At 42.9% G+C, this 64,554-nt stretch overlaps 1 protein-coding gene and 1 long non-coding RNA gene across 2 annotated transcripts; both read left to right on the top strand.

The window, feature by feature from the left end:
- The first annotated feature begins 10,198 nt into the window (after nt 1–10,198).
- On the top strand, nt 10,199–14,372 carry LOC310823024. Its single transcript, XR_014554912.1, has 3 exons — nt 10,199–10,269; nt 11,579–11,669; nt 14,234–14,372. It is a non-coding gene; the product is annotated as an uncharacterized lncRNA (long non-coding RNA).
- Nucleotides 14,373–22,258: 7,886 nt separating this feature from the next.
- ets1 (v-ets avian erythroblastosis virus E26 oncogene homolog 1) lies at nt 22,259–44,612 on the top strand. Its single transcript, XM_083695680.1, has 8 exons — nt 22,259–22,658; nt 34,251–34,370; nt 35,520–35,720; nt 36,078–36,149; nt 36,282–36,527; nt 37,797–38,051; nt 40,982–41,100; nt 41,295–44,612. Exons 1-8 carry the CDS (start codon nt 22,592–22,594, stop codon nt 41,508–41,510), a joined length of 1,296 nt encoding a protein of 431 aa, XP_083551806.1. The 5' UTR covers nt 22,259–22,591; the 3' UTR covers nt 41,511–44,612.
- Nucleotides 44,613–64,554: the final 19,942 nt, after the last annotated feature.

Here is a 64,554-nt window from a genome sequence, read left to right as displayed (position 1 = left end):
TGAAAACAGTCCAGTTATGATTTAACATCCCCCAGCCTGACTGATCACCCCGATCGAGCCAGCCGGAGGAGTTGTACAGTCTTATTGAGGCAGGCAGAAAAGATCTCCTATAGCACTCCTTAGTGTAATGTGGTTGTAGTAGTCTGTTATTAAAGGAGCTTCTCTGCATGTAGGGGATGGGAGGGATTGTTCATGATGTCCAGGAGTTTGGTCCTTATCCTCCTATTGGCCACTTCCTCCACAGTGTCCAGGGTGACACCGAGGACAGAACCAGCTTTCCTAATAAGCTTGTTCAGCCTCTTGGTGTCACCTTCCTTGATGCTGCTCCCCCAGCATACCACCGTGTACAAGAATAACTAAAGCAAATTAAGAGGCATTCAGTAACTCTTAATATCAGGTATTTACACCGGTGGTTTAACCAATATAGTGGTTGACTTCCTTTTAAAAATGCAACTTACAATCAGTTGCAATATAATTCAAACAATTATCAATATTATAGCCATGGCCATACTCAGTTGATCTATTCACTGATTCCGTCTTGATTAGGCCTAAACCTATGATGCACATGGGCGCTATGTTGGTGTGGTTAAAGCGTTGACTTTCTATTATGTCACAGCAATTTGTTCATTTAATCATATTTCACCGTGAAATTATTTAAAAAATAACAACAGTGTTTGCTTGGCGCCTAATACAGAACAATGGCAGGAAATCCTAGCATTAGAATGTTTCCGATACTGAGCTGACTTTTATGTTGTGCCCCATGACATTCAATAAAATAATCCATACCTTTTCTGTGTAGATTTCAACACAAGCTAATTTCATAACTGGAGAACTGGATGCTAGGTCTACTCTTGTAGCCTACTTTATAGCTGTGGGATCATTGAAACACAAAGCAAACAAAACGCACACACAACTTCAACATTCCAAACTCGATGACGCATGCACATCCTAGTGCCTCCTAGAAAAAAAAAACAGTTGGATACCTCCAGGAGGCTAGGTAAACGGTCAGGAACTTGAAAATCTGTGTATCTTATTATAGTAATTGCGAATGACACCCGTGACAGATATTAGAATACATTGTGCTGACCATAAAACGTTTAATTAGTACATGTCTTTTGACGTGGGTTAGGAAGAGCAGATAGGTGGTGTGACTGCATCCAACCTTCTTGCAATTCAATGTCTATAAGACATACAAGTTGGAACCTTTTTTAATTACATTTACAACTGAAGATGGTAGTGTAACATGCATGCCATGTTTGAACTGTTAGTTTTAAAGGCTCTCTATTCTGCAGGTCTGCAATCAGTAGGCTACTCACTGGCACATCTCCAGTCTCACTGGTATTAAGATTAGGGGTTGTTTCAGAGTTCCACACCCTCTCCTGGGATTCCACAAAAACGGCTGTATTTAGGACTTTGTGGTAACGTACAGACATTTCTGATTGCATCAACCGGAGTAAATGAAGCCATTACTCAGAACTGTAATTTGTTATTTATTTAGTTGAAGGAGCTACCAGGAGAGATGATCAGGAGATGGAGATAGCTCCCATTCCAACCTTTTTCTACTCCTCAGGGGGAGAGAAAATGGGAAGGCAGGGTGGAATATGAATTCTTTTCACACTAGCCCCGTCATCGAGCCCAGATGCAGCACCGTAAACACAAAGACCCAAACTTAAAAGCTGTAACTTCATTGGGTACTGAGTTCTTCGCTCAAGATCTGATGGGCTTAAGAGGAGGAAAGGTCATCATTCCAACTTGCATAAAAGACTAGGAACACAAATTCTGGAGATTGATGGTATGTAATCTAAACTCACAGAATCCCTCAATTCAAAATGGCCCTCACAACCCACAAATCATACTTAAATCATACTGGACTGTTCTTACTGTATAACATGTTTCAGATGTCTATTTTATTTTTTATTCTATTATTCTATTGTCACTTTTTTTTGGTGTTTGTGATGTGAGCTGCTGTAATGCCTTAATTTCCCCTCGGGGATCAATAAAGTATCTATCTATCTATCTATCTATCTATCTATCTATCTATCTATCTATCTATCTAAATAGCACCATGCTCACGTGTGTCGTAATAATTTGCAATGGGGAAGTATTAAATAAAAAAATCTGCAGTCATTTTATGAGGCAACCATTTATGAATTTAATGGCATTACTATAAATTGACGGGAGGTGGGCGAGCCACCTGATGTTTTGCCACTCATCACGTTCAGAGAATAACATGAATAGGCCGATACCCACTATATGACCTGACCTCATACAGTCTTATGCTGTTCCTTGTGGAGTTCTCCTGCCCCAGGGTTGTCTCTCAGACAAGAGGTTAGGAGAGCCCCCTTGATGCTTTGGATCACCCCTTGGTGTCAAGACAAAATACATGCTCTCATTATACACAATATGTTCTGGTTTGCATTCAATCAAAAGCATTGTATGCATGTGTGTGTGTGTCTGTGTGTGTGTGTGTGTGTATGTGTGTGTGTGTGTGTGTGTGTGTGTGTGTGTGTGTGTGTGTGTGTGTGTGTGTGTGTGTGCGTGCGTTTTGTATGTGTGTGTGGATCCCCCCTTTTGTACGGAATTAATTCACCAACCTTCATCCTTATTAGACAAAGCTGTAAAATGTGAGCAATGGTACTTATCCTGTGTGTTCATGTCACTTTTCCTGACTGTACATTGGAACCAAGGTGATTACTTAACACATTTACTGTAGTCAGTAGAGCTCAAGGGGAGTCATCCATATATAAGCAACACATATAAGGGATGAAATAAAGCCTTGACTACTGACTACTCCATGGAAAAATAATAGAGTGCTTCCATTTAGAAAACCTAAATCATCCCCTAGACTATAAATCTACTGCCCACTCATCATTCAGCAGCATTTTAAAAAGCCCTCAAAGAAAAACACAGGGTGAAATGAATATGCTGTCATCTCTCATTTGAGTCTGTGCCTTTTCTCATAAGAAAAGTGTTGTTCCCTGGAAAGCGGCTGGGCTCTCAGGTTTAGCAGGTTTACCATTCTCAAGCATTACCCCCCCCCCCCCCCCCCCCCAGACATGCCTGACAGTCTGAACTCGACTGTGGGCTGCTCACCAGACTATGAAAACCATTAATCTGTACCTTCAGACAGTCAAATCTGGATCCAATAAAGGAGCTGACTATTGATTCCTCTCCCTGACGAGTCATTGCCTCCTCATCCCACTAGAGGGCTCTCTGGTCCAAGCTAGAGGGTCTCAACATGATCCCTGACATACACATTATACTAAGCATCTTCACCATGAGTCCTGAGACTTGCATTTGTAAGTCTGAAACCTTACATTGGTTAGTCTGTAGGAGATATTCTACAAAGTCACTATCTAGTGAATCATATATTGGAGTGGAGCATTGCACTACAAAAAATAGCAAACAAGCCTAATTTACTTGGCCATCTGCATATACAATCCTCTGTTTCATATTTGACACTTTCTTGAATTCATCAGACTTAGATTGTGAGCTGTTAATGAACAAACAACTATGGTACAAAGCTGAGCCTCCCTCTTCTCTCTCTCTCCCCTGTGCGCCTGCGGCACAAACAAACGTGTGAAACGGGAAACAGACGCTGCAGTTTACTGATGCTGAGCCAACCAGACAAGAGGGCCGGGCATTGTTTTTCCAAAATGCTGGAGTAAAATGAAAATAGGCTGCAACAACAAGAGACATCCTTCCAGAGGACAAGGCTCGCAAGACTTCAAAGAAAGGCGCGAGAGAGAGAGAGAGAGAGAGAGAGAGAGAGAGAGAGAGAGAGAGCGAGCGAGTGAGAGAGAGGGGAACAAAGTCAGTCCAGGCGACTGTGAGAGCAGTGCCCCAAACGCCAGGGCAAAACCACAGCATTCCTGTTTGCCTCTAAAGAGACAGAGTGTCACTGTCATCATGTGTGTATTTTGTGAATAAAGTGTTAACATATGGTGTCTCTGGGTTTGACTGCAAGACACATAGAGGCCAGTAGGTGGTCAGACTACAATTTTACACCTACTGTAGTTCTCTATGTGGTTACAATCTAGTTTGGCTTTGCAATTACAATCTAATTGGGGCTTAGTTCAGTAATGCTGGTTAGTATGGGCCAAATGCCAATCTAAAGCATTTTTATTAAAACATAACAGGCATCAATGTCTTAGAAATTGAAATAAAATATAATCATAAAAGTCAGCATTGCAGCATGAACGGACAAAACATGTGTTTATGGAAATGCATTCTAGCACTTGAGACAGTACTGAACTTCTGGACTATGTCATGCTACCGAGAGCACTGGAAACGTCTGTATTGTGGTTTTCCACTGATAGAGGGCACAGTTGAGCTTTGAAACAAACTAAGAACCTCATGTAATTCCCTTTACTGCAAGCAATACTAAAGGATCATTTGAAATAATGCATGAATTAACTTATCCATAACTAATTATATGAATTAACATATTATATGAATTCATGCATTATGTCTTTCACAAACCTGTCACGCTCGACCCACCACCTCCCACACCACCACCAGTTAAAGGTCCTGTCTACCTCACGCCAGGGGGCACAATGGCAGCTTGTCCTTCAGAGGAGCTCACCTGCCATCCTGGTGATGACACTGGGATACCATTCTCAAGACGATGATGCAATCGCCAAAATTATCAATTTCTACCTGTCAAATTCAATAAAGCTGTTCAATTCAGAAAAAAAGTCTTTCTCTGGTTGAACCAGCTCTAACATTTCCAGATATGGGTGGTTAGTGATACTTGTCTTGGGTATGGAGTTCATTCAGTCAAGTGATGGGAGAGGAGGGAACTTGTCACTATATTGTGGTTGCTCAGATATGTGTGGAAAAAATGGTAAGGATGTTGATGATCAGACAGGCCTGGAGTTCACAGTTTTGCCACAGATGTTCATAGCAAGACACATTGATGTGCCTACTGTCGGAAAAATTATGCCCTCTTGAGCTTAGATACACATAATTGAGTTGCTATAGCACTTAGCAGACTGGGCAATTTTACCATCTGTACATTGTGTATTCTACCATCTGTACATTGTGTAACACAGAAAGTAAATGGATTTACAGTAAGGTTAAGGTTACTCATGTACATAATATGACCTACTGATAATGAGTAGTGGGCCCCTTGGCCCCCACAAACAGTGGTGGTGAGCAGGTAGAATGATGAGAAGTCCATATAAACAAACCACACAGACACTACCACAAATAACAACACTCAGCGTTTAGAAAGAGAAAGAGAGAGAGAGAGACAGAGAGAGAGAGAGAGAGAGAGAGAGAGAGAGAGAGAGAGAGAGAGAGAGAGAGAACAAGGGGGGGTGCTATATGGTTAGAGAAGAATAATGGGAGGGAGGAATGGGGGCGATACAGAGAACAGCCGTTTCCTCACAAAAAATCACGACACAGGATAGACTTTACATCCTTAAACATCTCTCTGGTCTAAAAATATCTCCTGTGCTGCACGGTAAGGGGGTGGGTGGAATTGCGGGGTTGGCGGCGGGGGCATGGGAAGGGGAACAGTCTGGGATAGTCAGGAAAGTTGGAGAGATACCCTGAAACTGAAGGACATTTGTGCTAGGATAAGACTGAGGTTGTGTTTGTGTATGTGTGTGTGTGTGTGTGTGTGTGTGTGTGTGTGTGTGTGTGTGTGTGTGTGTGTGTGTGTGTGTGTGAGAGAGAGAGACAAAGAGAGAGATGGGGGGGGGGGGGTGTAAGGGTAGGAGGGGAAAGAGGGATCATTATTTATGTAGTTGTAATCTAGCCCCCCTGGCTGTATCTACCTCCACAGACCCAGGCCTAAAATGAGCTATCCTGTCGTTAATTACAGATCTGGCTCTGTAAACACTTCTCTCAGCCTGGCGGAGGGAAGAGCGCACCAGGGGTTAGTAGCTTCTGCTGTTCTCAGGGTGAGGATTAGCAGGCCTCCTCCATAGGGAAAGTGTGTCTTGTCTTGAACTTGAAGCAGCTGGAGCACCTACCCTACAGCAGGGTTTTCAGAGCTAAGTTCACTTCCATTTTGATATGTGAAAAAAGGGCCTGGTAGCAATGTATGAATGGGATGTCTTTGGTTGGGAAGTCAGGCAGACAACACTGACTGGATACTACACAGACCCTGCTGAAAATCACTCCCTGACAACCAGCCACCTCTTCCCTCTCATCACCCTGCCATTGATAAGCCCCACTGCATCTCCACAGATTATGGCCTAGATGAGTTAAGTGAGGGTGACAGTGTTGCTATCAGTGCGAACACAACAGCACTGTGATGGAGTTGCTGTGTGTCCAAACACTCCAAAGAAAGAGTCCCCCAAAAGGAGGCTCAACTGTCATCTCCATCTTTACATGGACAAGCCAATTCAGCTGACGCTCTCCCTCTCTCCACTCTCAGCTTCTCTCATATCTCTAATGAGAGATTGTGTGTTACATAAGCATTCAGCAAACTCCTCTTCTAATTACATGACAAGCATCTCGTTCTGGGCGGCTAATGAAGAGGAATAGTGAATGCCGGGACCAGGGGCAGGACGGCGATGGGTATGGGGAGGAGAGGGAGTCTGTGTGGGTGTTTGTTTTGGAGTTCCGCCCGGAGGAGCTTATCAAGGGCATGCTGGACTCAGCATCTTGTTCTCCCTCCTCTTTACTATCCCTCTCCCCCCCATTCTCTAATCTTTCTTCTCTGCATGTTGTAATTTTACATAGTTCAGTTTAGAACATTTCAGAAAGTTTCACCACACTGTAATTGAGCAGAGACATGGAGGTAAGACTTCAAAGACCTTGAAAGTCATTCTCAGAACAAGCATTCCGTTGGGTCAAAAACATGTTTATGTCCACAAACAAGACAGTGGGATATTGAAATAGATATACAATGATATATAATAGCTCTATAATGTTAATGTAGTTTTGTGCAAATCTGTACACACTGTAATCTTTAAAGGTCCATACATTTGCATTGCTCTCCTATATTATCTAGTTTTCAAGGGGAGCATAAGTGCTTTCTTTACATAAGAGGTGAAGTGGGCAGCATTTGTTTTAATAATGCTGTGACAGTGTCATCAGCCTGCAGATATTTTAACACAACATCCCAGGTCACATCCCAGGATCAGTGCTCGTCAGGCTTAACCCCCAACACACACACACATGCCCTGACTGGGGAGGGAGAGCCCCAGACACTCAGAAATCAGGCATGTGATTCTGTGGAACTGGCCCTGTCAAAAGGGACGCTTGAACAGAAGATCACTGTCCTGGGCCATCCCTCATGAAACGCTTGTGAAACATGAACCATCTGGAGCGATATTGCACGCTCTCAAACCATCAAATACTGAGGATGTTTGTCTGATTTAGTAGGCCTATTTAGAGCTGTTTAGACAACTTGCCAATGGGATTGGTGCCTTAATTAAAGATAATATCAAGAGCTAATATCACTCCCAAGACCTCCGCCTCACAGTCAATAGTGAAACAAAGTTGCAGTTCTTTGGGTGGGGGTGAGACCCTTAACTACTGGCACTTCTGTATGAACCCTCTCAAACCAACACAAAAAGCCTCTCCATGACTCTTAAATTCACTGAGGTTAGTACCCCAGTTTCTCACTTTCTTTTTCCTTATGCCAATAGAGTATCCGATTTTTCACAACCTAAATCTACCATGGTGATCGCACATCAATACTGTCATAAAATATTACATCCTTGCTTTAGTCATTAGAATTGGGCTTTAATCTAAAAATATCTCGGCAAGGAATAAAACAAGTCTTGGGCAGAGAGATTAGGCTTGTACCTCTCAAAGCGCCATAGCTCGGAAACACAGAGGCCCAAAATAGACATTCTCCTCATAAAGGGCTCTTTCTTTGTAGTCGGCGTAGCAACATCTGCGGGGCAGTTTATTCGGGGGGAAAGATTCGGGCAGTGTATCAAAGAGAGTGGCGATCTCCTGTGAAAAGGAGTGGGAGGAGAACTTCCATTCTCTCCCCAGACATGCAGGGAACCCTACAGCAATCAGAACTATGCTAATAAAAGTCCATTAATATCACTCATTAGTACTATTTTTAGAAGATCCAAAATGAGAAAGTGAGACAAAGGGATTTATGTTCTGCACCCCTCAACAAACTATAGGATACTGACATTGGCTGGGATTGAAACAATATTGGGAAGACAGAGGCACACCGTTGCTGTTCCAAGATAAGGATGACACATGAGAGATCATCTCCATTCTTAATATGTTACTGATGTTCTGGCTGATCCATTGAGGCCTACATAAAGTCAGATGAGCCCTGATAAGGATTCAACTAAGAACTGTTCTCCTTTTTCATCTCACCTCAAAATTAAAGTGTCTGAAATGTCCATACTTCCACAACAAATGGTGTGGAAAATGATGTAAGACAACCTTAGATTTTTAGGTGAGTTAACAGGGAGTTATCATCATGGTGTTATATGGACATCATGAATTTGGTGAGATGTACATTGGTCATAAACTGCTCTAGCTCTATGAGTGATGGGGTTTGCTGGTGGTGATGGCATGGCATTCACTATCTGTTTAATGTAAAACATGACTGCAGCCAAGGAAGAGAAAGAGAAAGAGAGAGAGACTGAATGGAAAAAGGTGGCAACGTAATGGGGAGGTGAAAGGCATGAGGCCAAGTGATGAGAGCTGCTTCATGCGGAGCAGAAGTGTATCAAGGCCTCCCCTTTGAACTCGCAAGGCCTCTAATTGAAACAGCATTGTGAGGGCATCAGAGAAGATCTGGATCGCATTCATCCCCCTTTATTCAATTTAGCTCATCAGAGGGGTGCGCCCAAGCTTTTCTCTCCTCATGGCAATAACTCATCCCCTCCCCTTTTGCCCCCGAAGTGCTGCCCATCTGTGCCCCGAGGGGCCCCCAAAGTCAGGGCTTCAAACGTACTGTAGGCCCTGAGAAAGAGCAGGCCGTCCGCCTGCCACTGGGCTCCTCATGGCACTCCTTCACGCCTCTCACCTTGGACTTGAAAGCTCCCCCCAAGATTTACCTTTAAGAGCAGTGGCTGCCAGGGGCTTCGACCGTGCACTTTCTAATTCAAAGAAATGTTGCACCGGGGTCAGGGAATTACTATGGAGCCACAAGGTGTTTAAGATGGGTTGCAAGTGTTGAGCTGATAAAAAGAAACCTCTCTCATCTTGCGATGAAGTCTTCCAGTGGAACACACTTTTCTCTTCTCTTTTTTTTTTTTTTACAGATGAATAAATACATAAATAAGCTGATACATAAACAATATGATAGATAAATCCCATGTCCTTACCGGTATATCACTGCACCCTATCAGACAAGTCAGTTGTAGGTTTCACAGTGCGTGGAGCCACCTCTTCTCATTTCGCACACGAGTGGTGGAGGTTTCCATCAGGGCTCTAATCAGCGTCACACATGCGTGGCCTGTCAAGAGGCTGAAGTGCCTGCCTCTGGTGGACTCTAGAGGGGCAAACACATGACAAATATTCAGGAACCAGATGCCTCTCAAGGGCATCCTACTGTTTGAAACACTTCCATGACACACTGTTGATGAGAGCATGCTTCCTTCCACCAGGGCAAAGAGGGCTCTTGGTTTATGTGTCCAAACTGACCGGTCCATTGATCTCACCCTGACTCTTCCCTGACGTGATAACGTGGTCCTTATGCATGTAAAACTGATGTCTTTTTCCAAGCCACATCACAGGAAGGACATCCATTGTCAACATTATTATTAACTCTTCCTTTTACTCTCAATTTGGTGTTTTAGTGTCTCCTCACTGGAGTGCCGACTTATTAATTTCATTGGATGTATTCACAACTTTACATCATCGACACCCCATTTACAGAACTGTAGCACTTAATTCAACAGTGATCTAAGACATAATGTAAGACACAACAAAAACTAGAACACGGTACAATTTGGAAGAATATATTCTGATCCAGAGTTCTTCAGTATCATAGGCCTATGGCCGTTGTTTAAATTAGTCATAGGCGTTACTGCCTACCACACACCTGTATGGACTGCTATGCTGTATGATGCAAAGGATAAAAAGTAAATTTGCGTCACGAAACAATGATTTAGCAGCTACAGATGTTTGACTATATAGAAAACCCCACAGACATTTTGAATGGATCTCGGTAATATCCGAGGGTGGGACTAACCGGCATGTGTGCATTTTCCTTCCTCCTTGGACTCGCTGCAAGCCAGGTACAGCATCAGTAGTGCAGTTTTCCACTGAACTGTCACAGACCACTAAAGAGCGCAGTCAATCTGCAGGAAGTTTCTCTGACAAGAGACGGTGAGTTCAAAGTTTATTATCAACTATCTCTCCATAAACCTTGTTGATATAGCAAAGGGGAATACATTATTTATTTTTAGTAAATGCCGCAACGACTGTAGGGATTTGATGTCTGAGGTTGAACAGTTCGCTTTGAAGTTTTCACTTACAGTTGCGCCTCCCGTGAGGAATGATAATAGAGCATGCATGAATGGTGGTTTGTGAATGTGAACACGTTTTCGTTTAAATTTCGTTTCGTTTAAAGAAATGTTCTAATTTGTATATTTACATTGGCAAACGATAACATTTACAGTATCACATGCGTCTGTTATTTATTTATTTATTTATTTATTTTCTGGCCAGTGGCCATTGATCTCTTCTTTTGGGAGATCTTTATTTTGTAATAAAGGCAAATGGAGTGGAATAGATCATGTACCTTTCTTGTTTTGCTACTTTCTACTTCAATTAACATGATATGGAGAATGCAATGTTACATTTACTGGGATACTTTTTTACCAGGATAAAAAGGTCTTGAGTAAGCCTATTCCATGAAATAACATGTTCCTCAGAAATGCTTTTCTTTCTGAGATGTAATTTCAATGACCTTGTGAACATTCATTTTGGTTGTGTGCGCTGAATATGGTTTAGGTCAACACAGAACCTATCACTGCCCATGTACCTTGCTCCCCTAGAAACATAATCCCCACAGCTGGGTTCCTACTCCCTCTGTTGATGCTGCTGAAAGTAAACAATGATGAGATGCCCAAAGTGAGTGGGAGGGAAGGAAGGAGAGAGGGAGGGAGTGGAGGAGAGAGGTACTGTAGGGAGGCAAGGAGGGAGGGGGTGGGACATCAGGAAACGGATCACTTTTCACGGACTGAAGATAGTCAACTGGTCATTCTATTGTTGGGTCTATTGTTGGGTATAATTAAATGTGGCAGAATTTTCTTCAACCCTAAATTTCTCGCATAAATCCAGATTTATTTTAATTCAATATAAGATGATCATGTATGAATTGCACTACATTTCTAGTGCAACTTTAAGGCAAAATTGCAGGAAGAAGGAATGCTAACAATGTTATTTGGGATGTCTTCATTAGTTATGTATGCTCCATGTATGCTCCATGTTACGCACACACGCACGCACATACGCACGCACACACGCACGCACGCACGCATGCACAGACAGACAGACAGACAGACAGACAGACAGACAGACAGACAGACAGACAGACAGACAGACAGACAGACAAACAGAGTGTAAACAGTGTGTGATTGATAGGGGCCCCGTCCTGGCTGTTTGTGTGCTGAACTGCTGATCCCTTCCGCAGGCCTGCTACTCCAGACCTCATGATGAGTTACTACATGGATCCAGTTTCCTCCTACCCAGCCCTTCACCCCTGTGACCGTCTGGGCGTGATGGTAAGACCCCTGCCGTAAATCACCTCTGTGTTTAAGCCTGTGTGCTACCTACCACACGGCCAGGAGTGTGCAGGGGTGTGTTAGCATGCACCTCTGGATTTCATCAGCCTTCCGCAACACTGTCATGTAGTTTCAGTTCAACAAGTGTGTACAGTTTAGTGTACACCGTAGTGCATTTGTTATGAGAAATGACACTCACTGAATTCTTTACCCCCGGCAATTTTTCACTTGAGGGAAAAAGATAAGTGAAACATGCTGAGGTTTGAAAAGTGTGATTAGGGATGAAAAGACGGATGAAAAGACGGATGAAAAGACGGATGAAAAGAGTCAATGCATTCAGCGACATCCTGACCTTAGGTAAAAACTAAGATCTGAAATTACTTGTTTATTCACTTCAGGGTTACATAACCTCATTTGCAATATTGCAATAAAGTATTGCTTTTTGTCCTAATCATGCCAGCAGTAAATACAGAGGGGTGAGGGGCCTGACTACCTACCTGCATAATAACAGAATAACACTGTCCCTGCAAAATAACATTTTACCATGTACCATCTTGATGTGCTTTAGGGCATGCTGTTTGTTAGCACACAAAACTCCATCCAAATGAAAGGGCATATGAATACAGCCTCTAAGATCATAGAGTCTGAGACATTGGGATTCCTGTCAGGTGAGCTTTGAAAGGTGAGGACTAAGATGTGCCGGCAGATATGCCTCCATTTGTATGCAGAGTGCAGACCCATTAGACAAAGAGGAGGAGGTCACATGCAAATGGAAACCCAACCTGGCCTTGATACAAAACATGGTGGAATAAATCTCCCTTCGTCCTAATTGGCTCAGGTGGTTGTGCTTGCCTTTGAAATTGAGATTACTGTACACGAGGCCAGACATGGTCAAAAGGTGAAACCGGGTCACCTCTCCTTTCTTATGAATTTACATGAATTCACAGACAAAGGTGTTCTAGGCCTGATGTTTTCTGTCCTCCTGATTTTTATTTCATTTTAGGCATAGAAGTGTTCGTGTGAAAGGAATGGCTGAGGTTGCCATGTTTCCAATCACCTCCTGTAAGATGAGACTGTGGAAGGGGGCTGAGAACTCCCCTGTCACTACTACTTTCACCTATCATTCATTTTGATACTTGCGGTTACTGGATAGCTGTGAATACAATTGATACAGGAACATTAATCCACGATCCACCAAACACACTCATCCTATGTGCCAATTTGCAACAATGCTCCATAAGCTGTGATCCATTTTTCTCCATGAGTAAGGTTAGGTGGGTACTTCCAGGGTATCAAGCTAGTTGGATCTCTACTAACCCTTTAATGACTTATAAGACTGCTTCCCTCCCTATTACTCTCCTCTCCCCGCCAGACTGGACTGATAGTGTCATCATCAGCCCATGCTCCTCCAGAAGACTTCCACAGATTAGGCTCCTCCAGTCCCCTCTCTATATTAGCTGGCTATAAAGCTGAAAGCTGACTGACATATGCGGCAACGCTTTAACAAGGGGTCTTATCAGATTGGCAGTCAGTCAGGCACCCCATTATCTGCTCCTACTGTAGCAGGGCCTGTAGACAGACAGGCAGTAGGTAGTGGAGGGGTGGCAGAAACCACCATTGGGGCTCTTGTCAAAGCCTTAGTTGATGCACAGATTCCACCACTGTAGCAGCTACTGTACTGTGCTTCTCACTACTGGTCATCACATCTCTGCATATTGGATTGCACAAGTGCGTATTGGATGGGATGGCATTTCCAGGCCAGTGTTAACAGAGTGTGATAGTTTATTTGGAGTGCAACATAAAGTTCATCATGCTCCATGTACAAGCTGAGTACATGTATGAGCCCATTGCAGCTCAGTGAAGAATAAAATGACAATGTTCTAAAGTAAATCCACTCATCTGTCTTTAAACATGAATAACCTTTTATCTTCCATGCTGAGATTACAATAAAATAGAGAACCAACAGAGAACCAACCAATAGAGAACCAACATACAATTGTGCTTTAAATACATAAAGTGGCTGAATACGTTGGTACCATTGTTTTCTATTGACATTATGCTATTTCTTGTATCTACATAAATATACATATTTGGTCTGCCCCCCACTCCTCTCACTTTGGACTTCCAGTCAGTCCAATCTCACACGTGAACGTAGCTCTGATCAACAGGATAAAGCGAGGAAGATAAGCCAAACCAAACAAGTCAAATTTAGCCTTACTATTATCTGACCGGAAAGTATATGATAAAAGAACATTCCCGACACAAAAATATTAATTAAAATGCAGCCAGGTCTCTTCCCCATACATTCAAACTTCATATTCTGCCTTTGTAATTCATTCATTAACCTCTGAATTTATAATTACACTTGCATAATCACATTTTGGGTTTCTTACCTCACCCAGATGTATTCCACTTATCATGTTTGTCTTTGTTTTCCCACTCTGTTTTTATGTGCAAATAACTAAAACTACAAACTATTTTTTTTTTGTAAGTCAAGGTTGAGATATACCTTACTGTTCAAAAGGAACCAGGACAAATCAACACTCTATGTTGTGTTTCTACAGAGGCAGAATGGAGGGGTGGCTCTGGGACCACAACCCCAGCTCCCTGGAGTCATTCACCCCCAACAGCACTACCCGTCCTGGCCCTTCTACCTCCAGGACATCACCCTGCAGGAGGTCCCCAATGGACATGACCTCTGCCCCACAGGTAAGAAGCATTTAATACCACAGGTATTTACTTTTTAACTGCTTCAGAGAAGTCTATGTGCAATATATGATTTGCATGCTGTAGCCACTTGCCAGATACAGAAACCCTTGTGAAGTGCAAAATCAGATTGGGGCTAAACATATTCTTCACTGTGTATTACGTATTCACTGCAAACAAAGGACTTTGTGTGGAGAGGCATGGGAAGTGAACTGTGATTCACGTACAGTCATGCACAGTCACACACATCCACGCTCTAAGGTTGTCACACATATGCAACACTACATGTAGGCTCTCTGTCTCTATCCTTTATTTTTCACATACACACAAGCTGCAGAGCGCCTGGCTGTGTGAGTGCCTGGCTGTGTGAGCTTTGTGGCTCCCCTGTGGGTCTTCTCCCCTCTGGGGACGATGGCGACGTTGACCCTGGGGGCGATGCCTTTACCAGATGCCTCCTCCTCCTCTCCTCCTCAGGGGATGGCCACATGCCCTGCATTTTTCTGCCTCCACTCCTCTTTTTTTGCAGTTTATTTTAAACTGGAACATTCCTCCCAGTGCGTTTGCCTCTGTTTGACTCTGGCCTCTTTCGTCTTTAAGAGTGATTTATGCTGGGGGACTGAGACACACGCCATGGGAGGGGGGTGAGGGGTGCTCCGGGCACCAGCTTTCTTCCGTCACCTCCCAGGCTGAATGCAGGGGGCACGAGGGGCCAAAGGGCGGCCGTCTTTTTCCCAAGCCTCTGGTCTCCTCTCAAGGGGATTGGGGTTCAGGCTTGGATTTGATTGGATTTGCTGATGTTTGTTGCCGGAGACACACTCCTTTGGAGCCTCCTCCACTGGATCCAGTCTTAAACCATTGACATAAACATTGTCAAGTGGAAACAAATGACCGGGAGTTGACCTCCTCTCCCTCAAGACAGCAGATCATACAGACCACTAGCTTTAGTGCAACTCAACCACCTGTAGATGCCATTGTAGTCATTTAGTTAGCCCTAGGAGTGTCATTCACACATTGTTGCTGCTGTTGAGGTTTTTATGCAACCAGTGTACAGAGATAGAAGTACAGAGTTAGAAGTCAACAACTCTAACCTCAAACCCAGTTCAGCAACCCTTGACACAGTCCCCACACCCTGTAACCGTTGGTTTGAAACATCTGTTTGTCAAACTGAAACATGTTGACCTCCTTCATCTCCCTAGCTAGTGTCGTTTGAGATCATCACCTTATTAAGTAAGTGAAGTAGTATGGGTAGAATAGTTTTCTCTGCGATTGAGCCACCAACAGACGTGTTCCTCACACTGTGCCTTGTGCTAAAGCTTGGCCCAGTTACGAGGTTGTTTCTGCACCTTACTTAGCTTTGAACACACTTACATGTTCAAGGCTTTCATTTTTTATAGCCCAAGTCAAAGCACACCATTAATTAATGGCACATTTTTGCTTATGAAAATTTCCCCAGGCATACATGTTTTCCTTTTATGGAACCAGTTCAGTATAAATACCAGGTTCAACCAGACTGACTTTGTGGAAAATGGCCCCCAATATGTCAGTATCTACCCAGAATGTAAAATGTATACACCTGTGAGGAAGATTTTTGTGTTTCACAAACTGCACAGCAAGTACAAATTGGCCCTCTCTTTGAAATGTTAATGTCGGCACAGGTGCACTGAGTACAACTGGACGCAGTAAATGTTCTGCTCTACATTCTAGAGAGGAGTGCACAAGCAAATACAATTCACTCTCAATTCACGTATGGGACGTATTTACATATATTCCGAATTCCAAAAAACACCATTTTAGTTTACATGTGTGGCTTTTAGTGGGACTTTGAATTCATTGTGTGTGTGAGAGAGAGCTTAGAACAGATGTGCAAGAGAGGATATTGTATGTTAAAGGACCATCACATGTTTTCCTCTGAGCCGGCTGTTACACATTGCTTCCTGACATCCACCATGCCAAGGTACTGTTTACAATAACCCTGCTCTCCACTCCTCTCTCCAGCACCCTGGCCACTCTCACACTGCTGGGGCCCATCATAAACGCCCACTTAAAGATCCACAATGTGTGTGTGCTGCACAGACTCACTGAACCACAAACACACACACACACACACACACACACACACACACACACACACACACACACACACACACACACACATACACACACACACAAACTTGTGCACACACCACTATTCATTCATTAAATTCACACCCCATATTGTATGACTGTATCCTCCCATTCAGTAAAAATTGCACTCACACACACCTCCATGCACATCCACTCCCAGGCACTCATGAGCTCACTGTACATTTAAACACACACTCCCATTTGGTACACACACACACACACACACAGCTGTGATATGGCACTCGGGGACCATTGGCCTGTGTTTTATTTGATGTGATTTGACAGCTGGACAGTAGGGGAGGGGTAGAGGGGGGAAGTCACAGGGCTGGGGATGGTGGGAGGAGAGAGGGGAGGGGTTAGTTTGAGGAGAGAGGGGGGGGGGGGGACCTCTGATGAGGGGCACGTCCTCACGGGCGCAGGCCCATTTTTTATTTCTAAAAGTAAACAGGCGGCCTGCGGGGGTCTGGAGGTTATGGGAAAAGAGGAAACAGCGATGCTAATCAGGCCAGCACACACTTCCCCCGACAATAAAACAAAACAAGAGGGGAGAACGGAAAAAAGAGGGACAACTCTGGAGGAGTGGGCTATAGCTCCACTTCGCTGGATCTGTTTGTGGGTGGTTGTGGTGACACTGATGTTGTAGTAAGTTGGTGCAAAGACGGGGTCTAGGGGTGGCACTGTCGATCAGCTATGAATAAAGTTTCCCAAGAGCTATATAGACCTTCACTTCTAGGAAGCGTAAGTGGGGTCATCAGTTTCTCTTGTATGACTAACCAAATACCTATACAGAACATTCAGTCTTGAAGTACACGCAATCACGAGCAGCGATGATGCAACAAATGCCAGCTAATGGAAATGTGGAGCTTGGGGATGTCCCAGGAAAGATCTCCATTGTTGAAAATCAAATCACTTTACTTTGTATTTATTCACTGGTGGTAAACCTATTTAAGTGTTATACAACTGTACAGTATATCTAACAATGGATAATGGCTCTAATACTCCTGTCATAACAGTATGGTATCTTCGAGTCTCCTATGATCTGGCAAGCAAAGCTAGGTATCTTGTAAGCCAGAGCCAGCATTAGTTTTTAAACAAGCTTTTAAAATATCAGTCAGCCAAAGTATTCATGAAAACATTTTGCTGTAGTCTAGCTGAGGAGACGAGGGGCTTTTCTTTAGCTCCTGGGGTTGGTGGAACTTTATCAGTGAGCTCTCTCTGTTAGAGGGAGGGAGGGAGGGAGGCTCAGAGACTACGAGGGGGTGGGGGTAATTGAATTATCTGCACAATAGAGTGATGGGGGGCACGTGGTTGCACTAATGGAGGAAGAGATGTCCTTTTTAGCAAGGCTAATTGTTTGGAAAGAGCTGGGCCTTTGTTGAGTGAAGCCCAGCACCACCCCCTGCATGCTCACACACGCGGCTTACAGATATTCTCTCTCTCTCTCTCAGACGGCAGCCATCACAGACAGGGCTTGACTGGGTTGTAAGTGTAACTGTTACACTGTTAGTGTCATGTGTGAGTGTGTGTGTGTGTGTGTGTGTGTGTGTGTGTGTGTGAGTGTGTGTGTGTGTGTGTGTGTGTGTGTGTGTGTGTGTGTGTGTGTGTGTGCGTGAGTGACTGGTCAATGACTTGGCTTTCTAAGGGGAGCACAAGAGGGCCAACCCAGTCATGCCACAGGATTAGCGTTAGATTTTATGTTTTGGTATGTTTCACTGCTGCATCCCTATTATGACAGCGATACACTTACAGTGCATTTGGAAAGTATTCAAACCCATTCATTTTTTCTGCATTATGTTATGTTACAGCCTTATTCTAAAATGGATTAAATTATTTTTTTCCTCATCAATCTACACACAATACCCAATAATGACAAAGCGAAGACAGGTTTTTAGAAACTGTTGCTAATTTATTAAAAATAAAAATATCATTAATATCATATTTACATAAGTACTCAGACCCTTTACTCAGTACTTTATTGAAGCACCTTTGGCAGCGATCTCAAGCCTTCTTGGGTATGACGCTACAAGCTTGGCACACCGGTATTTGGTGAGTTTCTCCCATTCTTCTTTGCAGATCCTCTTAAGCTCTGTCAGGTTGGATGGGGAACGTCGGTGCACAGCTATTTTCAGGTCTCTCCAGAGATGTTCAAGTCGGGTTCAAGTCCGGGCTCTGGCTGGGCCACTCAAAGACATTCAGAGACTTGTCCCGAAGCCACTCCTGCATTGTCTTGGCTGTGTGCTTAGGGTCGCCCCAGTCTGAGGTTTTCATCAAGGATCTCTCTGTACTTTGCTCCGTTCATCTTTCCCTCGATCCTGACTAGCCTCCCAGTCTCTGCCACTGAAACACATCCCCACAGCATGATGCTGCTACCACCATGCTTCACTGTAGGGATGGTATTGGCCAGGTGATGAGTGGTGCCTGGTGTCCTCCAGACGTGACACTTGGCATTCAGGCCAAAGAGTTCAATCTTGGTTTCATCAGACGAGAGAATCTTGTTTCTCATAGTCTGAGAGTCCTTTAGGTGCCTTTTGGCAAACTCCAAGTGGGCACATATGCTTTTTACTGAGGAGTGGCTTCCGTCTGGCCACTCTACCATAAAGGCTTGATTAGTGGAGTGTTGCAGAGATGGTTGTCCTTCTGGAAGGTTCTCCCATCTCCACAGAGGAACTCTGGAGCTCTTGTCAGAGTGACCATTGGGTTCTTGGTCACCTCCCTGACAATGGCTCTTCTCCCCCTATTGCTCAGTTTGGCTGGGTGGCCAGCTCTAGGAAGAGTCTTGGTGGTTCCAAACTTCCATTTAAGAATGATGGAGGCTACTGTGTTCTTGGAGACCTTCAATACTGGAGACATTTTTTTGTACCCTTCTCCAGATCTGTGCCTCGACACAATCCTGTCTCATAGGTCTACAAACAATTCCTTTGACCTCATGGCCTGGTTTTTGCTCTGACATGCACTGTCAACTGTGGGACTTTATATAGACAGGTGTGTGCCGTTCCAAATAATTTCCAGTCAGTTGAATTTACCACAGGTGGACTCCAATCAAGTCGTACAAACATCTCACGGATGATCAATGGAAACGGGATGCACCTGAGCTCAATTTCGAGTGTCATAGCAAAGGATCTGAATACTTATGTAAAGGTGATATTTCAGTTTTTTATTTTTAATAAATTAGCAAACATTTCTAAAAAACTGTTTTGGCTTTGTCATTATGGGGTATTGTGTGTAGATTGATGAGGAAAAAATACATAATTTAATCCATTTTAGAATAAGGCTGTAACATAACAAAATGTGGAAAAAGTGAAGGGGTCTGAATACTTTCCGAATGCACTGTATATCAGCAAGAAAAGCTTGTGCTGAAATACATTATATTTGCTGTGTCAAAGCTCTGTCACAAAAAGCTTAACTAGACAAATATGCTGAAGTGCAGGGATTTTTTTTTTTACAAAAGATAACTGAGGAATGACTGAGGAAACAACAGTTCATCACCTCTGACTATTCATTTAACTTTCTGAATCATACTTTAATCCAAACCTGTCAAAAGACAGAGAACATCAATTGACAACTGTATGAATTAGAGTCTATAGGATAACCTTTCAATTTGCTGTCAGTTAACCCTAAGAGCAGCAGGTGTGCCTGTCGCTGGATTAAGGCATCACAGATGTGCCCAAGGACCAGCTTTAGCTATGCCTGTTAAACTGCAGGGCTATCACATGAACCCCTAACTGTCAAATCCATGGCATCAGCACTTGCCAGGTGAAATACGGAGACATTGAAAACCAAGCTCATGTGTTGCTTTATATGTAGGACATGATGGCAGACAATTTCTTTATATATGGATTATCTTTATATACTTATTATTTTTTATTAAGGCAGAAATGTTATTATAAACTCTTAATACCCATTATGTTAGTTGGTATATTTAATATTTACAAGTAATGATCCCAACACTTTGTAATGTTTAAACTAAGATGCCAAGCTAAGCATAATCATCATGTTTTTTTCAGAAAGTACATTCAAATCTGAGGTAATTTCACCAAAACTACAATTAAGATAATTTAAGCGAGAGAGGACATTATGCACCCCTGTTGAAAAGGCTATTCTGCAAGCTCCGGTCCAGATATTAGTCAGCAATGCTATTAGTCTTAATGGCTGCCCTTAGGCACTAAAGGACCCGGGTTGTCCTTTTTAAAGTAGATACAAGGAGCTCATTAAGGCAGAACAAAGAGGGACAGTGAGAGGTAGAGGGAGGGAGGGAGAGAGAGAGTGACTGACTGACTGACTGACTGACTGACTGACTGACTGACTGATTGACTGAAGTGAAGTGAGGACCTTTAACCACCCCTCCCCCTCCATCAACCCACTTGACAGCCTCTTGTGAGGAGCAGACCACAAAACCCACACCAGATCTCAGCCGTTTCCACTGCAGCTCATATCTGTCAAGTGAAACATTATCCAGATCCGCTAATGGAGACTGTGAAGGATCCCTATTTAAAAATCCATACCTGATCAATACCCTTGCCTCCCCATTCCTCCCAATCCCATTTTGAGATATATACGTAGGTGCAGAATCATATTGCCTTGCATATTAGGATGCACCATATTGACTTTTCTAACAAGGTTACTATGCGAATTCTGACCTGTGTACATGGGAGGCTGATGCATTGGGTGAATATGGTGACACTGTATAATTTGTTTGTGGAATAAATGCCACAATGCACAAAAAAATGAGCAGCAGCAATATTGGTTAGCTCGCTGTCAACATTGGTACGTTCCATTGGGAGAGCAAATAACCTGCATGGGACAATTGCATTGACACTCTGTTGCCATGGCAGGTAATTTCCTTATGGTTGTCGTTGTTCCAAGCACAAGTGCTCTTTCTCTTGCCCTTACTTCGATTTAAGTGATTTTCCTACAAATGCAGAACTAAATTTTTATTCAATTTCCAATATGATATGCCGGTTATCCCTAATTAGAATGGCCTAAAAACTGAATACAATGTAAAGAAGAATGTAAAGAGAAAATGTATCAAACAGTAACCCCATTCAAATCAAATTTTCATTGATGTCTATGATGACAGAAGCCCCCTGTGTTCGTTTGGATGTGCTTCACGTTTTCTCCACAAAAACTCTCAAGATAGAATGCTTTTCCCCCAAGACAGCAGTTCTGTAAAAAGACATGCCTGGTTTTTATTGATCAGCACAAGGTGAACAGGAAATACTCAGAGGTGTTTATGAGGGCCGGTTACAAGTTATGAGGACGCTTGGACCCTTGAAATTGGACACAGACAGTCTCATCGGCACAGGATGCTTTGTATACTGGTCCCCGAAATACAGTCCTCCCACATCTTTCTTTTAAAGTTCTGCTGTTTACCCAATGTTACAGTGAGTAAGTTGTATAAACAACTGGGAGGAACAGTTGACTTATGGAACATAGATGGACATTCATCCGTTGTAATTATTGTTTCCACACTGAAATCTAAACAAAGCTATTGTAAAGTAAGCAAAAATAGTTCTCATAACTAGCAAATCAGGTGTCCTAATGTGTCCAAAATAGCCTACTATCACCCTCTGGAATTGTGGTAATGTTTGGGAACGTGTGGATCATCCTCCCTCATGACGCTGGGAGATAGTGTGGATGCATTTTCACAGAGTAACAGCGGTTAAGAATGCAATTGAATCACTAGTCTAAACGCCGCCCCTTCATATGTCTTACACGAAGGGAACAGCCTCTTCCGCGCTCAGTTAGAGAGACAGAAACGCCCTGACAGAGATAGAGGAAGGGAGGGAATGAGTGAGTGAGTGAGAAAGAGAGGAGAGAGAGAGAGAGAGAGAGAAAGAGAGAGAGAGAGAGAGAGAGAGAGAGAGAGAGAGAGAAAGAAAGAGAGTAGCGGAGATTAAGAGAGAAGTTTGTATTGGAGAAATTTAATTTTGGTGGAGATAAATTGAGGCGGGAGGACAGAAAAAATACAATATTGCTTTGACTAAATCAAAACTTTATTGAGAGAGAAGAAAGCAATTTTTCATAAATTGTCTTGGAACTATTGTTTAAGAGAGAAACAAAGACAACGCAACATTATCGAACAAATTGATCTCATGGTCATGAAGGCAGCTGTCGACATGAAACCGACGTTAACCATCATAAAGTCAGAAAGAATGGACGGTGAGTAAAGCAACTCTTTAGCAGTTACATGAGACGAGCATTGCAATTACTACATGTTTGATATGTATTTCCCGACCGTATGTGCCCGATGATAGGGCCAATTGCATTTAAAACGTGCGACAAGGCATGCGATCCCTAGTGATACATCTGACTGTGATAAATCTGTCCTATGATGAAGCCCATATGTAACGGGACAGACTGTCCAGTCGCATCTCCAGCTGATTGCTGAGACAATGCAAAACATTCGGTTGTAGACGGTGCAAACATGTTGCTATTCATATGCTATTTTGATATCTGCATTCATGGTAGTGGCCCACAATGATAGACTTTAGACGTATGCATTATAAAACAATACATTTGTACATGAATTATGCAAATAGTATGTTAACATTTTGTAGGTTGTATGCGATTAAACCGGCTACTTGTTGCAAAACGAATTATAGGCCTACCATATTTTCCCTCAGTTTACATTACTTTATGTATGAATTGTACATCTCCGACTCATGCATAAATGCTACTGTAGGCTGCATTATGATTTGTGACTTATGCCATATTCTGCCCATGCTGGTCTCAAAGCACTTTATTTTAATCATGGGTGAACATTTGTAGCTCTTTCATTTAGACTAAATAGTAGTAAAACAATTATGTATGTTTGACACACTGTTTGCATGTGTTTTTTAAATTTAAAACATATTTGTAATTGACTTGGTAATTATAGTATTTCTGAACATTCATTCACTAAACTCATTCACAAAAGTCAGATTTTAGCAAGTATGTCCTTTTGTATGCAAGTTAGTTCACTCTCAGGAGAATCAGCCCTCTTTTTCATGCTGCCTTGATCATGTTTCTGTGGCCACCTATCACAGTCCCATCTCCTTCCCAAATCAGAGCCTATCTAACATCCCGGTGCCTACCCAGGGCAGCCCAGGGAGGGAAAGCAGGAGGGGGTATGCTGCCCTGCATGGGAGACTGGCACTGGTGCCTAGTCATAAGCACTCCCCCTTCTCTCCTCCTCCTCCTCCTGAGTGGTTTAGCCAGTGTCTCCAGAGGGAACCAGAGGCAAAGACTGAGGTGATGAGAGTGTAGGCCTGAGGGCTGGATATCCTGCCTGCTGTAAGGCTAGGCTGCAGCGGGCTGGGATATGGACAGTCTGTGGAGGAGGGAAGCCCACACTCCATTGTGTTTGAGTCAGGATTTAGTTCTCTGTGGTTTAATTTCTCTCAAAGTGACCCTATTCTTTTCCCCTTTGACAAGCAGGCTGATGTACTGCAACTCTGGTAGTTCTTCATTAATAATTGTTAACTTGTCTTGAACGGCAGTAGCGAACAGTAAATACCATGCTCTGTACACGTTAGCAGCTTCAGTTTGCCACCTGTTAAGGTGGTAAAGCTTTGAGATGTCACCCTTCGTCTTAACCCACTAAGCAGAATGTAATGACTCCACTAGGTGAAGCGTGAGTGATGTGTTTACCACCTTAACTCAGAGTACACATGCAGAAGGTGAAAACACACACACACACACACACACACACACAATTACTCACTCACTCACTCACTTACTCACTCTCTCTGTCTCTCTTTTTCTCTCTCTCTCTCTCTCACATACACACACACACACACATACACACACACACACACACACACACACACACACGATAACACACTCTTATAAAAAAAAAAAAGTGCTGACAGCTGCAGAGGGGTCGCCAAAACCTAGTGCTATCTTGCAAAAACCATTTAGCATAACTCGCTCCCTCTTCTATGCCGTGTGTGCTGGGGTCAGCCTGTAGCTGTTTAAGGATTATAACAGACATACACACTTTGTCCACTCCTTTCCATGTTCCATGCTTCTTTCACTAGATCATTGGCCCACTGATGAACTGAACCCCCTGTACTCCTTTTGATCCAAAGAGGAAATTGTGATGTTCCTCTGACTGAGGCATGTTAGGCATAACAGGACATGACAGGTTCTTTGTCTGTAGGTTGTTGAAAGAGTTAAGTGCTATACAGAGCTACAATAACCTTACTGATTGTGGATTGTGTAGGAAAGGTTTATAGTGGATATGTTTACTCAAGCCTAAAACAAAAACATAGGGGCTCTGAATGTGTGAGGTTTTTGTATCTCTCTCTCTCTCTCTCTCTCTCTCTCTCTCTCTCTTTCTCTCTCTCTCTCTCTCTCTCTCTCTCTCTCTCTCTCTCACACACACACACACACACACACACACACACACACACACACACACACACACACACACACACACTTACTTAATGTTTATTTGTTATATTATGTGAATGTTCTGCAAGTGTGAACTTACTCTCAATCCCTTTACACTGTATCCTACTGAGGTCATTCCTTTTACGGGGTTAGAGGGGATCCCAAACAAAGCCTCTTATGTTCCACAAAGCAAGCCCCTGTGTGTTACAGTAGTAGTATGCAATGACACACAGTATACACACTTCAATTACAACACAGAATATGGTAGCTTATTATTGAGTCTATCATGTAGCCATAACAAAACTATAAAGTCAAAGAGAGGAGTTGCAAAGAAAGATAAGTGAGATTTCCTCTCAAGATGGAAAGTGTCAGATTGTAACTCACATGTTACTTACAGTAAACTTCCTTATACCATCCTGTATGATGCATTTTTCTTATGTGTTATGCTGAGTGGGTCATCCCTGGTTAAGGATCTTTCTCTGTAAGTCAGGGTTGGAGGTCAGGGTTCAGTGATTGGCAGGAATGTCTGTGAGCCTGGCCTGCTGAGTGGGAGGTGGCTCTCTTTTATCTGATGAAGACACCACTGCTTGTCCCAACTGGCAAGCTGGTGGTTCCACTGAGGACACCTATGCTGCCACACAGAGCCCTGAATGTGGCCAAGAGCCAGAGCATCGTCCCTCCTTGGGTGCCCACCAGTTGGCATGGTGAAGTGTATTTTCGTATTGGGCAGGGTGAGATACATAAGTGTGTTCAGGCTAAAGGCTGGTTTGATGTGTGTCAGCACTCCTTCAGTAGTGCTGTGTAAAATGCCCCTGTGTTTGAGCCCGCCTGGCTGCTTGGCAGCTGTGCAAACACTGTTGAGGTGATCCAGCCTCTTCTGATGTGGGTCGCTGGTCTAACAGAACAAACAAATTTGCTCAGGTCCATTTCTCATTCAACCTCTGCAACATCAAGAAATGGCCAATTTTTGCTAGAGGGGTATTTGGTAGAGGGGTATTTGGTGTGGTGCCTGAAGTCATTAGACAATGTTTAACTAAATCAAGTCTACATGCCAGGCTGTTGCCTACAGTAGATGTGCCCAGCGGGCATCGGATGTCCAGTGTCCTGAATAGGCCTTACACATTTTCATGAATAGCGGAGGTGTCAAAGGCAGGACTGGTAGTGAAGTGGGTGTCTGTTTGTTTCCACAATGACCCTGTCTGTGTCTCTGGTATGACTGGATCATGATGTCATTCTATATAATCAATTAGGTTATCCCTCATTCATTCACCATTCTGTCATTCATCTCAGTCTTCGCAATCTTGCCAATTTAAACAGTAAAACATTATCCTGCGTGGGCTATATTGAGATGCCTCTCTTGTGACAACATACCTTTATTTTGCCTTTTAAAGCTTCATAAGGTATAAGTCATACAAATAGGCATGCTGCCTCCAAATACATTAGCAAGCTGCATATGTGGAAAGAGAAAGGCATTCAAAGGTGTGGCCCATACAATGTGCTAATGTATGGAATTGTGTTCTAATATCTCAGTTGTACTTGTGTTTGAACTCCTGTTTGTTTACTTCTTTAAAGAATATTCCTGTAGACCATGTCAGATATATTAGAGCGGATCCATCTATTGGAGTCAACAATCTATCTTCCCAATATTGCTCTTCACCCCTTTCCTGAGACTACAACGAAAACAAAGGAACAGCAAATCCCAGAGCTGGGAAAATAAGTGACAAGCTTGGAAGGTTTTTACAGCCCCCCCCCCTCCCTCCTCTCCCCCTTCTTTTCCATCTTCTCTGTTGGCCACATGAGCCCCTCTCACGTCACCTCGGCTCTTGATGTGGCGTCAGCCTGGTGTCGGCCTGTCTCATCCCAACCGTCACTCACGACTAATCACTGAGTCACAGCGCCAGCCACCTTCCGCACGCCACTGCCTGACTCCTGCCGCCATGGGCCCTCCTCATCCCATTACTCCACATTACTGCGCTGACTGGGAGTCCTGGTGGGCTCCACACTGCCTCAGGATGGGCTCAGGAGGCCTGGCCACCTCCCACGCATCGCACCATTGCTCTCTGCGCTGCACTATTTCTGTCCACGTCTCTGTTGCTATTACTGTTTTACAGTTCCACATTTGGAAGGTGCTTTCACAATGTAAAGGATACTGGGACTGTATTGGAGTCTCCCTGCTTTAGACATTAATTTGGGGTCCTGAAGGACTCACCATTTTTTTTTTACCACAGAGGCTGAGCTGCCCTAAACAAGGTCGGTTCTGTATTTTGCTCACAGCGAATGGCCCAGATTTTTCCTTTGGTGTGTGTTTTTTTTGCAGACCACCTGTTTTTTTGTGTCAGATTTTGGGCTGCTTTTGTCAAACGAGCCACAACTATAATTGTAATGCATGTCAACCAAGCTACATCAGAGCAGTATTGACAAGCAGATCTGCTCTCCCAAGCAGAGAACAATAAGTAAAAGCTCTGATGGTGGGGGAGGTGCATTCTACGCTGTAGGTGCAACTCTGTGGCTCTCTCATGTCGAGGAGGGCCTCAGTGACGCACAGTCAAATGGGAGGCACATGTGTTCTGGCAGCTAAAGGGGAGGTCGGTGCTGGGTTGGGGCTGGGGTTGGGGTTGGAAGTCTGAGCAGCAGCTGGATTCCTTTCCTTCACATGGTTCTCCATATCTGCATATTGAGGATATAGACAGAGAGTGGCCTGGCAGCTCCAGGCTGAGTGTTGCTAACTACAAGTACTGTGGGTGTCTAGAGGAGGCCCAAGGGCCCGTTCTAATGAGAACTTGTCTTTGACACCATAGTACTGCTGGGATACAGTCGGCTGCCAGGTTCTCATAAAACCACATTAAGAATTCTACATGCTGCCTCAGACTCAGTTTTTTTATGAGAGCCTATGAGGAAAGAATGACAAAGAGTGAGTAAATAAACAGGCATTTTTGAAGATAGTCTAATCGTTTGCGTCATGTACACTCACATATCAAAAGGAACACCATGTGATCCCAAGTCCAGCCATTCTCTGTTCGTATGAGTCACTATGATTAAATAATGTGTGTGTGTGTGTGTGTGTGTGTGTGTGTGTGTGTGTGTGTGTGTGTGTGTGTGTGTGTGTGTGTCTGCTGTTTGTGTTTTTGGTGTTAAGTCTTATCCATCTGTTCTTGCAACATATCTTATTTTATTTGCCATTGGTTTCTATTATCCATAAACAGTATGTGAAACATCTTTTGATAAGTATGCACTGCCTCTATATCTGGAGTGTTACATTGCATCAAAAGCCCCGTAGTGAGACCAAGTTTAAGATAAATAGGTACAAAAAAGTAGTCATCAGATGTTTGAAGTGTTTCACAGACATGAAGTTTGATGTCATCACCCCACCCCCACCCCCAACCGTCATCAGCAGAGTTCAAAACTAGAGCACTTTTATACCTAAGATAGAGTAGTTCATATATTTAAACTCAAACCATTTTCCATCAAGGCCACAGTAATTTTTGGTCGCATTAGTGGAACACAAGAAAGCTGTGAGATGCACATTAGTGATTGTAAAACACCAGAGGAATGCAGGCAACATGAAAACAATGTGGTCTGGGAAAAATGTATTTATCGAGTATTCATCTGTCGCCCATAACTTGCTTTTAAATGTGCAGCAAGCATTAGCTGTATGATGTATAATTATATCCAGGACTTAAAGTGTTTATGTGCACACAGTATCTCATAGAGGGCTGGCAGATTAATAAATATTCACTGGGATATGAGTGAGTCCTACTTTCAGACTTCTTCCCGCCATATTTTACGTTTGTTTCAGAAAACTAGTTATGGAATGCTGCAGTTTGGACTGGAAACAGGACAGGGAATGTGGGTTTGTGAAAAGAATGCAAGCAGGCGAGTAAACTGTTTGTCAGATATGTCGTGTGTTTGCTTTAACGCCTAAACAGTTCCCTCAGAGCATCCCCTCTATGTTTATAACAGGGCTGGGGCCTGGGAAGGCGTCTACACCACCTGCTCTCTGGTATAGCAGCAGCGAGCCAGAGCCCTGTTTCAGTCACAGAAGAGATGTACTGTATACAGTAACAGATTTAGCCCGGTTGTTCCCATGTACATTGCCTTGGTAAATTTGAGTGTTGTGAAATGATACAGCATTTACATTTTCCGTATGTGGTGGAGAACATGGACATTGTATAATGTGTACTTTTCAGTATTAAGACCTTTTTCAGTTGACACCTCAGTTGATACCTCTATTTTGAAGACAGTTTTGTATTTTTTCCCCTTCTGTAGAAAGCAGGGGATATGCAGGGCATATTGTAGCCAGGGATCAATTAAAAATGGAGCTAATGTCATAATGCAAAACCTGAGACTGTGTAAACAATATTGAGATTTTAATGCACTTACACATCATAGGCTAATGTGATTTTAGATATAGAGAGAAAAACAGCCATTATGCTTTAGCCTCTCTGTGCCTCTGATGTTCCTGGAGAGCTTTGTGTTTGTGTTGTAAAAAGACAGACAGTTCTCCGTCAGCAGTAGTAGTGCTGGAGGCACAGGACCACTGGCGTGTACGGACTGAGGGCATCCAGCAGACAGTGGTGGAGGTCCCAAGAATAGCCTCAGTGTTCCAGGGCCGGGCGGGATGGTGGGATAGCCCAAGCCTGTGACCTCAGAGCAGCGCCTAGATGGCCTTGCTTGGCCCACGGTTGGTCCACCCAGCCTTGGCACTGTGAGCGAGCGGCCACTTCTATTCCTGGCTTTGGCGCTGGCTCTCTGTATTCAGATGGAAATCCAAATAGTGGCAGAACAAGCAGCCCTCTCAGGACTAGATCCACCCCCCTCACCCCCTGCCACTTCATTACCCTGCGGGGCAGAATGGTCTCCCTTCATGTCAGCAGGGTTTATGACCTTGCTCTCTCAGAGTGGGTCAGATAGGAATCTCCATCAAAGGCACTCTCAGATAGCACCGTCACCTCTGAACAGGGGGTCCGTGGGTGGACAGGCTTAAGGAGGTTACACACCCTGACCTAGCCCTCCTGGTCATATGGACCCCCCTGGTGGGACCCCATTGTGGCCTACTACAGCCCTCATAGCTGAGGACTGAGTGAAATTTTGTGGAGAGGTTGACTGGGGGTCTCTCATGGTTGGCTCTGAAAGGCTGACCTTTCATTTTCTCTAGGAAGTGACACCTTAGCTTCAGGAAGTAGACCCTTGCACATGCATAACCACAGCTCTCCCACACACTGCTGCAGAGAGAGAGAGAGAGGTTGATTGTCAGCCATGTATGTTAATCTTGCATTCAGACTGAAATAAATCTGCCTTTATTGCCTGAGAGCATTTCACTTCTGAAATACCAGACAGACCATTGAATAGCCCCATAGACATTCTGTCCTTTGTATTACACGCCTACTCTCTATCTCTCACTGTGGCAGACATAAGTTAACACACACATAACATAGCTTACACTTTTGATCTAGGACTATTTATAGCTGGATAGTCTGATAGACAGCACAGCACAGTGTCTCTTTCTCTGTCATTGTGTTGGGAGTTGCCTGCTCCATGCATATCATTGCATCATCTGAGCAGAGCGAGGCAACGGTGGGTTTATGAATGAACACAGTCTCAGCCAGCGGCAGGGAGATGGCACAGTTCCCGCTCTGATGTCATTGAGAGAGTGAGAGCAGAAGGAGCTCTCTGAGGCCTCCCATTCATCTCTCCTCCAGTCCTGTGATGGGCTCACATTACAGCTCAATGACTCATCCTTCCACTCCACTCCCCACCCCTCTCCCCCTCATCCATCCTATACCCTACCCCACTCAATACCTTACCCCACCCCACCCCACCCTGCCCACAAAATCCCAATTTCATGCTCTTGCTCTGGTGCACAGGCGAAGTAGGCTGCTAATTTGGTTCATGTGTATGTGTTTGTGTGTGTGTCCTCCTTTTCCCTACGCTACTCAGAAACCTGAGTACCTGAGGTGTGGTATGGAACCTTTTGTCTGTTGTGTGTGTGTGTGTGTGTGTGTGTGTGTGTGTGTGTGGGGGGGGGGGGGGGGGGGCTTTCAGTAGGCGTCTCTGGGGACAGATATCATAGTGGCACTCAGAACACCACTCACTCCCATCCCATTACTCACATGATGACACCAGATGAGTGATGATCAATATTTTTTTACTGTATATCGCCATGTCTTTCCCAGTTTATTGCAGACATATGTTTGGTTAACTGTTAATGAATAGATACAAATTCATTCATGATTCCTCATTAATGAATACTTATTTTGGATATATTGCACATTTATTCCTGTGAATAACCTATTGAAGGCTAATGCAGGCACTGTGTGTACTCCCTTTCTCCACTTAGAGGCAATCTGAGTGTTGTGTGTTGTAGAGCATCACACTCTCCTTTCCATCACCATCATCACACTCCACCCACTACCCAATCCAACTGTCAGCTAAATGGACAGGCCTCATCTGAGGCTAGACTTCCACCACTGTGTGGAAAGAGGACAGCAGGCAGTGGCTCAATGTATAGTGACTCTGCCCTGCCATAGCTAACAGGAATCACAGATATTTAAACCACAATCAAAACTTCATCATTTACCAGAGACTTGAGACCCCAGCCAGCCCAGTTAATGGATGGACCTCACAGATAGCTTGAATATGGGCCATTTAGAAAGAGCGCTTTCTCTCTATATACTGTAGCTGATGTAGTCCATAATTTCTCATTTGTAGTAGTCATTGCATTGATGTTATAGGACAGGGTGTACTTAAGGCACAAACTAACAGACCCCAGATGGTACTTTAAAAAAAAGGAAATTGCTTCCAATTCTTCTTGACTATTCATAAAATTATTGTTTTGGGTTCAGGCAAATAAAAGGGAGGTGAACAAATAAAGTATTGATTAACATTAAATGTTTGCTTATACAACTTGTCATGACACTGCATATGTCATAAATTGTTTTCAAGTGATTTGAAAGATATGGGGCATGTGAAATCTTGGACCCTCATTTGCTCCCATTGATTTTAACTATTAACATGTGTAAATTGTAAACAATTTTGGAGTGCAAAAACAAATCATTTTCTGTTGTTATAAATTATTATGAAAGAAAAAGTATTACTGTTGGAAAGATTGTGACTTTTTTTTGTTTTCAGTATTGCGGGCTGGCCAGACCCTTATTGGTAAACAATCAATGCGAAATATGTTGGTAGTTTTAAGATTAAGTGGATCTGTTTTTTTGATATAACAGAATGAAGCAATGGGCATTGTACAGTTTCGATTCAGTTCAGTTGTATGAGATGTTTCAGTCATCAAAAAATGCAACGCATCTTGGTGAAGGCATAACTAGGGCACACATTTCAGTTCTCCATAGTTTTCATACGCTCTTTTTCAGCTGGTGGTGTCTTTGATGGGGGCTCAGGACTGCGTAGGTGAGCGTAGGCCTGGCTGATGAGAGAGGGGAATGTGAGCAGTTCGAAAGTGCAGACAAACTCCACTCGATCCATCTCAAATAAACTCTCTGCCTATGACATCAAAGCCCAGACTGTCTGAGCAAGTCTAATCTCAGCCAGCAACAGCTCTTCACAATGCTATCTACCTCTCCCCAACAGCCAGCAGCCTCAGTGGAGATGGTCAAGATGTCTGCAGCAGAGACACAATGTACTGTAGGCTGTTAGGTTGTGTTTCATTATCATTTCAGAATGTAGAGCTTATTTTGATATACAATGTCAAGGGTCTTGTGTGAAACTAGCTAAGCCTCTGCAGCCTCCTGCGATATGTGAAACTAGATTTGAAGAAACAACATGCATAACACATGCATTTCTTTCATATATTATTGAATCATGTAAGCATGATACATACTGTATACATGCCTGAACCAGAACAAAATAAAATAATAAAATAAAAATGGATGCTCTAATCTATAATCAAGTCTTCCAAATAGAGAAAGAAAGAGAGGATTGGGCCTAATCGAATCACACATGGCGTGATTATCGTTCACCTCCATTTGGGCACTCTGCGTATAATGTGGCCTGTCAGCTTCCAGCGGTTAGAGAGAGAGAGTCCTGGGTTCCAGGCAGCAGAGTTGGATTACACAGACAGAGGAGGGACAGCTGTTGTGCATTCCAGACGAGCTTGGGACATTGACAAGCGGTGAAAACATGCATGAACAGCACGTCGCTCCTCGACTGGCAGATCAAACCCCAGTCAGAAATGGCAGAACATGTGGGTGTCATCGTTGGGAGAGAAGTGGTGACAAAACGTCTCCAGTCTCCCTCCCACGGTTTCAAGTGATCTGTTAAAGTTTACCCCACATACCGATAATGTGTGATGGAGTTGCAGTGTTATATATAGGGCCACTAGAACTGTGGTAATGGTTTTTGTGTCTCTCTTTGTTATGGAATGTAGTGTGGTGATTCTCTATATTCAGTCAATGTGGACTGTCACAGTTATTAAAACTGTCTATGTCTCTCTCTCTCTCTCTCTCCATGTCTTTAGTGTGTGAAGAGTCTTATCACTGTAGTCTAGTGGCCTTGGGGCTTTCCCTTTCCTCCTCCTCCCCTCCAGCCCTTTATCCCACCCGTCCGTAGCCTGGTCCATCTAATTAGATCAGTGCGTCATCAGGCCATGTTTAAAGCCATCAAAGAGCGCTCTGTCTCCTGCTGGGTGCCCACTGGCTGTGAATGGAAAACAGTGAGGCCTGTGTGTTTGGGACCCCTGAGACACCCCCCTCACCCTACACATACCCCTCCTAGCCAGCCAGCCTGGCAGGGCTCAGGGTGACATCATCACCTTGTCCCCGACCTCTGGCCCCGGCTGTTTGACCCCCGCTGGGTCAGGGTGACAGTAGCCCCTGTCTGTGGAGGAACATCTTAGTAAAGCTGTGAGGATGTCACAGTGGTCCCACCCACCCAGGATGTTAGGTCCCTGGTGAAATTGGCCTGTCAAAGGTACTGCAGCTTTGTCACTCTAGGGTATCAATATCAAGCATTCATTCATCATATGGCCCAACAAGCAAACAATACTTTCAAGCACTGGACGATAGAGACAGAGGAAACCAGTGTGTGTGTGTGTGTATGTGTGTGTGTGTGTGTGTGTGTGTGTGTGTGTGTGTGTGTGCGTGTGCATGTGCATGTGCATGTGTTCGTGCGTGCTTGCATGTGTGCTGTGCTGTGCTGTGCATTGCATTGCTCAAGCATGTGACCAATGCGTTTGTGACAGCTGCCATGTAATTGATTAGATCCGATGTCGATACACTGTCTGTCTGGACAGGATGTAAATGTTGAGCCAAGTCGCTTCATCACACTGGGATGGGACATTGTGTATGATTATAGTGTGTGGCCCTCTGTGTTCTGACTGTGAGGCTGACTTGTGCTCTCTGTCTCTCTCTCCTCTCTGATTGGCAGATCTGGAGTGTGGAGATGTTCCCCAGCTCACTCCGGGGAGTAAAGAGATGATGTCTCAGGCACTGAAGGCCACATTCAGCGGCTTCACAAAGGAACAGCAACGGCTAGGTATTCCCAAAGGTAAGGCAAAGTCACTCTCTCTTTATTTTTTACAGGGAAATCTATTTGTTGTTCCTCTTCCCATTATTATATTACCCATTACACTTGTTCTTCTTATAATTCTTATTCAAATTCTTCAGATTTTCGGTATGCTACTCCTCCTACAGCGTTTAAGCTTTTCACACCAATCAAACTTTAAAATGTGCAGAGAGGTCTAACTTGAGTTGCTTACATTTATATTTTTCAAACTCATTATACTTTTTAAACTAATCAGCTTTTTGTAACTCAAAAACTACTGTCTTATTATATGCTGGAATGTTGATTTAGGCCAACATTCTGAGAGTCCCATTGTTACTGCACCTGCTATGGAACTTTCACAACTCTTGAATAAAAACAACAAGAGACCAGCAGAACACATTCTTACAATAATTCACTCAGTATATCCCATTCTGATTAACCTCTTAATTTTGATCAAAACAAAGTTTTGATCTTTCTATACCTCCCCTCTCTCATCCATCCATCCTCTCTTTCATCTATCCATTCATCCATCCAATCAACCAACCAACCTATCTCACTTTCTTACAACTGCCCAGAAAATCTTCATATAAATTCATAAAAAGCTTTCTGATACCTGTTCAACTTAAATGATTAAGCTTTTTGTAACTCCAAAAACTCTCAACCACTCAGCCAACCAACTCTCTACCCACTCTACTAAAGTACCGCTGGCTCATCCTATCTATCTATCTATCTATCTATCTGTCTGTCTGTCTGTCTGTCTGTCTGTCTGTCTGTCCGTCCGTCCGTCCGTCCGTCCGTCCGTCCGTCCGTCCGTCCGTCCGTCCGTCCGTCCGTCCGTCCGTCCGTCCGTCCGTCCGTCCGTCCGACCAACCAACCAACCAAACCATCTCAAACTTTATCCTCTACCATAAGACAATCTCACTTTCTATCGAAACATCTTTAAACCTTTTCCACTACCAAAATAACACTTAGTTATACCAAAATAACACAAAGTTTCTTCTGAAACTTATTTTTCTAGTTTATGCAGTCACTGTACTGTAAGTCACTTTGGAAAAAAATAATTTGCTAAATGGCATATATTATGATGTACATATCATGTGTGTATGAATGTGACCTTAGATGACTCATTGCATGGCCCTCCCTGTCCCTCAGACCCAAGGCAGTGGACAGAGAGCCACGTGGGCGAGTGGCTGACATGGACCGTGAATGAGTTCAGCCTGAAAAACGTGGACTTCCACAAGTTCTGTATGAACGGTGCCACTCTGTGTGCGCTGGGGAAGGAGCGCTTCCTGGATCTAGCACCTGACTTTGTAGGTGACATCCTCTGGGAACATTTAGAGATGCTTCAAAAAGGTATGGCCCACCTGACAATGTTGTTGATCTACACTCAAAAGTGGAGATTGTATGATGGTTATGGTCATTATTGATTCATGCGATGGCAGCAAAGATACATTTTTCAGCTTTCATGCTTCTATTAGTCAAGCCCCTGGTTTCAGTAATACATATGCACATATATGTTGTCCATCTTAGTGTTTTAAGTGTTAGCTTTGATAGCATCAGCAGTTACATGATACAAAGATGAAAACCATTTCCAGTTTCCATTAGTCTTTAATCTGTCAGGCATAACACTAGAAGCAGTATTTATGGCAGTTATATGATATATGAAATCAATGCCAAGGTTAGTAATGTCAGTATGTATTTTTCATGAAGAAGATACAAAGCATTTCCCCGTCAATGGCCTGACCTTCCAGGAATCCCGTTATACCTCAGACTACTTTGTCAGTAAGTATTAAAGGGGCTTATCAATGGCTTTTCATGTGTCACTTTATACAGTGGCCATACATACGTAATGATGTTATGGCTGCCAAATAATTCCCCCCCCCCACTCTCTCTCTTCTTCCTCTGTTTTTCTAGGCTATGGCATTGAGCATGCTCAGTGTGTTCCTCCCTCTGAGTACTCAGAACCAGGCTTTATCACAGAGTCCTACCAGACGCTTCACCCAATCAGCTCAGAGGATCTGCTGTCACTCAAGTACGAGAGTGAATATCCCAACGTCATCCTCCGGGACACACCCCTCAACCCACTGCAGGGTGACTACTTCACAGTGAAGCAGGAGGTGGTCTCCCCTGACAACATGTGTGTGGGCCGCATCAGCAGAGGTAAGGGGTCACACACTAGACTCTGAAGCAGTGTTTGGGTAGGACATTGTGTGTGGTGAATCAAGGCTAATGCTAGGCTTAATACAATTACCGTTGTGCATAAGCTTCTTGATAACTTATACTAGTGTGTATAATGCTGATGTTCTTCCTAGCAAATTTCCAAGCAAATGCACTCTGTCTTTGTGTGTGTGTGTGTGTGTGTGTGTGTGTGTGTGTGTGTGTGTGTGTGTGTGCGCGCGCACATGCACGTGATTGTGCTGATGGTGTCAATCTTACAATGTCACATCAGTGTGTGTACCAGAACAAAGCAAGCTGTATGGTTGGGTTGTGGTTTGAGCAAACCCGCCTAATACATTCGAGACTGGTTTAGGACGAGACTGGTAAAAACTGAATTGTTTGTGTCACAGTGAAACACGAACAAAGCCACACTGTGCACTTAGAGCTGTCTGTCCCCTATCTGCTATGTAAAACAGCTCAAGCGAGGTAACCTTCAAGAGCGCTAAATTTTTTCTTCTTCTCAATTTCTCTTTCTCATCTCAACCTTGAAGTTCTCAGCAAGGACAGAGAGGTGTGAAGAGTCAAAGAGCGTGGGCTTTCTCATGAACTGCTCTGTTTGCTTTGCCACAAGCACATCTCTTTGCTTTCCCACTGATAGTTTGGAGAAGAATTAAAGGCATGGTTTACATTGATACCAATAAAGCTGGGATTTTCTTCCCAAATCCCCCAGCTGAAAAAATGAATAGGGAATCAGAGTTACAGTACACACAGCCCATCCAATGGCCTGGACATTCGCCTGCAAGGTACGTCCAGGACTCTTACATCATAAATCTTTGCCTTTTTGGCAGCACATTGTGCTTTCTCAACGTGGGAAAATATTTGTGGCACCACAGAACCCACATGTGGCTTCAATTTTTGCAATTGAAGATTTCAGCATCAGTCAAGGCACAGTATTATCTTTCATTTTTTAATAGCTCAATCAAAAGGCTCTTCTTATCTTTCCGAAGGCCAAAAATGGGCAAGCATCTTGCCTATCTTCATCTGCGATCTTCTTTCAATTAGCCCAAACCAAATGGCAGTTCTGCAAGTGAAATGGAGTGTGAGATGGTCTTGTGTGTATTTCTGTCATGAATATTGTCATCTGTCACAACAACCTTAAGTCACTGCTCAAAACAGTTTACATTCAACCACACATTCCATTCTCAAACCCCCCCATTCACTCACTCTCTCTCTCTCTCTCTCTCTCTCCCTGTCTCCCTTTTTCTCTCTCAGGTAAGCTGGGTGGCCAGGATTCATTTGAGAGCATTGAGAGCTTTGAGAGCTGTGACCGGCTGACACAGTCCTGGAGCAGTCAGTCCTCCTTCAGCAGTCTGCAGCGTGTGCCCTCCTATGACAGCTTTGACTCAGAGGACTACCCTCTGCACGGACACAAGCCCAAGGGCACCTTCAAGGACTACGTGAGAGAGCGCTCAGACCTCAGCAAGGACAAGCCAGTCATCCCTGCCGCTGCACTTGCAGGATACACGGGTGAGCTGCCCAGTCCACCAATCCACCTAATCCTCCACAGAGTATAGCATTATCTGAGAGTCACTGTGATTAGAGTCATTCTCACTGTGGGTGTAGGTCTTGGAACATTGGGCCAGTTCTAATGGCGTTGCTATACAACATATTGTCCTCTTTTACATGCTGGCTAGGCAGTTGTGGCAGATGTAGTTGTGTTTAAGTGTAACATCAGTCTCTGGTGGCATTGTGAGCTTCTGACTGAATACATGTTCATCAACACCGCTAAACGTTGCAGCTCCAGAGTCATATACTTCACAGGAAACAAAGTCATTTGCTCATAGCCTTTTCTCTCCACCTTGCTCTGTCTTGCACCTCTGCATTTCTCATCTGCACGCTTGTTATCTGTGGCCTGCATCTCAACCTATTTTCTAGGTTGTCTTAGCAACCCGGTTGCAGCAAAAAAAAAAGATATCTGCCCCTGCACTTAACACTAGAGTAGGTTTATCTCTTCATCTTTCAAGGCCTCTTTCTACCTACACGCTGAAAATGCTCCTCCATGTTCAACTCATGTTACATACATTTTAAAAAAAGTAAAAAAAAAAAAAAAGATCTGACTCCAAAAAAGGATTTACCACCATCTATTTTTGTCTTTTTTTAAGGCAGGTTTCCAGTTTATCATGTTAAAACGTTTAGCAAAAAGTTACCTGTTTTTTTTCCAATTTAACATTAGGCTTTTTGGACGAAGCACCAAGTTAGCATCAGGCTTTGAGTTACGGTGACTATGTAATTACGAACATAGAGTCAAATATGAATACCAAATAATTGGGAGCACTCTCTATATCTTCATATTAAGACTGTGGAGACTAAGGAGCAAAAATACCAACTTTATACGCTAGACACACTAGTTATGACATATCTTATTGTCTATCTAAAGCTTTTTGGGACTTTTTCCGCTCTGTGTAAAATTGCAGTCACAAGGTTGTGAGAGGGGAGAAGGGGAATGCCAGAACACATACTGTACGTCACTGACAACGTATACTTTCATTACGTATTATTTCATTAGATTTCATTAGGATTTTCCCTGTAGTTGTTGTCATCCACAATATATGCTGCATATCAGCATACAACAAACTATCAACCTTGTTTATCAGGACAGTATCAATGGCTACAAGGTACTGTTGAGACACATGTTCAGAGCCTAATGCATGTTCACAAATTTTCATTGGAGAGGGCATACAAGTACTTTATCAGAGCTCAGCTTTTAGAGTCATCCAGAACAAAATGGAAGAAAAGAAACAAAAGTGGTAATATAGGACTTTATGCACTTGAGAAAGAAAGTGTCTGGCTGGCAACCATTGATATTATCTGTCATTATACATGCTGTCATCCCGCCAAGAGAAAGCTCAACTGCATTAGGCAGCCAAATGAAAGAAACGATAAATGCATTTTCTCACTATGGGAAAATAGAGAGAGTGGAACAAAACAGTAAGAGATTTATGTAATATCTCAAATAGTGTGTGCCTCAGTTCTCAGTTTCCTAGCATGCTAACACAAACAGTTCTCTCAAAGAGATGAGTAGATCCTGATAATAAAGGTGAGAGATGAGTGAGACTCCAGTTGTCAGCTCTGAGTTTGTGCATTTCTCATCACCTATCACACTTCTGTCACCCCTGGAGATGCAGCAGCCGACCACAACTCCAGACACGCTCTCTCTCTCTCCCTCTCTCCCTCTCTCCCTCTCTCTCTCTCTCTCTCTCTCTCTCTTTAAATGAAGTCCATTGTGCATGGGGACTCTTAACATATTTTTGGAAACCTTTTTACGGGTCGCCTACAGAGAGCCCAGGGGGATTGCCGTTATGTGGGTCCACTACTACAGACTTTTTGGAATGCGCCACAAAGCTTTTTAGACTCACTGTAGCTGGTTTTATTAGTTGAAATGTCGGTGTCGCATGTCTCCTCTCAACATACTGTTTTGTGAATGACGTGGGTAGGAGTGCTGGCAGAGAAGTTACTTAGTGTATATCCCACGCTCCCACACAAATTCTCTGAAAACTTTGGCCTGTGTCACATAAGGTTCCCTCTTATGAGGCAGTTTTGGGAGACAGCTTTGCTCAGCTACAGCTTTGCATAGGACTCGCTGCAAAGGCAGGTGTGATTTGAAGACGAGAGCCAAGAACTGGGTGGGTACCGAAAACCACAAGATCAAAGAGTACCAAAGCTAATCGAGTGCAACTCAAACCAAACTGTTTTGTTGTCTGCTGCTCTCTCTCCTCCTACGCAAATGTAATAACCTTGTTATAACCTTGCTGTTCAGGTTGTCACATTGTGTCTATTTGTTTATGTTACAATTTAAATGAAATTGCCAGGGAATGCATTAAATTGTTACATTGTTTACCAATTGAAATTAAATGCAATGTAGGCCTATGTAACGTAATGTTACTATAGGTGGGTTGGTAGGAGTCCATACTAGCCTGAAGTCAGGGGGATCCAGACTCAGTGTGTGTGTGTCCACACAGGCATTTACATGCATGCACACACTGTCTACAGTCAAGGCCCTAGATCTGCATCTCTATGAAGAGTTATTTAAACCATAGTGATTTCATCTGCATGGAATTTATAGACAGACCCCAGTTCCACATACTGCAGAGGGCAAGGATCAGACAATGGGATATATGATGAATAGGATGAATAGGACAAGTGGCTATTCTCCATTAATTGTGCATTATACAACATAAGTCTGATTTAGAGAGGCATATTCACAATGTCTTTTTTTAGTGTAAGACAAATGACCACAGACAAAAAGTTAATGCGAAGCACGAGGAGAACAGTTAGATATGCAGTGTTTGCAGTGTTTGCTGTGTTTGACTGATCTGAGTTGTAACTTGAAAGGTGTCCTCTTACTGATCTAACCTGCTCTCCTTTTGCTTTTCTCTCTTATTGTCCCTGTTCTGCAGGCAGCGGGCCGATCCAGCTATGGCAGTTTCTCCTGGAGCTTCTGACGGACAAGTCCTGTCAGTCCTTCATCAGCTGGACAGGAGATGGCTGGGAGTTCAAGCTCTCTGACCCTGATGAGGTGAGAGGTCATGAACCCACCACTGCCCTCACATGCGATGGGGGCCATAAACAGTTGAGCTTGACATCTTTTTTTTAACTTGACAATAATGTATTCAGCGTTGTTTGCATCCTTTGTTTGGTTTATGGCTTTTTTATAACATGTTTGCTACAGGTTTATTACATTATGTAACTAGATGTTTATAACTTGTTCAGGTGGCTCGGAGGTGGGGGAAGAGGAAGAACAAGCCCAAGATGAACTACGAGAAGCTGAGCCGTGGCCTGCGCTACTACTATGACAAGAACATCATCCACAAGACATCAGGGAAGCGCTACGTCTACCGCTTTGTCTGTGACTTAAAAAGCCTGCTGGGATACACCCCTGAGGAGCTCCATGCCATGCTGGACGTTAAGCCTGATACAGATGAGTGAAAACAGGGAGATGAGAGGAGAGGAGAGAACAGAAGAGGAGAGAAAAGGAGCCGAGGGGACTGGGGCTCAGAGAGTGGTCTTTACCATCCGGTAGAATGGGTGTCCATTTTGGAACTAAAGATGTTCATTCTTAGCACCTACAGTTACTGTGGTCTTTATCATTTTGAGCTCTTGTCAGTGGACGTTGAAAAAGGAAGCACATGCCAAAAGTACAAATTCATACTCTGTTGCATTGGAGATGTGTGTGTGTGTGTGTGTGCGTGCGTGCGTGCATGCGTGCGTTATATATACAGGTATTACTCAGTAGCTCAAGGTAAATGGGAAGCTGTCAGTTAGAGTACAGTGTCCATTTTGCCTACAGTATGTATCACGAGAAACTGACATTGAGGAAGAGGGCCATGAGAGAGTTAAGGATCCATTGTAGGATAAATAGTGCATGGATGGAAAGTTCCTTCTATGAAATCTGTTGCCAAAATTAAAAATGGAACATACTGTAGAGGAAATATGGCGTATTTACATGCTCACCGTTTCTCTCCCTCTCTGCACACAATAGGCATGGGTAGAGTTCTCAGCTTGGACCAAAAAAAGTGTTTCATTTTTTACTGTTATTTCAGAAGCATATGTTTGTGCCAGTATTATTGTTGAGTCCTGATGTAAGCCTACTTTTCAGCTCAGTTGGGGGATTCACCTATTTTTTCATGTTGATGAAGGTATTATGAAACCAAACGTTGCACCATTTAAGGTTAAAGTTAGTCTTGTCCCTTCTCTATAAAACCCAATAACTGAAAACATGCTGATTTGGATATCAGATGACACTAGACACTGGCCTTGTGCTCAGAGGTTTCATGTTCATAGGTAGGAAGAAACGTTACTTACTCATACCAAGAATGGGGGATAGACAGACAATAAAGTAACCGTTATTTTTTTAAACTGACACTTTCACCTCTGCACGCTTGCCGCTTTACTGTAGATATGTAGTACCACCAAGACTTTGCATATTTCTTACATTATTATCTTACCACCAGTATTAAAAATCAGTAGACACAATCTCTGTAATAGTTTCAAAAGTATTTGGACACAAATGTCCACCACATACTTTTTCAGTCCTCCATTCCAGCCTTGCTTGAGGACTGAACTGTGAGGTACCTGTTGTTGACACACTGATTTGCAAGCCATGTAGTTGAGGATTTTCTTTTGTAGGAAAGCTTAGGAATGTTGGTAGATTATACTGTATTTTGTTTCGCTTTTACTGTGTTATGCGGTACTTTCTGAATAAAGGAGGCAGCCGTAGAAAAGTCAAGTATTGAGGTATATGGTTTAGGGCAAACAGATACAGTAAGGTGTTAAAGGAATGAGTCTGAACTGTGGAAGACTGTTAGAAGAGGGGTGTGTGAGAAATATTTGGTGGCTCTGAGAGGGATCTGTAAAGTGCATGGTCATTGATTAGAGAGGTCTGATGGAGAATTATCGTTACGACATTGAGGATGTGATTACAGTAGTTGGGGGGTAGGGATTTACAGTATAGCATTCAGTGGCAAATAGGACTATCACATACAGGGGTACAGGTCTACTAGAACATAGAGTAAGTGGCATTAGAAGGTAGTTTTCTTATCCTACTTTGAACATGCTTTTATATTATTTCTAAGACAAAAGGACACAGTGTATGGACTGTGGAACTGTATGGCACAGAACTGTATTTGTGCAACTTGCTCAAGACACACAGTAGTTGTGCTGGTTAGATTTTGAGCAACAGCACCATTTTCCCCCTTGTCATCAGTGGGAACATGACTGTATGCAGGCCTTATGGGAAAAACCAAAGTCAAGAAATATCATCTTAAAATACAAATGTTATTGTTTACAGTGACTGAATGTTACCCATTCTGATGAGAATAGCTTTTGAAATGTCTATTTGTACAGATTGTATTTCATAACGCTTTATTAAGACCCAGATTAAACAAATAAGCAAGAGACAAAGCAGGAATAATAACCAAACCCATGTGAGGTCCTTGGCAATAGCTCTTTGTGTACACTCGCCATGTTGGAGGACAGGGACCAGAAGTCTCTCATATTTTAAATTATTGTTTCTGCTTTGATCCTCTGTTGATTTGTTGGAAAGCACTCAGTGTTAGAATTCGGCGAAGAGGTTTTGCTCAAGTGGCTATTTTCCCCCTTCAGATTATAAAGACATATCTGTCTATTTTTTCTGTACTATTTAGTTGTACAATTCATCACAGGGTTGGTCCCTCCATCATAAATCGACACACACATACAAACACTCACACATACATAAAATACATGGAATTTCTACTTAGAGATGATTGAATGCTCTTGAACAAATCAACCCTTCAATTTCTGTGGTTCCATCCTTGAGGCATGTTTAGGTCCAGGATTAAAGGATTTTTACTCCAAAGAATGTTTGAGGCTAGGACAACTCTGCAGATATTCAAATGTATGCCTACCTTGTGGTTGATGATGATGCCCTTGAAGCCAGTCACAATTTTGAATTGGTCAGAATTGTAATTTATCTGTTTAAAATGGAACATTCCGTATGTGGCTGTTTAGACTTCAAAATGAAGTTTGTTCAGTTGTCAGGAAAAATCTGACTATCAACAAATGTCACATACATTGTATTGCACAGATCATTCAAAGTGGACCTACTTTGGCAAATATATACATACTGTACACAAATACCTTGTGATGTTAGCATACATGTATCTCAGAATGATTCATTAGGAAACCCGTTTCATTATGGATGTTTTTGTTTTTTGTATATTTTATAGTGTTTCTGTATTTTTGTTAATGAGATCATTTTTAATGTATTTAGTTCACAAACATTTGAATATTTTTCAATAATTTATATTTTATTAAAGAAAAAGAGATACAGACAGCTGGTGCTTTCATGGGAAATAAAAGGTAGTGCAGGACAAAAAATGTAGCGATTTTCTTTTTTTATATATAGAAAATAGACCTGTCTGCTAAAGAAAAAGGCTGATGCTGGCCCATCATTGATTTCTGCTGGAAAGTTTTATAAACTGTAGCTTCTATTTCTTAATGTACTTCAAAATGTTATGTAATAAAATATATGTGAACAAGTATTTCATACTATTGTGTGTATTGTGTGGTTATTTCTTGTATCACCAGAATATGTGGCTTAGTTAGTCTACTGTATGCTAAAAGATTGGCAATTGAATTAACAGTCTTTGTTGCAGAATACACTGCATTTTCACACAGCAATAGCCACTAAACAAACTGTTAGTAACCACCTGATATACAGTAATATGGCTGCATACATCCATGCGTACTCCCTCTGCATCACACAGTGCATATGTGTATAACTCACCCTCATACAAAACATGCCTGAGCATATCTCAGTTTCTCACACAAGCATGATAACACAGAGATGTCTACACTGTTAGTTTTTGCTGATCCCTCAATATTGTAGGGCTGAATTTTGGCCGGATGGCAGAGGTCCCCTTTGAAATGCATGCTGGGATGTAGCATGTCTCTTCTTAACAAGTGTGTCACTTCCATGGTGATGGGTGACGTCAAAGCAGAAACAGGCACACTGGGCCCATTCATGTATTGGAGCCTGTAACCCTAGACTCCAATAAATTCCACTTTAGATAAAAATCATACAGGGCACACATGCCCTACAAAGCTGGCTGGCACAGCATACTGGACAAAAGACCAACAAGCAGTCCCAATATAGACAAATGCTTTCACCACACAACATGACAGAATGGTGTAAATGACAAATTGGAATAAAATAGCATCATTGAAGTTGCATCATTGAAGAGGCTAGAAGATTCTGACCATTACAGATCAGTGTTTTGTGCTTCAAGACAAAATTAGAGCATCCTTCCTGAGATATCTCCAATAGCGTATACTATGCTCTTTAGAGCAGCTCAACTGATGAAGCGGAGATTATCAGACCATTGAATGAGACATACACACACTGAAATCCCAACCTTGCTCTCCTTTGGAACATATTAAGAACTATTTTATGGGACCAGGGAGCAACATGAATAAAACCTGTCCTACCTGCAGTATAAACATTTACATAGATAGACAGGATGTAGATGTAGACTCATAAAGGGTGAGAGATGTACAGTACCCTTTTCATATGGCTTCAACTATGTTCACCCTTCAACTATGTTCACCCTTCAACTATGTTCACCCTTCAACTACGTTCACCCTTCAACTACGTTCACCCATGCCCCACTCTCTCTCTCTCTCACACACACTCACACACTCACACACTCACACACACACACACACACACACACACACACACACACACACACACACACACACACACACACACACACACAGGGCTGTCATCTGTTGACTAAGGCCCATTTTCTTCTGGCCACGATGAGTATGTACTTGGCAGGGGCAGGCACATCTTACACAGGTGGTTCTTCTCCCATTCCACCACCCTGGGCCTATGATCCAGACCAGACAATATCACCAGGCAACCAAGTCTTTAAACACTTGACTGTTTACGCCATGTTCCAATGAAGTTGGAACAAAATCCAACCCATTATGATACTATTCATACCTGCTTGTTTCACATCCAAAGACAGACACAAGCACACAGACATGGATTTCAGTTGGTTATATTTGTATTTCACACAAAGAAAAAAATCCACTGCTTTTTTTTTTTTAAGAAGAAGAAGAAGAAAAGAGAAAAGCAAGAAAAACAGAAAAAGTCACACCTGGTGTTGGCATGGAAATATCTGCCTCCCCGTCTGAGAGTAGATCCCCCTGCCGCTCACAGCTTACAGTGCTCCGACACAGGAGAGAGACTTGTGTCAGACTTCAACCCAAATATTTATCTAAAGGCTTCACAAAGCTCCATCTGTCTCCTGTGCGTAGTCTTAACAGGAGTGAGAAATGATGATGGAGCATTCTGAGTGAGGTTGAATTGAGATAACTGTGCTACAGGGGTTAGTACATTTTGTATTTTATCATATAAAAATGACATGATATGTAAAGTTGAATAGTCTGCAGGTTTATACTGAGCATAGAGTAACAGATACTGTAATTCCCTCTCCATTTTAGTTGCTACATAGTAGTCTTCAACTACTGCAATTGTTTGTTAAGTTGTTTTGCAACTGTGGTTAAGTTATTTCTCCTTAAGGCTAAGACTCATGCATCTGTTAACCAAGTATGTCTCATGTGTCTCACTGCTTCATCATATCTCTTCAGAAGCGAGAGAAGATCCTTGTGATGCATGTGGGTCCAGCTCATTGCTTCCATTACGCAGGGAAATCATGAAATATGACCAACATCCCCCTTGGCCCCACTGTCCATAACACAACAGAGTGGGTTCTATTCTGGTCTTATTGTTCCTCTTGGTGGAGTCTGGTTGGGTCAATACAAACTATGGGCAGTACAGTTGTCTGGGGAGCACATACTCCCATGTCTGTACGCACTGGCCCTTGCCACGGGCCATGCCTGTAGAACAGACAGTACCTTCTCCAACTGACCCTTCTCATGGTTCCTGCTGAGATTAATTAAGGGGGGGGGGGGGGGGGGGGGACTTAGACAATTGCCACAATCTCTCACAAAATATCCATATAGCAGTGTCACTTTGATGTTTGATATTTATGAACATACACGTAATTAACCAAGAGCTAACCAAACAAACATGATTGACATGCAAAGAAGACATCTTATTTACTACACTTCAGACTTCACGGGGAGAAAGTCAATCCTCTGTTTTCATCTCTCCTCATTCTGTGGGTATTGTGGTGGCGAAGATGTGTTGACCCACATGTCGATGAAGGTGCGGGGACTGTATTATCCAGGTTTATGAAGGTCAGGGCTGGGGCATCCACTGCTTCAACTGCAATTTGCATTTTTATTGCTGTTGTCGCATCCCCAGTTAATATGCCATTGACTCCCAGAGGCACCCCTGGACCTGCCAGTATCCCTACTGAAATGAGAGCCTCCCTGGGCCGCCCGCAGCACATTCATGAGGGCCGTGGTACCAGGGACCTGGCATTCTAGGACGGAAATGGGGTGGCCTCACACGGTAATGTGGACTTTCCATAATTAATGGTGATTGATTTACACAGAAGCACCATGGCACACATCATCACAGGAGCACATTTAGAACTGATATGCTTCTTTGTGAGGAGGTGAAGTGCTTCAAGACTGGAGTAGGTGGTTAAAAGGCTGAGGAGGGAGAGCAGGGTTGGTGGGTTGAAGCCATGAAGCTTGTGGCCATGAAGGTGCAAAGGCACTCTGCTGCATTCATTACCAAATGTCTCCAGACCACAAAACAAAGGAGAAAGGAAAAAGGTCATTTTCAATTTCTGCTCTTTATGGGACCAATTTAATACTTAACTTGAATAGAATATTTAATTTGATATTTATAGAAGCATTGCAGTTGGATTTGGAATGTGATTCCCTGCATATGTTCCTCTGTTTGTACAAGTGGAGAGTGTGTGTGTTTATGTAGGCTATATGTATGTGTGTGTGTGTGTGTGTGTGTGTGTGTGTGTGTGTGTGTGTGTGTGTGTGTGTGTGCAGCTGGAATAGAACAGGTTTTGGTCACTGTCCAGTTGTAGGACCAAATGTTTTTACTTCTCTTTTACTGCGGGTCGGCTGGGATTCAGCAATTTTCCCAGGACATCTGCTCTGCGCGCCCACGTTAAACTCCTAGACCAATCATAGGGCTTCAAACACTCTTCAGACCAGCATGCGCTCTAATGTGATTGGACACCAGAGCCAGGGCCCAGAAAGGAAAGGCTGAGGCCTGAGAATTTTCCGAAACATTTTCTTCTCTGACTTGCTCTTGCCAACATCTGCTTCCAATCAGAGTGAGCGAGCGGGCCCCCTTCTCCCCCTGTCTGCTTTCTCACACACACCAGGCCACCCCCTCAACAGCCCACTCCTCAAAGGCCTGTACTTCTCTTAGCTCAGGATCCTCTGTTCCCTTTCACTCTCTATTCCCTCTCTGCTTGTAACTGCATTAGGCTCCTTGCATTACATTTACGGGTAGACAATGTTTTCCATGCTTTTGAGCGACTTCTCACCAAAGGATGGATATAATGTAAGTACTGTATATGAGTGTGTTTTACGGTTTAACAGAATAATGAAAACTTACTATCATTAGAAGCAGCCAAATACACATTCATATACAGATAACTAAGTTATTAATGTCAGTGAATCCACACACACACACACACACACACACACACACACACACACACACACACACACACACAGTGCTTTGCCCCCCCCCCCCCCTCGTTCCCTGAGAAAATAGGGCTAGGGTCAAGTCTCCTACTGTATTCTGTTTTTTTCCTTCTTCTTCAGTAGCTTGCCTTTTCCCCCATTTACAAATACTTTCAACCCCCATCCTTACAGTAATTAAACTGTTTCTGCCTCCTGTGTGGTCATTGTTGTAGCTCTTCTTGTGTGACATTCAACTAGATTGAGTCAATAAACACCAGAAACCCTGCTTATAATAGCAGGTACTTTCCATACATACTCAGAAATAAGCATGTTGAATCACCGTAGGCGAACAAAAACACACAAGCTAAGGAGCTCTTACTGGTGTTCTCAGCACTGCTCGCAGAAGGCTGACTGTATTATTTCTGTCAGCTAACCACTGAGGGTTTGGAGCTAAACATGGGAGAAACATTTTGAGAAGAGCAAGGCTGGTCAGAGAAAGGTTAAGGATGTAAACTCCCACTCACTTTTACTCAGGCCCATCACTTAAATGGTAGAATACCTGCGCCTGTACACAATATTAGTTACCAGCTTAGCATGTGTGCATGCACGTATCAGGAAATAGAAACTGGCAGAGGGCTACAAAAGGAAGATTGCTTTGCTAGGTGGTGGTGTGGGGATAGGGGCGAATAACTGAGAACCTTTGCAGGTTCAAGTCGGTTTTGGGGCAATTTTGACAAATGCTTTTTTTTGTTTTTTTGTTTATTAATTCTTGTTGCTAATGCTAATGTTTGCTAATACTGACAACTGACACTGACAACTTCCACTGTAAAAAAAAAAATAGGTGTTGAAGCTACTTAAAAAAAATACTAAAAAAACAAATTACACACAATATTATTGAGTAGATGTAATTTCCTATGTTTTTTAGTGAAAAAAAAACATGAATAAGTTATTTGAATTTACACAAATAAAGTAAGTCAAAGGAAATAAGAATAACCGTAAAAATGTGTTGGGTTCAATGACAATTTGAATATAAGTTGTTATAACACAAATATTTAGTAAATCCAACACATTTTTTTTTACAGCTATGCTTATTTCCCTGGACTTACTTTGTGTAAATTCAAAAGAATTACATCTCCTCAATACTATTGTGTGTACTGTAATCTTGCCTTCTTTTTTTAAAGTAGATTCAACACCTATTTTCTACAGTGCATGCACATTAAGAATACTCATTACCAGGACAGCAGGAACATTTGTCAAACAAATAAGCATATATTTGCAAAGATAATGTTTTATGTTTGCTATGCATTTCGACATACAGCACTCAAGTACAAAATAAGTTTGAGTAAGCTGAATTAAATTTAGATCTGCATGGATGAATTCAAACATTTATTCAACAGCATATTTAGAAATTCTGTGAACAACAAAGTGTTGTTCCTCACCCTGCATCATTCTCCAAAATAAAGTAAGGTGTTTCACAACACAGTATTTTCTCCCTTACAAAAGACTATCTGTTCTGAAAACAATACCCACATTATTGCTAAAGGAGGCACATTAGCTTATAATTTAGCTGTAACACTTTTGTACATCACTTTCTCACAGCTGAATTGAGATTGAAAGGGCATGTCTGTCATTGTACAACTTGAGGTCAGATGGTTCCTTACCCTGAAAACAGTCTATAAGCAAAGAGAGGCTTAAATACATGGTTAAGTTTTGTATGGATAACCAATCTTCTAACTTGACTCTCCAACATCAAATAAGTACAATACAGTGTGTGTGTGTGTGTGTGTGTGTGTGTGTGTGAGTGAGTGAGTGAGTGAGTGAGTGAGTGAGTGAGTGAGTGAGTGAGTGAGTGAGTGAGTGAGTGAGTGAGTGAGTGACTGAGTGACTGAGTGAGAGAGACAGAGTGAGAGCGAAAGCTGTTGGGCAGACCAAGAAAAACAGTACTTCTAGGTATGGAACCTTCTAACATCATGTGCAGCTGCCTGTATGTATTCATATATGTAGTCAACAACATGTCTATTGGAATTCAAAAAAGAAAAGAAAATTTTTATATTGCATCACACTGGTATGACAGATATCTGAGATTAAACTGAAAAATTGCTGCGCTGGAAGGAAGACACTTCCCCATACATTGTTCTGGCAGGACTACACTTTTGTTGAATCCAGCTATGAGAAAAGATTCAGAAATGCAGACTAGTCAATTCTTACACCATCTACAATTTCCATGTCCTTTAGACTGTCATCCTGCCAGGAGTCTGTAGTTTGTGCTTGAGATCCACTTCAACTCCAGCATTAGTTTCCATCCCTCAGCTTCATATGGAGGAGCTGATGATTTGTTGTCTTTAGAATTACAGATTTTTCCTTTAAATAATAAGCAGCTTCTATAGTGTAACTTTAACAGCAAATGCCAGCCAGCAAACATTTGCACACATTACATTTCTATAAGAATACCTGGAGTAGGATATCGATAAGGGCCCTCAGTCTTACTCCAAGAGCTCCTCCCTTGATATGGAACACGGACAGTAGTTTTGGGGTGTATCGGTCTAAGATACGCAGTAGTGACTCCCTGGAACTCTTTGTTGATGTGAAAGACAGACAAAACATTAACGTACTTCTAAAAAGCCTCACATATCAAATCCATGATAGACCAGACTGTCTAAAACTCATAAGCAACAATTCATGTTATGAATCAACCTGAATCCATCTTGTATTTTATGCTGTGTTGTCAGTAAGCGGCCTGTGAATGAGCCAGGTTCCTTTAAACATGGGTGTTCCTTGATGAGTGTGTCTACCCCCTTCAACAGTCTGTAGAGCTGACGGACAGGCGGTAAAAACTTTTCCCAGATTTTTTTTCACAAGATTTTGGGTGACACTGATGTGGCCAATTCAGCTCATAATTACCATATTGATAATGATGATAGAGTAAGAAGAGATACTCTCAATGACTAAATGTTTGCCAATTAGCACCAATTAACACCAGCTATAACACACCTAATCCACATGAAATGCATACTGTAACAGTATATGTTTAATACAAGTTGGGACTACATACCTTTTAGGTTAAGCTTTTAGAAAGGGATTCTGTTTCCATACAACTGTAAGAGATGACTACCACTTACCAAACTGTTGTACTATCAACATTTCATCACATTGGCACTTCTCTCTCCCTTTGATCTTCACGCAGCACAAAGTAGCAGCTTGACTAGTAAGTGGTCTGTGATTTTGGCGAAATTAATACAAGTAATAGGCTACTGTTTAATCGCATGTTGTACAAGTGGCTTTTTCAAGAAGTTCGAACACCGGGGATAGGCTGTCAATAATTTATTTAATAACCGTAAGAAACCGAAATTCCAATGAATCGCTCATCATAAGCAAGGGGTCAATCTAATTGACAAAAACACGTTGTGCAAAAAATGTTGTGGTCATTAGCTAGCTATGTTACCTGTCCATTTAATTTTTTGCTTGGAAGCTGACTAGTTACTAGGGAATTTCACCATTAGCACCGTTGTTTCCAAATTTCAGCCATTTCACTGCAGCTAGTTAACTTCCACAGTTAGAAAATCAGGGCTACTTGTTAAATTGCATAGGTACTCACACCAGAAGGGTTAAAATCCAGAAGTGTGCAAAGCTGTCATCAAAGCAAAAGGTAGCTACTTTGAAGAATCCAAAATATAAAACATATTCTGGTTTGTTTAACACTTTTTTTGTTTAATTCCATAATTCCATATGTGTTCTTTCATAGTTTTGATGTCTTCAGTATTAATCTACAACGTAGAAAATAATAACAATAAAGAAAAACCATTGAATGAGAAGGTGTGTCCAAACTTTTGACTGGTACTGTAGGGCCTCCCTTTGCTTTCAAAACAGCCTCAATTCTTCGTGGCATTGATTCCACAAGATGTTGGAAACATTCCTTTGAGATTCTGGTCCATGATGACACGATTGCATCACGCAATTCCTGCAGATTTTTCAGGTCCACTTTCAAGCTTTGAATCTCCCGTTCTACCACATCCCAAAGGTGTTCTATTGGATTCAGATCCAGTGACTGGGAAGGCCACTGAAGAACACTTAACTCATTGTCATGTTCATAAAACCAGTTTGAGACAACTTTTGCTTTGTGACATGGTGCATTATTATGCTGGAAGTAGCCATTAGAAGATAGGTAAATTGTGACCATGAAGGGATGCACATGGTCAGCAACAATACTCATATAGGCTGTGGCATTCAAGCGATGATTGATTGGTATTAATGGGCCAAAAGTGTGCCAAGAAAACATTCTCCACACCATTACACCACCTCCACCATGAGAAGCTGTACAGGTGTTCCTAATAAAGTGTTTGGTGAGTGTACATGCTTCATGGAAACATGCAGATTTCATGCCACAGTAATGTGCAGATGAGCACGGTATGGTGCCTTGTACTGTCACTTCTGCATGCACGTTTAACAAGGAGACTGTGTTGCTTTTACACTACAACCTGGACTGTACATCTACAGAATTCAGTATATCTCAAGTACATTCATATTATGAAATACAGCCAGTCAAAATGAAGCTGGAATACCATAGCATTTTGCCACTTTCCAAGTCCAGATACAGTACCCGTTTGTCGTCAGCTATGACGCCATGTGTGTATGACTTATTTGAAATGTTAAGGAACACTGGAGCACAAACTGATTTGGCAGTTATCCAGAAAGTGGCAGAGACTAACCTAAGCAATAGATACAGATTTTGCTTACTTGATCTTGAGCTTCCTTTCCATTGACATTCGACCTGTAACACCATTGGCTTTCTGGCCCTGCTCCTGCTGAAGCTGCCCTGACTTACTGCCCAGTAATGCTGACTGGCCTCTGTAATCCTGGGCCGGGACACCCTATAAATCTACTCTCTCTGCCAAGAGTGGATCAAAATGCAGCTAGGGTTTTCTTCCTAATGGGTAGACCCTAGGTGGTGAAGGTAGGCAGCATCACCTCATCCACTCTGACTCTCAACACAGGGGCCCCCCAGGGCTGTGTGCTCAGCCCTCTACTGTACTCCTTGTTCACCCACGACTGTGCGGCCACGCACAGCTCCAACTCCATCATAAAGTTCGCTGATGACACCACTGTGGTTGGCTTGATCACCAAAAACGACAAGTCAGCCTACAGGGATGAGGTAATTGTCCTGGCGGACTGGTGCCAGGACAACAATCTCTCCCTGAACATCACAAAGTAAGGAGCTGATAGTGGACTTCAAGAGGAAGAATGGGGGGGGGGGACCTTGCCCCCATCCACATCGGCGGGGCTGCAGTGGAGAGAGTCTGCAGCTTCAATTTCTTTGGTGTCCACATCACCAAGGACATAACATGGTCATACCACTCCCACGGTGTGATCAAGACAGTGCACCAGCGCCTGTTTTTTCTCAGAATGGACCCCCAGATCCTTACCAACTTCTACACGCACCAGAGAGTATCCTGACCGGCTGTATCACTGCCTGGTACGGCAGCTGCACCGCCCTTGACCGTAAGGCCCAGTACATCATGGGCCGCAAGCCACCAGCCATTCAGGACCTCTACTCTGAGAGGTGCAAGAGGAAGGCTGGGAAGATCATCAGGGACCCCAGCCACCCCAACCAAGCCCTGTTCTCTCTGCTACCTTCTGGCAAAAGGTACCGTAGCATCCAGACCCGGTCCAACAGGCTCCGGAACAGTTTCTACCCACAGGCCATAAGACTGCTCAACTGATCACCCCCTGCCCCCCTGCTTAACCATCACTACCTTAACCCCCCCCCCCCCCTTGAACTTGAGCTCTATACTACCTCCACCCCTCCCCTTGACATCTGACATTATTGCACATTATTATTGCACACCTGACATTATTGCACATTATTTGCACTAGTACTATTGGCACTTCTATTGTCTTGACTTTTTTTTATTACTCTGAGGGTTGACTTATTGATTGTTGCTGACTGCTGCGAGGAGCAAGATCCCAATGCATTTCACTGTCAATTACGGCTGTATGTGATGTATGTTGTAAATAAAATTTGATTTGATTTGATTTGGAACCTTGTTGATCACAATATGCAACTGTCCAACTATTTGTATAAATCTTAGCAATCAATAGGGAAAGATTCAGGTGTCCTCTTATTCCCCATGACATGGTAAGATGTCCTTTCCTTGGCAGCGAGTAGAGATGAGGAGACAGCAGACCAGCAGCCATGATTGGTTTATGGTTTCGGTGGGCTCTCTCCCTGCACCAGCCTCTTAGAGGTGGCTGACCAGGCCACAGAATGCTTACGCTGCCATAAGCAAAAAAAAAGAACACAGGCAAAGTAAACATGGCTGGATGTGAGGAGCCTGTGTAATATAAACAGAGGAAGGAAAAATAGAAAGTACTCAGCACCTGCTAACCTCCTTTTCTTAGTGACTCATCTGGATTACTCACTATTACTCCTGGAACATCAGTCCCTCGACTCCCAGACCTCTTGTCATTTCAACTGTTTTCTCTTGTGAGATAGTCCTGATGGTGAATGTTAATATAGACTTAGAGTAAATGCTAAGAATGGCACCTTACTCACACCTATTTGTTTGTCATATCAACTCTTATAAAACAGAAAGCTCAAAAGCTTTAGTTACCATTATTGGTGATGGTTGAGAATTAAATCCTTGAATAGTTGAGAAATAAAAAGTCCACAAAGACATTTTACAGCAGATACTGTCCTCATTAGGATTTTACACTTCCCTCTCCCCTCCTATGGCTTCAGTGAGTGAGTAATCTGTGGCAACCTTTGGCATTTCAGAGGTTAAAGTTTTGTGGGAAAGGACAAAAGCGCTTAGAGGTTTGTGTGAACACAGCAGTACACAACATGAATGAACTAATTTTCTTGCAATAACACAGTAAATATCATCAGTCTTCCTTGAGCCATAAACCATGTGAGCATACAAGAAAACATTCCCGACTTAATCTGCCTGCTGGCCACTAGCCTTGCTAGTGAGAAGGGCAGTTCCCAGGGTGCCTGGGGATAAGGCCACTGGGACGTAAGGGGTTCTAAGAGAAGTGTGCTGCCCATGAGCAGACATCTAGGTGGGCAGCTTAGAGCCCTTACTGTTTTGATAAAGATGTGTTGTTTTGATAAAGATGAGGGAGTTGATCGGAGGTTGTGAAAAGTTGGGTTTCAGTAGACCAAGGAAAATGTCCTGTTTTTATAAAGGTAGTGTAAAGGTAAATGTGGTCTAATTTTGGAAACAGATTTTTCTTGAACACTGACAATTTGTATTTCCTGTATTTTCACCTCTTTGTTAGTCAGTGCCATATTCTCTGTTTCAATGGATGGTGACAGTTTACACATCCAGAGTAAATATTACCTGGAACTTGTTTTCTCTGAACGACTATTACTTATTTCTGTGGGAGCAGAAGCAAGCAATGTTGTCAGCAGTGCCATTTTTTCCACTCAACATTTCTGTATGACTAGGCGGACACGTCAGCATTCTCTCAAAGTGTTAGGGAGAGTGAAGTCACAGGATAATGTGCCAAGAGACCCTCTTCCATGTCCATCATCAACCCCCCTGCTTAGACCGAGCAGTCCATGCACAACCGCTCGCCCCCCTCCCCCAGACATATATTGCATGTATCAACCAAAAACCAAAGAGAAAGTGGAAAAAAGTTCCCTGGGCAGTATTCCCAAGCATGCATGGCTCAGGCAACATAAACAGTGCTCTCCAAGTGAATCAAGCCTAACATAAACCAGAGATGTGTCTATGCCAGCTGGGTACCACCCCATTGAGTCAATGAAACTTTAAAAGACAAGAGACAAAATACTCTGTAACAAATCAATAGTGAGGGAACATGAGGGTGGAGAGGGAGTGCAGTGAACATTCATTCACATGCTGCGTAGGAGACAAACTCACCTCAGGTCACAGAATTTCCCATACAATCCCGTCACATATGGACATTGAGTTAGTGTTGTACAGCGACTGGAAGAGCAGAGAACTTGTGTGTGTTTGTGTACGAGAGAGAGAGAGAGAGAGAGAGAGAGCAAGAGAGAGAGAGAAAGAGAGAGAGAGAGAGAGAGAGAGAGAGAAAGAAAGAGAGAAAGAGAGAGAGAGAGGGAATGTGTGACAGCTCAAAAGCATTTTTGCTCCACTCAGAACTGGACTACGCCTGGAGTTGACAAGTTTATGACAAAGGAAGTGTGAGCGATGGAATCCTCCTGATTCCCATAGAGTGGATTTAGACTGACTGACCAGGGATATCAAAACCACTCACTAAGCCCAGATGAAGTTTGTTGATCTAAGTTTGGCCCTTGGGTGGACCCCAGTATGCTCTGTGGGGGTGTAGTGCCAAGTGGGATGTGTATGTGCAGTGGTGGACTTGGCTATGTTTCATCAGTTTCAAATGAAAGGGCCCCGTAGACATTTAAAGCCCCATACAGTAGATGAAATGTATATTAAGCCTAGTGCTTTTCAAATAGCAAAAGCCTTTTAGGCTAGGATTATCATACACTTCACCTCTGCAATGTTAATGCATTTCAAAATCCATATAAATGAAAGTGTTTTCCAAAAGCAGAAGCCTTTTGTTTTGCTTCATTATGCAGTTACAGACTTATATTGTTGCCTATCCTATAGGCCTAACGGTGAAACTAATTGTATTTCAGCACCGTCCACGTGGACAGCATCATCACACATCACACTACTTTGAGGCAGAGCCGATATAGGGCATGGGCCCGACCCCAGTTCATTGATCCCTGGCGAGGGAGGAGCTGCTTTTTTGTATTTGAGTCTAAATTATTCATAGAAAGCCTACACAACGTGTTGGCATTGCAAGTTTGTGCTCATATTCCTAATATGTATCTTTTAATTATCTGTCTGCTCAGGCATTTTCGTTGTCGATGGTCCAATCATAACCGGTACTTTACGCCATGGAGAAGGCAGCCAATAACGTGCCTCAAACCAGGATGAAGAAGTAAACAATGTTCAACGTCGTAGCATGTAATGAGCGTACCGTTGCGGGAGCAGATCTGTTTTTGGGTGCACTTGAATTATGAAATGTCATCATCGTGGTGTAAGTGCAAGCCTGTGTATATGTTCAAACCTTGTAATGATCTGAGAAATTGGCTAGCAGAGAACCTATATGCTAAGGGCTGTGGCTATAGTTTCTAAATGATGTGTATAATCTTGACTGTTCTGAAGACTGTTCAACTTTATTTGTGTGTGTCTCCTATCTGTATTGATGTACTAAACTTTACTAAAACCACACAATGTGCATGCCACTTAAATCAGTAGGGTTTTTCAATCCATGGTGTTGATGGTTTGACCACCTGTTTTCTTTTTACCACTACATCCCTGGATGGGATTGTATGTCTATTCATTCTTTCGAGTACAGCAGTATTCATGATAAGAATCAGACAAGCACCTCAAATCAATCAATTATTGTCCCAGTAGGGAGATGCATTATTCAGTCAGGAGTTGATACAAGACAAGTTCATACATAACAAGATATATCAGTCTAAAAATATAGAGGCAGCATGGGGTGAGGTGCTAACATAGGCTAAGGAGCTGGGTTGATTCACTGGTACAGAGGCTCAGGGAGGCAGTGTAAAGGTCCAGACATAAGTCTTTATTCACATAAGGTTAAACATGCTACCCTCAGTCCCATCCAACCTGTGTGGCTGCAGCAGCTACTAAAATAATGGTGAGTGGTAACTTTAATTGACAATCAGTCTCAGCTGGGCCCATCTAACCAGCCCATCTAACCAGCATAAAATGGAGGGTCTTGTAGTGTGGGGAGGGCTAGAGAGGGCAACAATCCCTCATGACATCAAAATATACTTACATACACTGGCGTAGGACACACAACGCAATCCCCGCTGTGCGGGGGGCCCCACGGGCACAGAGGGCCCAGCGGTGCGCCCTTGTCTGTAAGAACAAAATAGGTTCCCCGCACAACACCTGTGCTTCAGAAATGCACTTGCGTTTGCCATAAAATAAATTGAGCGTGGGTCAATAAAGGATCTTGCGCATACAGTACACTGTTCATCGAACACCAATCCATTGTGCCAAGTGTACCCGATGTTGCCACAGCACTAAAACAGTTCTTAACTATACCCATTACCGTGGCCACTGCAGAGATCGTTGAAACTGATAAAGACATACCTCAGTAGCACCATGTCACAAGAGAGACTATCAGGCTTGGCAATGCTGAGAATTGAGAGAGGCATGCGCCCAGTCTGGATCTCAAAACTATAGTAAAAGACTGCACAAAAGAATGTTAGGAGATGCGCTCGCATTAGATAGGCCTGAAGGCAAACATTATGGACGGCTGTGTCAGTTCACTTCAAATGTATATAAAATGTATTAATCCCAAAGGTGTAAGATCACATACAGTGACATGCTAGGGCCAAGGAGGAGTTAATAAATTAAACATCCAAATAGAAATAGATGATACAATTGTTGTAGGCTACAACAGGGGAGCTAGGCAAAATTATGGTATGAGCAGTAAATGTGCTATGCAGATTTTACAAATTGTTGATGTTCATCATGAACAACAACGACAAGTAATACGCTTCCCAGAATGAAATGTTCATATTGTCTGAATAGAGAACAAATGGTGCACAAGATCAGCATCATAAGATAAAGTTGTTAAAGTTCTATAATAAATTCCTAAAAAGTATACTAAATGTGTGCGTATATATGTGAATGTGTTACTTTGTATTAATATCATCAGGATATGACAGGGCTATTATGGGGAGGGACGGGCCTGATGTCTCGACTTTCAGGTTCACAATGAGGTATTGCAATCAGGAATCAAATTATGTTAAGACCGCCCATGGGACTTACAGTTGTGAGGCCTGCTCTGTCCAGGGCAGGTCCAGCTTCAAGTCCATATTGGTGAATAGGGCCAGATCTCTGGTAGAAGGGCTGAGTTGCTCCCCTCCTCATAAGGGGAAGCCGGGGGAGAGGGTAGAGATTTGTATTAACCAAATTTAAGCAATACGGCATAGCATTGCAGAAGAGAAGATTATTCAGAAAGTATTCAGACCCCTTAATTTTTCCATATTTTGTTATGTTACAGCCTTATTCTAAAATGGATTCAATAATTTTTTTCCCTGATCAATCTACACACAATACCCCACAATGACAAAGCCAAAACAGGTTTTTAGAAATGTTTGCTAATTTCTAAAAAAAATAAAAATAACTGAAATATCACATATACATAAGTATTCAGACCCTTTGCTATGACACTTGAAATTGAGCTCAGGTGCATCCTGTTTCCATTGATGTTGTTTCCATTTCCAAATGTTTCTACGACTTGATTGGACATGATTTGGAACGGCACACACCTGTCTATATAAGGTCCCACAGTTGACAGTGCATGTCAGAGCAAAAACCTGGCCATGAAGTCAAAGGAATTGTCCGTAGATTTCTGAGACAGGATTGTGTCGAGGCACAGATCTGGGGAAGGGTACAAAAACAATTCTGCAGTACTGAAGGTCCACAAGAACACAGTAGCTTCCATCATTCTTAAATGGAAGAAGTTTAGAACCACCAAGACTCTTCCTAGAGCTGGCCACCCAGCCAAACCGAGCAATAGGGGGAGAAGAGCCATCGTCAGGGAGGTGACCAAGAACCCAATAGTCACTCTGACAGAGCTCCAGAGTTCCTCTGTGGAGATGGGAGAACCTTCCAGAAGGATAACCATCTCTGGAGCACTCCACCAATCAGGCCTTTATGGTAGAGTGGCCAGACAGAAGCCACTCCTCAGTAAAAAGCACAACAGCCCGCTTGGAGTTTGCCAAAAGGCACCTAAAGGACTCTGACCATGAGAAACAAGATTCTCTGGTCTGATGAAACCAAGATTGAACTCTTTGGCCTGAATGTCAAGCGTCACATCTGGAGGAAACCAGGCACCGCTCATCACTTGGCCAATACCATCCCTACGGTGAAGCATGGTGGTGGCATAATCATGCTGTGGGGATGTTTTTCAGCGGTAGGGACTGGGAGACTAGTCAGGATTGAGGGAAAGATGAACAGAGCAAAGTACAGAGAGATCCTTGATGAAGTCCTGAGCTCTCTGGAGCAGGTTCTCAGACTGGGGCAAAGATTCACCTTCCAACAGGACAATGACCCAAAGGACACAGCCAAGACAATACAGGAGTTGCTTCGGGACAAGTCTCTGAATCCCCTTGAGTGGCCCAGCCAGAGCCCAGACTTGAACCCGATTGAACATCTCTGGAGAGACCTGAAAATAGCTGTACACCGATGCTCCCCATCCAACCTGACAGAGCTTGAGAGGATCTGCAGAGAAAAATGGGAGCAACTCCCCAAATACAGGTGTGCCAAGCTTGTAGCGTTATACCCAAGAAGACTTGAGGCTGTAATTGCTGCCAAAGGTGCTTCAACAAAGTACTGAGTAAAGGGTCTGAATACTTATGTAAATGTGACATCAGTTTTTTATTTTCAATAAATTAGCAAACATTTCTAAAAACCTGTTTTGGCTTTGCCATTATGGGGTATTGTGTGTATATTTATGAGGAGAAAAAAATAATTTAATCCATTTTAGAATAAGGCTGTAACATAACAAAATGTGGAAAAAGTGAAGGCGTCTGAATACTTTCCGAATGCACTGTAGATGGACGTCCTAGCAGTATAGAACTGTGGCAACATACCTACTATACTAGAATAGAGGCAGTGCACCTTATGGTTTGGCCGAGCTCTGCCATCCTCCTTCACCAAACATTGACAAGGCTATAGGTAGGATGTTAATGTTATTGTTCTTATACAACTACTGTTATCTGAATATAATGTGACGGTATGAATGAGACAGATGGTCCTGCCCTGATGAAAAACAGATGGCAGGTACTTAATACATGTATGTATGTCCAATTAAACATGTAATGTTGTACTTATCACTCAAAGCCATCTCCTGACCTCAAATCCAAATTGGTACATACAGATCCCCTGAAAAAGTAAAGTGTAATATTACAATAACAGCAATCATTTTTGAGATTAAGACATTTTTAAGACATGAAATAAGGTGATAGGAACTGGTGGGGCTATCATCTTCTCTTTTTCCCCCCTATCGTTTTGTCTCATTACACTGCGGTACAGGTGCAAGCACAGACAGAAGCCATCAGTGATGAAACTGCACCCGAAGTTCTAGTTCTACATGTACTAAGAATAGCAAAAATATTTTCACATTGATTGAATATTGAAGATGGATATTGCCATAGTTTCTGCAGATTTCAACCTAGCTAGCTAGCCAGGTAGTGGTACGACGAGCAGGTTTCCTTAGCTAGCTGCACGTTCAAACCTGAGAGATATTTTATAGCTTACATCAATGATATCATATCGTATAACTAAAACGATTTTGTATAATCAAAACACCGCACGTACTTGATGGCATTACACTTGTTCCATGACGGTAATTCTGACGCTGAGCGAAGGTTTTTCATACCTCTCTGCGCCGTGTCTGTTTACTTCCTTGTCTCTCAGTTGGGAAGAACGTGATTGGCAGACTCGAAGTCATGAGATGGTAACACAAGTTTGGGATTGGTTTACTATTTAGTAATACCTCCCGTTTGCCTGATCGACTATCAAACATGTTTAAAGTTATTTTGTCAACAAACGAAAATATGTTGATAAAAAATCTATGTAGTTCATATAAAAAAACTGTCTGTTCCCTCGCCAGGGATGATCATCTCAAAAACTAAAGAAGATAGAGCGCGTCGGCCCACCGCCTAATAGGCTTCATTACACTTTGTTTCATGTTATTGGTGGTAGTGTTGTGGGTAATGTAGCAGCCACTGTCCCACTGACTCTTGCATAAAAAGTTCTGAAATTCAATTATTCAATCCGTGTGTGTGTGTGTGTGTGTGTGTGTGTGTGTGTGTGTGTGTGTGTGTGTGTGTGTGTGTGTGTGTGTGTGTGTGTGTGTACGCGTGTGCATGCGTATGAGGGGATCTGCTTCTCAGCAGCAAGAGACAGAACAGACAGTCTTGCTCTTTATCAGGTTTATCTTTATCATGGTTGGGCTAGCTACAGATTACTCATCAAACCTGTAGACTCTGCAGTTACACATGGTTGTGTAATACATAATAGTCTGGAGAGGTAGTTAGATTTGAGTCATAACATTTTCACAAGTGTTGGTGGTGGAATGCTGACAGTTGTTTGTAGTAATAGTAAAACAGGTGATACGAGAAGAAAATAAATATATAGCATAAAGTTAGAGGGGACTTCAAGGGCAGAAGCTTGAGTAATTAGTGACAAGGGGAAACAATGTCAATCAGTTAACCCCAAAGCAACCATTTTTGGCACAATGCAAACACATGTTTACATGTTTACACTGGTCTTCAACAAAGTCACAAAGAGGTCGTAACCCCTGGAGCGACTTAGCCTCAGTGACTCCAGCTCCACTTGTGTGGCACCTTTGTTTTGTCTGTGAGGCAAGGCGAAAACAACAGAGAAAAAAACACATACAGGGCTAACTATCTTTAACAAGCCGGCCTGGGCCGGCTGCCTGAAATCGCTCAGTGGGACACCCTCCCAGGCTTTTCCCACATCACGGGGGTTGAGGCAGACTCCATGCTCCATAGCAATCTCCTGGGCCGCGGCTGGGAAAGACAAGGGCCCACTGTTCTCACATTCTCCCCCCCGCAGTAACAGAGGGAGAGAGGCTTGGCCCAAGGCAGATGTGTGGTTGGGCCCAGTGTTACAGCCCAGTGTAGTGAGGGTAGAGCCCATGCAGGGGTGAGGGAACTCAGGGTCAGGTGATAAGTAGACTGATGTAGAACAGGACAGATTGATGGACTGTTATAAGAGTTTGATATAGGAGTTTGATCCTGTGGAAAGAGTGGAAATGCTGAAATGAATCTGCAACAATGTACTGTAGTTTGAAGGGAGAGACATTCTTGATAGTTTGTTGATTGTTCATACAGTGTGTTGTATTTTTCAGACAGGGTAAGGATGTAATGATGTTTCAGAACTACATGAATCTCTTTTTCAAGCAAATGTTCATGGAGTTAAATAAGTTGTGTTGCATTTAATTCTACACTCTGCGGTCTGCAAACACTCTCCATAATACTTTACTAAGATACTGTGCTGCCAAATAACTGAAAAAGGACAGACATACACTAAAAAGCTGTGCTACTCTCATTAGAACACCCCCTCCCCCCAACCCCACTACCCTGTGCTGCTGTACTACAGACGAGAGTGAGTGGGTGGCAGCAGCAGGAGAGATAAGGGGAGGGAGGGAGGAAGGAGAGAAAACGGCTGTTTTAAGGTCAGTAACCTGGCAGCCATTAGCAAGTTGCTCTCGAGTTGTAAACAGGGGCCATTAGAATGGACACCACTGGGCTGACCAAGAGGATGTGTTCCGCTGATCTGGCACGTCGTTTGCACCTTCCCTTTTAGCTGTGATTGCACTTTCACAATCTCTCCCAGCTAAGTGGAGCAGCAGCAGGAAACCACCTTTATCAGGCACGACAACACCACAGACGACATCTCTGCACTGCACTGCTGAACACTATCACACAGTTTGAACTAAAACAACAAGACTCTCTGGGACCTACACCACAGTGTTATTCTCAACTCTCAAAAAACCTTTGCAGACACCTTTAATTCACATATAACCACCTTTACCAATAACAAATATGTTTCAGAATCATGACATAACTCATGAAATAAGGTGGACGACCCATTTATAAATGTATAGAAACAATACATTCTTAAGTTAGTAAATCCAAATGTTGGTTAAAAAACACACTGACAGTGCACATTGGTTGTGTAATCATTATTTCCCAACTGAAACTATTGGATTTGAGGAACTGTTTTACTGTCAACTAGTCCAGACCAGAGTACCAGATCTCCACACACTGTGCTGCTTTGCT

The sequence above is a fragment of the Argentina silus genome (genome assembly GCF_951799395.1).
Source record: "Argentina silus genome assembly, chromosome: X".
Lineage (NCBI taxonomy): Eukaryota > Metazoa > Chordata > Actinopteri > Argentiniformes > Argentinidae > Argentina > Argentina silus.
Note: the sequence above shows the minus strand (reverse complement) of the source record. Positions and strands in the feature narration are given on the sequence as shown.

Bases quoted from the DNA above. Each gene is read 5' to 3' on its own strand.
- ets1 (XM_083695680.1), top strand. From the start codon at position 22,592: ATGGTCATGAAGGCAGCTGTCGACATGAAACCGACGTTAACCATCATA. The intron at 34,371-35,519 runs GTAAGGCAAAGT...CCTGTCCCTCAG, and splicing joins ACGGCTAGGTATTCCCAAAG to ACCCAAGGCAGTGGACAGAG. The intron at 36,150-36,281 runs GTAAGTATTAAA...CTGTTTTTCTAG, and splicing joins TACCTCAGACTACTTTGTCA to GCTATGGCATTGAGCATGCT.